Raw genomic sequence first — 72,089 nt, 5'->3', positions numbered from 1 at the left:
TGGCAAGCCCTGTTGAGTTAAAGCAGAATGCTAATCCCACATATTTACAGCGTTGGTTGCAATGCATCTGCCACACACAGCCTCCCGACAGCAGTGCTGAGGGCACCACTCCTGCATGGAGCCACAGAAGCCCAGAGGGAACCATCTAAGAAAGTTGCCTGCACAGGAAGGCCCCTCTAACAGCAGAGTGGTTTGCAACGCTGCAGTGTAATTGTTGCCTGTGGAATTAAGTCACCGGCTGTAATTCTGTGAGGCAGGCCATAAAAGCAGGTTGATGCACCATGACTTTTGTCAAAAGCAATGGACTAGGTCTCAGGAGACCTATATTTCTTTATTCTTTGTGCTGCAGCTGGCTTGCTAAGCCCTTCTCCTGTACTCCAAAGCAGTCTGGGGAGATGTGACTTCATGTGATGTGAGCCCAAACGAAATTATGCACAGACACTTACCAAGGGGTTCCATACAGATATGTGCAAATATAAAAGCACATACCTACAGAGGAGCTTTCCTTTTCATACAGTATTTGCTACTCCATTTAGCCTCCTTTAACATTAATGTAAGTCTTGTCTCTGTTTTAACATGAACAGAATACGGCCTCAGGGTCCAAAGACATCAGTATCTCTGTGGGTAGAACAGTTAGCATCTCTGAGAGCATTTTAAAAGACAAATGGGTTGTTCTGCAAAAATACTTCCTTCTAATGAATCCCCTTTTTAACTTACCTTCTTCTGCACTATCTCAACAAGATTTTTTTTTTCTTTTTAGAATTAGTAAACTTTAGCACAGCATAAAAAATTAAAAAAATGCTATCATTTAACATGTCTAATCTAAACTAAAGACTGAGATTTAAAGATGCCTTGGCATTCTGAACACTCCGAAATGTAAATTCAACACAGCTGGCTCAGCAGTCAACAAATAATTACTTTACAGTGATAGACTGTCCTGTATCCCAGGAGTCATTATTGGATTCCATATACAGCTTTACAAAGCAAACAGCATTTCAAGTATTCTTAGAACTGTATCAGCTTCATTATTTTTGGTTTGAATACCAGCCTTATAAATGAACCAGAATGTTTGCTGGGCTCTGTGTTCAAGACAGTTGAGACCAAGGGATTTCAAAATATCTGACATTTTACAAAGTTCCAAAATTTCCAGAAGGTTTTAGGAAAAGCAAATAAAAACATGGCCAATGCTGTTGTCCATGGAAAATGAGAGAGACAATAAGAAACACTGTTTTCTAGCTGAGCAGCTTGTAGCATAGGGGAAGAGAAAGCAAAAATACACTTACTTAACCTTAGGTTTGCAGCTCTTTTGGATAGATGTTGTTTCTTCGCTCTTGCAGTGGTTCTTTTTCCAGTATCTGCTGGAAATGTCTCCATGTCTCCATTTCAAAGTCCCTAAAACACATAGCGTTTATACTTGCTTTCAAATTCATGTCTTAGGACACAATGTCCAGGGCATCATTTCTCCTTTCGCCTAATAAGACCTTGGTACAAATAGTATTACATACACTATAGTATATGTTATCTATAGTATCTGCCTAGAATAGTTTCAGCAATTGATATTGCATTTGGGAAAAAAAAAAAATCACAGTACTTTTTAAGCCTTTCCTCAGAATGACAGGCAGATAGGAATCGGACCCCACAGACAGACGAAGCAATGCAACATGCCATAGTTTATATAAAAACACTTTGAATATTGAATTGCAGGTTGATGGTTCTTTGAGCCTTGAAGGTCTGTTTCTCCCATAAGTAAAAGCTCACCAAAATTAATGTCTTTCACTGCCCATAGTGAAGGTTGGATTGGGCCCTTAGAGAGCTTTCATGCCTCTCATTTTTTGCTGAAAATTCAACCATCTCCTCTTTCAAAAGCTCTTCTCTTTCTAGGGTTCTTCTCTTCCTTTTCTGTATGCTCTCTTCTTTATTTCTTTCTTCAGCCAAACTCAGACTAGTAGTCCCAGAAGGGCTAGCTTAATTTGGTTGTTTTAATTACAAATCCCATTCACTACAGTACTCTCAGATATATTACCTATTATAATCTTCAACAGATGCTGCACATTATTGACTTTATCAAGCTTGCCCACTCAATAGTGTTAGTTAAAAAACAAACATAAAGTACTTTCAAGATGTTTGAAGGCTTTTGAGCTCATGAATAAATATCAGAACCAGACTACTTACTTCAATGTGTATGTTCACACTCAAAAGACATTTGCGTAACATTTTGTTCTAGTTTTCTCAGGACAGCATTCATATTGCTAAATATTCTGTGTTTCATGCCTGATAATACACATATCCAAGCTCAAAGATTTTGTTTTGGGAAACTTGAGATAACATAAAGGATTGATAGGAAAAATATAAATAGGTGGTATTAACAGACAAACTATTTGGCAGATTGCCAGTCACAAATATATTCAGTTAATTTTCCTTTATGAAAAATTATTTTGTAACTCAGAAAGGTCAATAATCGAAAGAATTAGTCTGAGCTATCCAAAGCAGTGGAGCAATAAAAACATTCCTAAGATTTTTTTTTTTTCCTGAGATCAAAGGTATTTGCCATGGAAAACAAAGATCACCTTCATTATTATAGCAACAAATCCGGAATCTTCCTTCACGTATACAGGACAAAAGGAGCCCACAAGTTTTCTTTCCTTTCTAAGATTTCTAAGAATCAGAAAGATTTATGATATTTACCTATGTATGGATCTGTAACGTGCTGCGTCCTGCACCAATTAATGTCTGGAACAGTATACCAGGAAACGGTTAAAGCCAATAATAACATGCCTGGTGGATTATTTAATGCTGCAGAAGTAGTGGATAATGCTTGCTGCCATTTGGTGACCACCTGGCACTCTGGTGCATGCTAGTTGTCTCCTGTCATCATTGCTGTTGTGGTGCAGCACACGCAGGCCAAGGAGCCCTAAAGGGAGTTAGAGACGATTCATTTTCTGGTGTTCCTGGAGACCAGCTAGAGTTTAACAAAGAAAGAAAGAATTGCCTTGCCAGTTTATTCGTTCCTGTCAAGAAGGCAAGCTGTTATTTTGAAAGGAGCTAACGACACAATGGCGAAAACCATATAAGCTGAACAGAAACTTCCCCTGCATCCTCCAGCCAACTGTAAAGTCAGCCAGCAGAAATCTCGGAAATTTTACAAGTCTTCCTGCATCAAGAGCACTCAGGTTTGGATGCCAAGAATAAATCTCACTCTGAGGGAAACCTCTGAAGTAATTGGTGTTGACTGAGCTTTTACTGGCTGGTGAGGGCAGGGCGGATTGTGGCAGACAGTGTCATGCCATAGCAGATGCTGCATCCCTCCTGCCCCATTTGTACCAGATTTTGCTGTGCTTGTCACTACATGAAGAAAGGAAGATGGCGCAGACTCCTTCCAAGCGCCGTCATCATAGACTGGGAACCTTGGGCCTGTCCTGTGGTTCACTCCAACTACTTTGTGCTATCCCAGAAAGCTGAGACAGCCATAAACACCATTTAACTGGTTGATTAAGTCAGTTCACAGCTGCTTTTCATCACCAGAATTTTGCAAAGCAACCATGGTGAACCCTTTGGATCTAGGCCATAATTTTAAGTCCCTTTACCAGGACAAAGCAGTAAGCTGCACAAAGACAGCTTTGTGCTGGAGGGTTGTTGCGATAACCAGGACAGCTCTGATCTGCAAGTAATGCTTGACTAAGACCTCTTTCAGTTTAAGATGGGAGCATTTCTGCAATGTTTTCTGCATGCTGCACACCTATACTTCATTAAAGAAAGTAGTACTTAAGATATATCACACCTTGCACTTGAAATTTAGCAACTGAAAAAGAGCAGGAAATGCATTATTCATGAAAGATCCAGAATTCCATGTCAAGACAGTTCATGTTGAAATACCCTGAGTCTTGTGCAGATGTCATCAACTCCTGCATCATCTAACAATTCCCGTCCCCAGCTGCAAGAAAAGATTCAGCAAGCATTTCCTTGAAGACAGATCAGATTGCAGCTTGGTCCAATGTATTCACATTTGCAGTTTCTTAAGCCAGGTTCCTCATGAAAACTCCTACTGATTTCAGTTACACAGCTTGGATGAGTGAGATCTGAATAAGGCTTGTGGGAACTGGCTTTCTGAGAGATATGTATGTTCACTCCTTTTTTCTGTGTCTGGGGTCTTCTGCTTTCGAAATCTTTCTCAGCACCTGACCGTGGGCGCTCTATGTCCTCTCTTTAAAAATTCATTCCAAGTCACTGACAAAAACACTTATTTTCCATGTTATTTATTTTAGGTTACTGTGGCCCTACAGTCAGGATTTCACAAACGCAAAATAACTAGAAATTATTCTTAAGACACACACACACACACACACACACACATATATAATACATATATATAAAATATATATATATTTATTTATATTTAATTTAACCAGAGAAAAATTAGCTCAGTAATATCAAGACAAAAATCTGAATCAAAACCAGAATTAACTTACTAACCTCCCTTTGGATTCCATCATTATGCAGTAAAAGAGAAATTAAAATACACCCCACTGTTGACTTTATTTGACAAGCCTCAGTCATAACTGTGGCAATTTTATTGTTCTCAGTCATCTCCATACACCAAAACACTCAGATTCCCAAACAACTGGTTTATTACTTCCACAACAAATACTAAACAGTTTCTTCCCTGGTGGGTTAATCTTATACAAAGAATCACGTCCATACGGGAATGAACACGGCCCTGAGCCAAACGAAGACGTGCATGTCTTTGCAATCCTGGCTGTCCTGCAGCCGCACTAGTTAATCCACCAATTACAACGACACTATTAATTGCCAGTTTGATGAAAAGTGACAGTATCGGCCTGTTTGCTGACTTGCAATTGCCTTCAGCGTTCGCTAGGTGGTGCTAGAATACACTTCTGTGTTACATTAACGGGCACACGGCTCATATTCTCCGTACTGTTGATCGGAGAGTACTTAAACCCTGTTTTTACAGTGTGCCTCCACACTTAGAAACTGTGAAATGAGTCAGTTTTACAGTTCAGTCCAGGACCTCTTCAGCAACTATTTATGGTGCTTGATTAATTGAATATTGAGAAGATTTTAAGGACAGAAATTGAAAAAACATACATTTTAAAGATCTGCTTTAAAAAGCTACAGCTGCTTGGGAATATCCCATTGCCTAGTATCTCTGCAGATTATTTTGTCTTCCTTGATATAGGGGTTTGTATTAGTTCTGCAATTTCATTTTCCTTGCTGCAACAAATCTTGACCTTTGTTCTCTCTAGCGCACTTTGCCATGCGGTTCTGTGTTTTTCTGTGTTTGTTTGTTTGTAACTCACTCTGATGCACTTACTCAAAGAAACATGTGATACGATTAATATGAAAGAGATTAATATGCTGAGACAGTTCAGTGAGGCCTGAATTTATATTTTCATTTAGCTGATCAGAAAATTGGTTGCAATTCAGAACGAAAGTGTCATCCCAGATCTCACACTTTGTTCCGCAGACAACTACACACACAGCCACAGCTGGAACGAAAAGCCAAGTCTCAGGGGATATTTAACCTCCAATATTTTCTACTTTGCTTATCACCACCAATCCCAAATTGTGTACTAGCCTTTTTGCAAAGATAAAAAGAGGTTTTGAACTGCTGGAAAATGAGTTACAGCAAATAAGTGTAGTGTGTAGACCAACGCAGTCATTGTACCATGCTTTTGTAAGCAAACAGTTGCTGGTACTTTGTAACTAGTGTTGGGAAGAATTACCTTCTCGGACACCTTCTAGCTCTCTGCAGTAAAGCCCATGCAAGTAGCATGCCTACCTTCACACAATAACAAGAAAAGAAACCTGATTGCAGCTCAGTCATTGACATAAATGTGGTTGTATGTTTGCAAAATAGCAGGAAGATCCCTCTTCCATCCAGTTTGAAAACTGAAGAAATGAAGATATGTTGTTTTGCAGCCCATCAGCCAGAGACTACACAAGAGAAGCAGAGAACTGATGCAGAGTAAATACTTTTCTGTTCAGGTAAATATTGATGCAGCTGTTTATAACACAGTCTACTGAGAAAAACAATACCTCTGCGAGGGCAAAGGGCTTTCAAATAAACATTAACACACTTTCGGGATGAGTAAGTTTAAAATGATTGCAGAAGGAGCTGTCACATGAATGTAGCAGTCATTGATTTATTCGTGTGGGATCTGCTTCTGTCAGCGCTGCTGCGGAAGAGAGACGTTGAGCAAACCTCAGCCCGCAGCTTTGGGCTGCTTCATGGAAAGGAAGCTAGAGAGAGCCTACGGGCTGGATTTGCAGCGCAGGCTGCACAACAGGGAGACCCGGGTACTGGTTTCGCCGCTGGTGCGTAGGAGTCCTGTGCACTGCAGCGTTGAGGCTTCGGAGATTTCTTTTCCCTTCTGTTCTTGCTTCCCCATGCAAAGCCACGCAACCTCAACAAGGGTCAGCACTTAAACAGCCCTGCCCTGAGATACTGTGCGGGACCAGGCTTAAGCTGGTCCAGAGAAAGGGATTAAAATCTTTTCAGGATGAGGAGGGGTTGGGAGTTAGCATTATGACCTGTGGCTGAAAAGGACGGTGGGATTGTCCCTTCTCTGCCTGCGTTTAACTGGGGTTGTGTACAGTCTGAAAATGCTACTGGCTCCTGCCTGGCAATTGGAATAATATCCATTGTGGAAATCCTCAGAACTCAGAGCTCCACAAGCTGAAGTGATTGGTGTGCTCGGACACAGGCAGATGAAACTCAGCTGATATTGGCCAGGAAGCGTCAGGTAAGTCAGATGGGAGTTTAGACGTGGGCATCTAGCACCAGATGCAGCGTACTCAAGACACAGTTCTCCAAAGCTACATCCCTTGAAAGGCTGAGCAGCTTAAAATATTAATCCAAAACAAACTTTTCTCTGGTGCTGGGCAGCCCTGAACACACCTAAGATCACGAGGGATGGCATTTGTCTGAGCTACTTGTTTCGATTCCTTGGTCAAAGGGTTAGAAAAAAGCTCTTGTCATTTGTGGTGTATCTCATCACCAGATAGGTCTTAAGTTTGTTAGAGGAATCATGACTCACAAGTGCCTCTTTCTGCCTGCTAACTATAAAAGACAGTGTAATGTCCAAAATCTTTCTGTGAAAGATAACATACCCTATGATTTTACTAACCAGCCTCTTCTGTTATTGCATTGCCACAGCACTTACAGGCCCCAGGCAAGGTCAGGGGTCCTTTGCTCTTGACACTGTTCAGATACTTAAGCACCAGCCCCTGTCTGCATCAGCAAGGTAAAATGCAGAAGGGAGTCACACTGCAGGACACTTGCAAGGCTGTAACCAAGACACCTGCCTCTTTGGTGGGTATGCCAAGATTATTTACCTCTCTGGGCTGCTTGAGGAACAGTACCAACCATCTCTTTCTCCCTTTCCATCTACCAGACCTCTAGAAGTTTTTTTTTTTTTTTTTAAAAAACTTAGCAGTGTCTTTCCTGACATAGTAATGCAAACCACACAGCACAGCTATTTAACCACAGGATCCCACCTGATCCAGCTTGATTTTAAATTATGTAACTTAATTATAGGAAACAACCTTTGGCCTTATGCCTCTGCTTTTAAAGGGATTGCTTCAGTTCCAGTCATTACATTTATGCCTGAACCACTCATTTCAATTTGGAAATTGTTGCAACCAAAGGGGATTTCATTAAGTAATTAGGGAGGAGGGCATATAATGTCATTTGCTGTAACAGGATCTGCAGATCCAATCAATAAGTGATTGTGTGTGCATGGGCCAGCAGCACTTCAATATCCTTAGTATCACTGAGCACAAAGCAGTGCAAGGTGGGCCTTCTTTATCTGTGGTCTTAGGCATGTTTTCATTACTTGAAACAATAGCACGAGCTGTGCTCTCATATCAAACCGCATAAAGCAGGCAGATTTATCATCTGCTTGGAAAAGCATGGCAACCATGGAGCATTGTGGTTCCAAGTCAGGGCTTGACAAGCACTGTAAGAATAAAACCTGCTTTATATCAGAGCCTTCATAGTTAGGCCCCTGTTTTGCATTTATGGTCCAAGTCTGCTACTCTTAAAGGTCAGTTTTGTTCTGAGTCTGAAAGAAATTCATGGTATTAAGTGCTAATGCAGCTGTAAATACAGCTTCCTAGCTTCTTTTTATTTTTTTTCCTCCTGTCCTATTGGCTAAAATCCTAAACAGCTGGTGTTCGCTAGATTGCATTCTTAGGGTGAAGAGTTTGTCCTACATGCACACAATGTGTTCATTCCTCAGGAATCAAATGACCACACCAGAGCTAAACAATATGTGAAGCATACAATTTATTTTGGACTGATATTTCTCCAGATGCTGAAAGCTGGTACATTTATTAACCTCTGACTAAAAAACACTGATTTTCAGTAGAAAAAAATACATATAAGAAAGAGTAAAAAAGGGCATTATTTGAAACTTCAGTAAATGCCAGGTTCAAACCTAATAGTACCCAACATTTGATCTCCAAAGAAATAAATGCAACAAAACATAAGAGCTCTTATTTGAACGAAATCTTTCATTAAGGTAAAAAGCCTGAATGCACACTGACGGAGGTAATGGAAAGACTTCCACTGAATTAATGGGAGCTGGGGTGGGCCACATGTATGGAGGCAGATTAGTTAATCATTTGCAATAGCTCACACATGGTTTGCAATCCAAACCTATACTATTTAAATGGCATCCATTATACTCTAGCTTTGGGTTGTACTTGTCAGTTGCTCTTTTAGGTTTGATGGATAGAGGCAGACCTCGTATCAATCATGTTGGGGTCACACTTTAAATGCTCTTTACAACCAGAGCAACTTGAGCTTAGGCCCAAGGTCCAGGGGTAGCTGACTAATTCTTATTAAATACCCACTGAAATTAACAGGAGTCATGCATGTAAACAGTACTTCAGTGCTCAGATCTCTTTAAAGATTTGGGTCTTAAATGCATTGTGGATGAAGGTTTACGTTCTGGAAGACAAGAATGCTGCCTGAGGAAAACGCAGGTCTGAGGCCTGTCTGTGACCACCCAGAGCTGATTTCGCTGAGGCTGTGGACTGGAAAATGAGTAAAGAGGTTTTTTTATCCTCGCATATTACAGTTATTAACATGCGTCAATCCTGCCAAGACATTTCTGACTCTTTTCATATCCTTCTCCTAATCCTGCAAAGCTCAGAAGTCAGTGGTACCTGCAAACACTCGTGCCTTTTGCAGAAGGTGGGCCTGGCCCCACCAAAGTCAGGCTGTCAGCGCGTTGAGGCTGCCCAGCGTCAGGCTTTTAAGCTCTCTGCACTGACACGTTGTCCTGTGGTCTACACTGAGCAAACTGTTGGCACATACTGAGTAGATCACTAATACCCTGCATGGAAAAGCAGTGAGAGTGGGATATGCAGGTTTTCATGCCGAAGCACGGGAATTCTTCAAGCAAAGGTACTTAGAAACAATATCAATCTCATCTACATAGGTGGAGTCATATGGGAAAAAGAGATGAACTTGCAGTATTTCTACTATGTGTTTGTGCTGCCTGTTCCCCTCACTTTCACTGGGCTGAGTTAGAAGGGGAATGTTAGTCAAGAGCGTAGGGCTATGCCCAGCTGAAATGCCATGAGATCTTTTATCTCCTTAAATGCATTCCTGTTGCCTCACTACCAGTTACCCTGCTTTTCCACCACTAGTAACTGGGGATTTCAGGAGCTAGAAGTGCATGGTGCTGGAAAATAGTTGTTATCAAGATAATGGGTGGTTATCAAGGCAGAAGAAATGGGCCAAGGAGGGTGTGATTTGGTATGCAATGTCAGGAGTGTGTTTGCAGTGAAGTAATGGAGAGTACCAGCCTTATCAGGTGGAGTAACTTTACTTTTTGTTGTTGTTGCATGTGCAGCAACTGCCTCTTTCACAATAGGGATTTATACGTGTTTGTGGCCTGTGTGTTTGTTAGTTGTTAATGCCTATCTGGATAACCTGTCCATGGCCACTGTTGAGGGGTGGAGGAAGCAGTCTTTTGAAGACGGACATCGCAAGGAACAGTATTTTATGTATCAGCAGCTGCATGTGATCCATGGTAAGGCAGCAGCTGGACATGAATTCATGTGATGGCAGCTGCATATGAATCATCTCTGGCAAAGCTAGTAATGGAGACGTTACATATTTTAACACACCTCCGCTAACTCCTCAGGCCTGCAAATGCTCTCCCTGCCCGTTAGCCGCTCGTTTTGAATGCTTACTCTTCAGCAGGAAAGCCCTGCTACCGTGTGCCTAGCTTCGGTCATGCCTAACAGCTTTCTGCAAAGTTCGTTTTCAGATCTGATTTGAATAATGGATACAAATTTCTAAATCAGTGTTTAAAATACAACAACACAAAAGCCTTCACCAGCTCTCCACAGAGTCATCTCTGTGCCAAGTTTAGTTTGTATGGATAAAGCTTTTTAAAACTTGCTGTTCTTCAGCAAAAAGTAGGTGCACCAAAAACAATTTCAGCCACTAGTGAAAGGTACAGATTTCTTATTTAAAATATATGAAAAGACCAATTTGATAATTGCGTATAAACACTCAAAAGAGAAATTTTATACAAAATGACTGTAAAATTTAGAATGAAATCCTAATCCAATAATTGTTATCAGAAAGTTCCATAACACATACAGCTGGTAGTTTATCCTTATGGCCAATATCCTTCTCCTACCAGACGTAGGCCTCATTAACAGAAGCCATATCTTCAGGACATCCACGCATGTACATTGCAAATAAAAGCAAAGAGGCGAGCTTGAACAAGCCCAACATTCAGCACCTTGTCTGTTTAGCAACACAGATAACTTTTAAGGTAACATCTTGGCCCTTCTTTTTCTGAGAACTGAACTTAGAATCCAGTTCTGAGTCTCTGTCCTTTTAGTTCAAGCTGTGTGATGACAGCTACATTGAGCTTGAAAAATAAACCAATCATTAATCATTGTAAAGGATCTCCTGAGTGTTATGAGAAGTGCTCTCACCTAGGTATTAGCACGTCATCTCACTGGAATGAGGGATCATAGCCCGTGCCTAGTTAGGCACAAAACTCCAACATTTCTCTTTGTGCTTGAGCTTTAGGTCAATAATGATACGCAAACACATACGTGCGTATATACGTATCACCCCTCCCACACATCACAAATAATCAGTCCTGGAAATAGACCTGGTCAAACTCAACAAAACCTTATTTTTTTCTGCTTTGATTTGATATTAAAGTGATTAAATTTCAAGGGGGACTCAAAAGTTGCCAACTCTTCCCTCAGTTATATCAATATTGAAATGTTATTTGAAATGATTATCAAAACATTTTCCTTGTGAGGGAAACCTATTCTTGATAGATCATTTTAATAGTCTTTTCAAGTAGTGTTATATATTTTTTTAGCTTTAAAAATATGATCATGTAAGGAAAAACATATAACATGGTTTTAAAGAAATTTGATGTTCTAAGTAAAAGAGAGGATGTTGTTCTATATCCAAAACTCTGGGAAATATGCACATGTTATGGTTAGAGACGATAAATTGACCAGTAAACACTCAGATGGATAATAAATACTCTATTTCCATAATAAATGGCCACAGGTGAATGGTGGTATAATCATAACATCAGCCAGACCTGGCTTACCTGTAGCCTAACTTTTAAAACCAGCATGTCTGCAGGGTCTTATGCTCAGACCTGAGCTTGCTCTGCCCAGACTCTGAGCCTACAGGCTTTCAGCCGGCTCTGAGCTGAGCTGAGCTGCTGGGTTCTCAGCAGGGCTTGTGCAGTTGGGATCAGAAATGGCTCAAATCCTGCTAAACTGGAAAACTCTACCAGAAGCCCTGTAGACAGATTTTTGAAAGTAAGCTACAAATAAGTCAAGTTTTCACTTTACATGATTTTTTTTTAGTTCCTGTCATTCAGGACAGCTAACATTGGTGCACAATTAATTGAGTGCTGTTATAATTGGTGCAGATATGTTACCTAGACATTCATCTGTCTGTGTCTGTCCAGCCATTTTTATATATGTGGTATATATGTACTTTCTGGATACAGAAAATAGAAACATAACCTTCTTTCTCTAAAACCGAAACATATCCTGCAATAAAGGCAGAATCTCAGTTAAAGGCCAGATTTGCAATGGAAAATCTGAGAGGGATGCTGTAACCATATTTAAGCAAATATTTTAATTGCAAAATTGCATAAATGCATCTAGAGCCATTTCAAGGCTTCTTAGCAGTGGGAGTAAAATTGACTTTAAATGCTCCAGCAGGTCGTGGTCAGGTGTCCTCACAGCCACGGGAAGCAGAGAGATGCAGGGAAGGTGAATAACCTGGTAGAGAATGGAGTATAAAACAGGGGAAGTCTTGGAAAGCGGGATGAGTTGCTCTAAGTATGGTAAGGGATGGCAGTTGGTGTTGCTGAACATGAGGGTGCCTCATACTCTGCGTCCTTCATGGGTGGTGGCCAGCCTGTCTCTCCAAGTTTCTGATACAGGCAGAGGAGGCAGCGGGGACACCTGGGGCACAAGCCACATAGTGAAATCTCTTATATGTTAGTCTGAGGCCTGAGAGCATGTGATTTCTCTCAGCTCACATATTTTATGATTTCTTCAGAAGCTGAAATGCATTTTTTTTAAACAAACATTCTCTATAATATCTGGTTTTTGTAGAGCCCATATATGAACATATATGAGCAAATTAAGTAATTATTGCAACACTACCAAGCTGTGTGAGGCAGTGATGCAATGCTTATTTTATGCTCCAGGTTTAATGAAAAAAAGGGGCCTCAGTTAAAATCTCAGTATGTCCAAGTGTATCCACCCTAACCCAAGTGTAGAATGAGCCTGCCTGAACATGAATTTTGGAGCGCTTTGGACTGTCAGCTTTAGATATAGCATTGCCATCTAGTGCTCATTGCAGAAACTGCATGGCAAGGCCTGGAATTTAAGATGCACAACATTAAACATCTATAAAAATAGAGGGTCTTCAAAAATGTTCAGTTCTAGGATTATTTATGAGCACAATGTAATGGTAGCAGGAAGTTCGTGATAAAAATCTCCAGAGTCTCATCCCTCCTCTTCTAAAACAGCAAATATCAGTGTTGTGAGGAAACAACAGGAGCAATTTGAAGCTCTCACCCATCCCATTTCCTTTCCTGGGTGAAGAAGGACCCAGGGAAAAGCCCTGTGCAGCTCTTTCTAAAATCGGAAAGAACAAGCTGCGGGTAAATGATGCAGAGAATTTCTTCTCTGAGCTCAGCATTTGCTTGCAAATAGAATGCAACTCTAATTTCTCATTCAAAATTGTTCACTGTTTCCTCTTGGGCTTATTCTTTGGCCTGCACATTGCTCCTATGATCTGAGTAGTAACTTACTGAATTGTAAACCACCAACCTGTGCTGTTTGCTGCAGGTGTGTTATGTTCCTGAGTTCTGTTGCATGGGTGCATGGGTTGGAAAAAATACAGTACACTCAAAACAGTGAATTGTACATTTTTACATCTAAACAGGCCATTCAAGGTTTCAAGCTGCAACAGAGCATTTTGTCTTAAATGGTATTTTGAAACATCCAGTAAGCAGCTGTGAAAAAGGCTTAGAAGAGATTTGCAAGAAGAGTTAACATATATCTGCTCCTGAACTATATAGCTGTGTGTTCTTTTAATTTCATTTCATTCTCCCTTCTGCCTAGAAAGAGCTTTAGAGAATGATCTATTAAAGGATGTGAAGCAAGAACAGCAAAGAACTTAAATTTTAGGCATCTAGTCCCATATTTATGACTGTAACTTGGCTGCTCAGCAAGAGAGAATTGGGTCCCTGAGTTGGGAATGTGCAAACCCAGCTGTCTCAGTGGGGCTCTGTCAAAGTTAGCCAAAAAGTCTTCTTAAGCAGGTTTTAAAATTCACCCTCTTCCAGGACTTTAGTGTCCCCCTTATTATCTTTCTTCCTGTCTTGTTCTCAGCCTAGGACCTGCGTTAAAGAGTCCAGTCCTGAAAAACACAGCTATGGAAGGTGTTCATGATATTGTCTAGCAAGACTTCCCTAGTGCCATGCAGCATGCTCTGGGATATTTGAGACATCCAGGAAGGACTAGTCGTATGATATGGGCTCTCTGGGAGACCCAGGCCTTTCTAAATTAGCTGCTACAAGCCTATTAGGATGTCCTATCACATTACAAATAGCACTAGATGTCCTCTGGCAAATGAGTTCCTGAGGTTACAACAGAGGAGTTGAGAGATAGCAAGGTCCCTTCATTGCCTGATATTTTGGCCATGGGGGAGCAATTGTGAGTATCTGGAGTTAAATTTAACTTAAATAAAAAATTAAGTGTCCTTAGGTGTGTTATATTTATACAGTTAGGAAATTGAGGCTGTTCATTGCCTGCTTTCCCTGCTTTTCCTGCTTTCCCTGTTAGCTTGCATGTGCATACAGCACCCACACATGTGGTGGGACATCAGCAGCAAGCAGCTGGGGGCTGGGGAGCAGCAAAATCCGTGGTGAGATGGTGTTGCTGGTGCCCTAACCTATGTGATGCCATTTGTAGCGTGGTGGCCCTTCTCCTGTAGCTCTGCAGCCTGTCTTTCATTTTGTAACCACCCCCCTGCATGCTTCTACCTGCAACTGGGGCAGTACTCCCTACCCTGGTATTTCAGAGTCCGTCTGTCCCCATTGCTTTGCACTGGGGGACTCAGAAATTGCTGTTATGTCTGTTCTTTTGGGTTTTGTAGGAAGTCATGGGTCATTGCCACCTGAGTTGTCCTTCCTTCCTCTCTCCACTTTTCATTCCCCGCTTCATAGTTTTTATTTTAAAGTCATTTATTAGGGAAGAAATAGAGCATAGTAGATAACAGTCATTTTCCAGTAACACACACACACAAGGCTCAACAGCCAATTAGGGCTGCAAAATCGGCTCTTGATCAGACATGTGCCAGTCAGCACTGCTGGTATAATGAGTGAGAGTAACCAATGGCAAGATTGAGCAGGTCCTTATGAAACTATGCAACTACATTGAAATAGGTATTTGCAGGGAATGTTGCACTGGAGATGATGCCCAGAAAGGATGATGATGAATTGATGAGACAGGCCTGAGAGAGAGGGAAAAAACAAAAGGGAAAACTCTCCCAAGTGGTCAGCTGGGATGAGAGGTCTGGAGAATCATCTGGAACATCTTCTCTATATGATTCTCCAGATCTCTCATCCTGGCTGACCACTTGGGAGAGCTTTCCCTTTTGTTTTTTCCCTCTTTCTCTTTCCCTCTGCCTCCCCTATTTGTTGTTGTTGTTGTTGTTTTGTTGGTTTTGTTTCCTTTTGCCCAAATTTAACATTTACTGTTACAGTTGATGTATACTATCAGTTATGGACTCAGTTATTTACAAATAAATCTTTGTGTGTGTGACCTGTATCATCATCTTTTGTGGAACTGGGAATTTCTGTTTTCTTTCAGCTGAAGACCAGATAGATGAGTTTAACCCCTTGTCAAAGATTTAAATGTTCGCAAAACCATTTAACAGGTCTCAGCTCAGACCTGATGGACCAGAGAGAGTACCTTAAACTATCTGCTGCATGTGCTACATCAGAGAGGCTGAAATACAAGGTCAGATGGATGAATTCAAGGTGTTACCACCATGGGTGTTTAAAAACTCGTCTGTTTGACTTGTTCTGAGTCTCAGTCAAGGGTGAGAATTTAAAAGATTCAATCTTCACCTATTAGTGAATGAACAGCTATTACTGAATAACAGCTGTTACCTGCTATCTGCGAAGCTTTGACCTAGTGTGATCTGCCCTCAGCTACCTCATCCAGAGCCACAGACCACTAATGCATGTTCATGAAGCTAAGAAGCACGAATTACAGGACTGGCATGCTTAGCAGATGACTTTGAGCTAAACACACTCTTGAAAGTTTTCCATGTGGGTGTGAGGCATTACCATGCTAAACTGTCTGCGTAGATTTGCTGTTCTTTATCTTTCTGTGAAACTTGGCCAGACACCAGGGACCTCCAGCATCCTCACTCAGGCATTCCAGACAGAGCATGCCCTTGGGGGGGCTCAGCAGCATTAAACAAAATGTTAAGCAGTGTGATAGTCAGTGCTAAGAGGTGCTCATCCCCAGAAAGGGATTAAGAGGAGGGAAGAGTAAAATTGGGCTCTTATCTGGATTCATAAAAGGTAGTGTGCTAAGCCATAGAACGTGTAAACCTCCAAAAGTGGTACATCTGTCTCATTTTTTAAGGAGAAAGCACACTTAACATTTGTGCTGCAGTTCCCACACCCAGCTGGAAAGTGAGATAAAGAGTTTCTAGTGCTTGATTTTTGGACTACTTCCATTTTTAATCCAGTAAGGGTCCAGCATTAAAGTAGTTTCCTGTCTCTCAGGCCATGCTCAAAATATTGCCAGGATCCCCTTAATCTTCCTGGATTAACAAGCATGTTCTACAAATTCAGCTTCAGTTGAAGGAATAGCCTGAAAGACAGGACACTCTTAATCTGACCAAGTATAATCTAAATGAATTCTACTAAAATAGGAGCTTTTAGAACCCAAATATTCCACTTCCCGACTGATACCTGTACTCATTAATTTATTTTTACTGCTATTCTCTACCACTGAAACAAGAAAGATTGTGCACATTGTGTCCAAAGATATGGCTCCTTCAGGGTCCTACTGAACACCAAATGATCTTACCCAGGAGACACATGCCTGCATCAGTTCAGCAAAGCTACTGGGTGATGCTACTGCATGCTCAGGGAAATTTCTGTCCGCTGCCTCGTTGGTTTGATGGTGGCTGGATTAGATTTCCTGAATTAACCTAAATGCACTGACTTGTCACTGAATTAAAGTATATGCTTTGCCAAAAGCTCTTTCTTAGTGTGTTTCCCAATAATAATAGGAAAAATAGAAAAAAATTAGAGGCTTCTGATTGCCCTTTTATGCTTGCTTTCTATCAGTGTGAGTCCATGAATGTCAACAGTGTTACTTTATCCTGGTAAAGACAACTAGACTGAGGTCATCAAGACTGCAGAACAAAATGCACCTGCTGACACATTATAGTCAGAGAGAGAGTGTGTGTGTGCATTAATTGCAGTGATAACTTCTAATTTTGCAAAGCAGAGCCAATGTTTGAGCAGTGCATAGACAAATAGCTATGTCTCCAGAGTGAACATGCAGAGGAGGATATACTTCCACATTTGTTGTGGGATCACAGAAAATTTCTGGATTTATATGAAAGAATCCAGAGTACAAGCAACTCCTGCAGGTTTATACCTTCAGCTGCTGGTTCAAGATGCAATCGTGTTTTAGCTGGTGCCATGAAATAGCGTCAGTGGAGAAATTTACCTTTGGAAATATTCAAGAGGAAAAATATGTGGACTTCCCATTTTATGTGGACTTCCCATTTGGTAAAATTGCTGAAGAAAAATAAAGGCAAAAAATGTGACTTTCCCACAAATAATCCAGTAAGGCTGAAACTGCAAATGTGTTTTAGGTGCATCCAAAACCTGAGTCACATATAAAAGCATATCCGTTTATGTAAGTCCTGATTTGTCCACACATCCTCAGTGTTACATAAGTGCTTGTTGGGCAAGAAACGGAGTCCTGAAAACTCAGGGTGTGCCTCTGTTGCATCAACTGTGTGCCCGGTAAATACCACTTGACAGTATTCAGAGGAAATCCTGGCCTCAGCGAAACACTCCGAAATATTAATGGGGTCACAGTTTCTGCCTAAGCAGAAATCTGACAATCTGGCATTCAGCAGACACTTAAGACGTGATTTTGCTCATGCTGATTTTAAGGTAACATGATTATGGTGGATTTTGCCAACTGGCAGAAGAAGAAATGACAGATTTTATCCAGCATTATTTTGGACTGGCTGTGCTCAAAGTGAAGCATGAGAACTTGTGAAAAAATGTATGCCCTTTGGGTGGCGACTACTGCAAAGCATTTGGTTTCTTTTCTTATGAAGGAGAACTGAGGAAGGTTGTAGCCTGGTGCTGGCTAGGTGGCTTGCTTTGGGCTGGGCTGGGCTGGGCTGGGGGAGGACATGACCACAGAGTATCAGGGACATCTGGTATGCAAAGAGAAGAGGGCAGAGAGTGGAAAATGCGTGCCATAAATCTGTAAATGCAGTTTACATTTGGTAAATATGAGTCATCTGCTTGTTGTTTCTGGTTACTGAAACAAAGCCCTAATTAAGTTTTATTAGTTATCAGATTTATTCATTATTAAATACTGACAATGTGTACATCTATGAGTAAAACAAGTCCTTGCCTTGTCTCCTCGTTAAGAGGACAGACAAAACATCGTTTTTCTTTTTCAGGGTGTAGTAGCATGTTTACTTTACCTGAACAGACACTGGTAGTCTTGGTGAGAAGAACAGGTTTTCAGAAAGGCTTTGAAAGAGTAATTGCAGTCAGAGATCAAGAGCTTCATCGAGCCTGGGCTGGCACACCTGCTCTGGGGTGTAGGAGTACGTAGGTTGTCAGAACTTGGGTCAGATCAGACTTCATCCAGTGGTTTTTACCCATAAGGGACTGGGGTGGGTGGAGAACGTGAGGCACGAACATAGCCAGGACTCCCCTCCCATCCCAACCTGCCAGGCCAGCACTGCTAGCAGAAGGATGTTGTAACATGTTGCTGGATGCGCTCACACCACAGCACCAACACCTCCCATTCAAGGGAGCTGAAAGAAGGTCTCTTGGAGCCTAGTATCCTGGAATGGCTCCCGGATTCCTTCAGTTTAGACATGCTGGTGCTCAGCTTTGCCCCCAAAGGCACAATCTGCTCCTCGCTGTAATCCAGAATATAAATGCTGCACGTCACCAGTATTTAAGACACATCAGGGGAGAACATGAAAGGTGAAATGCACTTCTAAGCAACGGTGATGGGCAGGGAGTACATCAATGTAAAAAAGTTATCCATAAGCTCATTTATTCATCAATTTATAAAATCAGTCTCTAGGAAAAGAAAACACAAACAGAAAACACCAAGGAAAGAAATACAAGTTCAGTATCCAGCACAGAGGACTTTATTTACACTTGGACCTGAGAGTCTCAGAAAGAAGATTTTGAGCTTTGTTTTCTTTTTATTGAGTTCATTAAAATTTCTAATAAGTGTTTATCCCACATGTGGTTTAACAAATGAAAATAATTAACATTAGCCTTAATAACATGAATAAAGAATAACTGTAACCAATGTTCTGGACAAAAAAAATACTAATTGTAATTCAAGTGCAGTCTAGATGCTGAACACAGTTTAATAGTCCAAACCTACATTCAGATCAATGAGATTATATATATGAACAAACTTATTTGTGTGCAAGCAAAATTGGGCCCTGAGACATTTAAAATCATGGCCTGACTTGCTGGATCACTGCTGCTGGATCACTAAATAGCACTAAGCAACACTAATAGAGCAAACGCTGTTTTGTTGACAGTGGATTTCAAGTCAAAAAACAAAGCTGAAATGCCAGCATATCAAAATCAACGGGACCTTTGCTGTTGTTCCTTTGGAGAAAAGACCCCACCACTAAACACTAGCACAAAAGACTAGTTTTATTATAAAAACCTGGTGTCAGATCTTGAACCACAGCAGAGCTCTGCTTGTTTCAGCTTAAGAGGAGGTGACTTAATGACTTCAAGCAAAACCTTTTTATTTGTCCTCATACTTTCTTGACCAGTCCATAGGCCTATAGGGATGCCTTAAATTGTGTCAAACTGTCCTCAGGCTACTGCAGAAACAGAGTACAACATATGACACCAGCAATTACGTAGAGAAGAGAGCAAGGACTTGTTTTTCACTTACTAGCACCATGAGCAATCAAATACATTAGCTCTCTGAATGAGACTATAGCTTCCCTTCAGTGTAGTGGTTCCTTCACATCTCCTGCCCTCTTGCTTTGCTTTTCCAGCTCATGGCTGGAAAAAGAATGTAACCATGTCTCAGACCTTGCCTTCAAAAAAAGTCTCTTGGGATTTCTATGATCCATCAGCTCCAATGCACCATGGTAGGTAGCTAAACAGCTCTGTCCACAAGGAACACAGGATTAAAATCGCAACATTTTAGTCTCTTGGGTTTCTTTCCCTTTATTTCCAAAGAAGGAAAACACCATGCTTAAGTTAACTGGCTAAAGATATTGTCCTTTGCTAGCAGGACAAACCTTTCTGTTTTGAAGTCCATTGTAGCAATATTTCCAGATGCCAGGCCAAGAGAAGCTGGCCTGCATTTGATTTTCCTTTTCCTTTGCAGCTGTTAGTTTACAGGGCAAAAAGTTTCAAGAATACATCTTACAAAGTGTTCTTTTTCTGAATTCAGTGAGTCCATGGGAAAAGGAAACACCCCACGATTCTCAAAAACTGTCCCATTGACTGATTCCTAAGATATGACAAACAAATTAAATGAAAAAGTAAACCATTTACACAAATGGCAGTGCTTGCTACCTGCCTACAGGCCGATGCACCTCATTAAACAGATGGTTGCACATATTTCCTTGCAGCAGATAGCTAACCAATGAAGAATTGGGGCTACCTGTCTTCCTTTATTTCTTCTACAGCAAGGAGGTAAAATGGTCTAATTTTTGATCAAAATCATTATCTCAGTCTTTCCTGTGTCTAGAACTCTGGAATATTTTCTCTTGACCTTAAGGGTGACATATCAGATCATTCCCTACAGGAGGCCTTGGGCAAATTGGAGTTAGGGCAGAGCAAAGATTGGTGGTGAGGGAAGAGCCAGAAAAAGAAGCACACAGGAAGCAACAGAGCAGGTTGAGAGTTAGAGAGTAGCTCAGATAGATTACTGAGCCATGGAGCCAAATGTTGGTGAGATCCTGTTAACCTGTGAAGGACTGCATGTGTGCATGGGCCAGCTCTGCACAAATGTATAAAACAAATATTTTAGTAAGTCTTTTATTAACATCATGTATTACAGTTAGTGACTTTACATAATAAACTTCACATTCAACACAGTTCACATCCCTGAATAGAGAACAGAGAGCAGTTCTATTGCAGCAGCTTCCATTCCTTGAAGGAACAGAAGAAAAACATTGCAATTAGAGCATCTAGAGAACGGCATGAGCACAATGATGCTGTCAATCCCCAGCCTATGCTCAGAGGCAGAACATCAGCAAACGGCTTTCATTTGTCTTGCAAATCCCAGAAGAAAAAAAAGTAGCAAGTTGCATAAATGACAGAAAGTGGACTGCATCTCAGCTTCAGTCTGCTTGAATGTCACTTAAAATTTGTAACAAGGTTCATACAATAAAAGTTATTTGAAAGTATCATTTCCATGGTGGCCTCTTTAGTGGCCAGTAGTCAGAAATGTGGGCCTTTGGAAACATCAGCTTATCTGGGTTAGTGAGTTGGTCTTCTCAGAATGGAAAAGCATGTTGATTTCCATAACACGTAGACTGAGTGTGCCTTGGATCATATCTTTTGTCTCTGAATTTTAACATGCTGCTTGGCTGAAATTTCAGTTAAAGATTGCCTACCTCTGAAGTCTTTTTTTTTTTTACCTGTAATGGAACAAAATCAGAATTTAGCAAGTTACGAGGTAAGTATTCTTCCTAATGAGATAAGTAGTATTCTTAAAAATGGCTCTTTACTGCACTATAATCTTTTCAATGTAATACTCATGCTTCTGCACTTCTTTTAAATCACTCCCAGAGACTTGTTTGTTTCAACAGGTGTCAGTGCGCTAAGCCACTGCTTGGCTAGTCCACCCACTGTAGAGCTATACTCAGTTTTAGTGGGCTAGGTAAGTCCAGGAGCTGGTAAGTCTAATGTGATAGTGATGCAAGACTGGAAGAAAGAATATCTGAGAGACCTTACCCAGCCCACTTACTAAAAAATTGCTTTTACAGCAGCTTTTCTGAACCCCAGCCAGGGATATGTCCTGGAAGAGCACAGAAGTCTGAAGCTGTGTGGCCTCTTTCCTGCAGAAGCACTACAGGGCACTCCTGAACAGTTTAGCTGTCTCGGATAAAATGTCTGTTTTCATCAAGTCACAAAGATCACATTGTCTTTTTGGAAATTCCCAACAGCCTATCCTGGGTATGTTAAGAGCATCTTGAAAGACTAAGGCTGGGATCCAAATCTGAAAACATTAGCTTAACATTAACTTGGGTATCTAGATCATTTGCAACATAAGAACTGAAATGATAACTGCTGAACTTTACTAGCACTTGAAAAACAAGAATAGCTAAATATATAATGTTTAACTTCTTGAAAACCTGAGGAAAAGTTACTGAAAAAAATCACTGTTACCACTTACTTATTTTAATTTCTTTGATCTGCATATGAAATAGGAAACCATGAATGCGAGGAACAGCACAGAACCTGCGATGATTAACACCATCTGCAGCACACTCAGCATCTGGACCCGATTGGTGACTCTATTTCTGAACATTTCTGCTTTTTCATCCCCAATAACAGCAGACTGAAACAATGCAAGAAAACCATCAGTGAAAGGTGAGCATGCAAGTCCTCACTCCTGGGCACATTCTTGGCATGTACATACTATAACATGAGTTTAATTGCCCTATTTCAGGGCATCAAGACTGAAAAAGGATAGATCAGTAATTTTTTTTCTTTTTTTTTAACACATATCCAGGATTCTCTATATTAACAATGAAGATTAGTAGACAGAAAATATACTAACCTCATTTAGCCAAAGAAGAGGAAAAATATAAGGTTTCTGAACTTTTGATAAAGCTCTGAAATGAGAAAATAAAACAAGTATGACATTACAGTATGGCAAACCATTAGTATGCATAGTCCCAGTCTCCATTTAACCACATTTCATCTCCAGTAACCACATGTCTAACTTCCAGGAAGCACATTTTTAGTATAGTTTTGGGTTGGAAATAAAAAGCCTAAAAAGCCTAATAGTAGCCATTTTACATATCAGGCAACCATCTCCTTCTCTCTAGTCCTCCGTGTGTGAGTAGTCAGAGATACCAAAGGCTGGACACGGCCAGGTGTTGGTGGGAGGGTCGGACAGTCTGTGTGATGTTCACCCATCAGATGTACAGGAGCCCAACATGCACTAAGTCTGTGCATGTAAGTCAGCTGAGAAAAGGGAAACAGCTAGCAGCCCCTTAACCCTTCCAATAAAATCCACCCAAAGACAGAGCACACATAAATTATATCTTTCATTTGATTTATTACAGAAAATAGATTTTTCTTTCTAGTTTGTCCTCATGACCTCATCAGGGTTTTGTAAGAATGTTGTCCTTAAGTATATGCTTCTATTGTGAGCTTTTGTGGGGATATCGAATGTGCATTAAAATAGTTGTGCAGTGCCTAGCACAAGAAGGGTTGGTCTTTCATTGAAATTTACATTCTCTGGAAAGTCACACTTGAAATTTTTGCAAAAAAGAGGAAAAGGCTTTGGAAAAGTATTTGCATTCCTTCTTTTCACAGTCACTTCTACCAACACCCTTTTAGACCAATCAGCCATCTTGAAAAAAGGAGTTAGAAACAAAATACTGAAACAGTACTTACTCAATTTTTGGTGCAGGCTTCACCAGGAGGTTTACTTGCAGCCTTTTGGCAAATTGTAATGTAAAACCAGTGATCTAAGGACAGAAAGAAAACAAAATGCATTACTTTAAATTTGATGAACTGGAAGCATAAGCCTAAAATATGGACTGTGTCAAAAAGCATTGTAGTATTCTCTTATTCTTATGTTTCTGAGGGCTACATTTTCATGAAATTTGTATGTTTCCAAGGGTATTTCATTCTTCCTAGGGGTTCTGATCTTGTGGGTTTGCTGTACTAGCTTTTGAAATTGGCAAATTAATACTGAAGGTATTAACGCTGAAAAAAGGTAAATCAATCCTGAAATGTTTCATATACATATATCAATTTCAGCCCTAATTCTTTTTTTACCAGAAACTATCTTAAAGTTCTATTTCAATAAGTTTAATTTGCATGGTACAGAAAAGAAGAAAATTTCATATCATGACAAACAATAACATTATAAAATGTATTTTCCAAGCATATTAAAACAAAAGTGGAGTCGTCTTCTTCATCCACGTCTCTCCCCCTCTGCCCTCCAGAGAAACAAGACAGAGTGTGTTGCCTGAACATTTCAGCTCAGGTTTAGGAAATCTGGGTTGATATCTCTATTCTAAATGAGGTGAAACAAAGACTTGAATTCAGATCTCCTCACTGAAGGTAGGTAGCATAACTTTCAGATTATACGACTAAAAAAATATTTTGGTGAAAAATTCTGAATTTTACCTTTTCATGCCAATTCAGAGCAAAATAAAATTTTGAAACCTTAGAATTCATAATACAATTCAGACAACTCTGATTAACACACTTCAAATCAAGAATGTGGATCACTGGAACAGAAGTAAAAGTAAAATTGGAGGCCATCAAAATCAGAGCTGTCTAAATTCATTTATTTTGGGAGCTCTATTTGACAGTCAGAGTTACAAAGAATATATTAGGTCTGTTCTAGAATCAGACAACTGGTTGCACTTCAGTTATTTTCTTGGAAATAAACTGATCTACATTTATTTCCTTTAGTTCAGTTGTGATAATAATTATACCAAAATTGTTACTTATGGAAAATGAAAGAAAACATAAATTATAGAGGGAAGAAAGAGGCTTTGGTAGAAGAGAATTTTCTTAAAGTACCTGAAAATCACAGAAAAATGTCGTAGCATACATTAAAGCTTCTCAGAATCCATATAATTCAGTATTACCAATGAGTAAAAATCCAAATTTATTTTCCAAACTTTGAAGGTTGGAATAAGACAGAGTTCTGCTCTAAATTTCCACTGTTAAGAGCTAAAAACCTTTGTGAGTAAGTCTTGAAAAAGAAAGCATGAAAATACTGGATCCTTTTTCATCCCTCTGATAAAAGATTTATTCTACTAAATTTAAGCATCACTAGTTTACTGAATTGCAGGTATTAAATATTTGGACTTACAGGCTCTATGTCTAAAAATGTCTCATGCTCCTTCTCATTTGGGCTCAGGCCTTCAACATCATGCAATATAGAATCACTTGCATGAAGAAAATGTGGAAGAGAAATAAACACTGGTCTTCCTGTTTGAAAAAACAGATAAACTTATTAGAATCATTAAGCCTTGTTTCATTGTTCATCTTCTGAAGCCTTTTTCCACACAAACATATTTAGCTATGAAGACACAGAAAAAAATTCTAATAAAACCGTCAATAGACTAAAACAAAAGAAGATTTGAGAGTTTCTGTGATTCTACTGGCATGAAAAAAATTTGCCTGCTGAAATAGGTTGTAGTTGCAAATACTACTTGTCTGTCTGCACTGTGGGGCTGGAAGTGCCTCCATTTTCACACTCAGGTGGGAACGAGACCTTCATTATTTCCCCCAACCTTCGTGATCCTGTTTTAGTAGGATGAAAGACAGAAGGGAACTCATGCTGCCCACTCTGCACCAAACTCAGACTGTGTATGTGTTCAGTTTATTATACCTTCGCTAAACTAAGCCAATAGCGTCTCTCAGCCACGTGTACATGGTTAATACACTGTGTGTGAGAATTACCACGAATACATGGACCATGACTATCTCTGACTTTTATGCAGTAGCTATGGAATCCCTCTCCTTTCCTTTCTATTTGTGTATTCCTACAATTTCAGCATACCACCTTTAGTATCATGATTTTTTTCACAGCACTATGTAAAATAGAAATTTTAGAGTCCTCATTTTGGGAAATGAGGCTACAGAAAAGTGAAAGATCTAACAGGCGATTTATGGAAGAATTCACAGATAAATACAAGTGTCTGAGGCCTTAGAGTAAGTAACACCTCAGCTACAGGACAGCTGGTTTCTCCCTAGATAGATGGCTTGTTCGGCAGTACCATGTCACTACTATACCTGCTTTGCAGGCACTGATGTCTAGGACTCCGGCTAATGTGCAGTTTTGCGAAATGATGGGGTCTGTACAGAAGCAGTAATTATCTCCAAATTCAACAGGCGATGCAAACGCTTCACGGGGAACCGCAAAACGGTAGAGCGGGATCCCCTTCACATTCTGCTTGCTCTGGAAAACTCCATAAATCGATCTGAATAAAAAAGAGGAGAAATGTGTCTCAGTCATTTGAACTACAAATCTGAATCCACGGTATTACTCCTTAAGGATCCTCTGACTGTCTTTCTCTTTAAGTAAAAAAAAGTACTACAGAGAGTACTAAGAGAGCCAATGACCAGGCTCCCTTCCCACTGTTCACAGCAGTTTGTAGAGGTGCTCCTCTGTAATGGAGAGTTGTTCTGCGTTTACACACAAAGATATACAAGCACAGGTAAGCACATCAATATGCAAAAAGGAAGACAAAAATATTTATACTAATAAATAATATACAATAAACTAATTAACAGCTCTTTTCTCTAAAGTCTTCTTCAACCACTGTTCTTATGAAATGTTTGCAGGTTTTAGGACTACATTACAGGTACTTATCAAAATAAATCACCTCTGTTACAGGTTTTTCTACTGACCTAATGATACCAATCTAAGCTTTATGGTGGAGACAGCGTACTGGGTATAACCCTATAGCTCATTCCATTGCATACAAATCAGAATACCACTTAAGCTGCTTTTTGCCAAATTATTATCATCTAGTATATAGATGTGGTTGTTACACACTAATGTAACCGGTGCAGCAATGCTTCTATCATAGTCAAGAAAAACAAGGGTTCTAGGTCTTGCAATACAGTCAGAATAAGTTTCCATGAACCATTTAAGAGCAAGACTTTGGGAGACTGTTACTGCTCCTCTTCATTCTTCAGTAACTGTGAGAAGTAAATGGCCAGAGGTATCTCACAAACTGTGTCAAATTGATCCAAAGACATAGAATTTCCTTTTCTGTAGTTTGTGAAATGCCTTCTAGTTTGGGGGTCCAAGTACTTCACAAATGAAAAACTCAACTTTATGTAAAAAAACTGATCTTTAAAAATACACAGCTTTCAAAGCAAATGGTCCACCTTAAACCTAGTCAAAAGGAAGCAGCTGTTTCTAGGAAGCAAAACAAATAAAGGGGTTGAACTTCCCAAAGTAAATATACTCTGATGCACTTTAGATCTTCTAACATTGCTTTCAGCTATCCCACTGGAGAACTCAGGGTCACTGGATAGCCACAGTAGAAGAAGCAGCCTGAAAATCCATCAGTATGGAATGAATTAAGAAAGTTTGTTTGTAAATACATAAAAATAAAATACACAAAAATATCCTGTGAGAAAGCAATTTTGAGTATGTAGCAATTGACAGTGAGTTCTGTTTTGTGTAGATTATGTTCTACTGAAATCCCCAAGATGGGCTTAACTACTTCCTGCTATATCTATTCCTAGGGGTAAATTGCGTTCTCAGACCAAATAAGGCAGGTTTTAAGCTGGGTTCTGGTCTTGGAAGAAGTTCAAGACTTTGAACCCAGAGGACCTTGATACCTTTCATAGGTCTGTACCAGCTCACACCATTGTCTCACTCTGTGAAATCAAGTAGAGGTATTCCTGAATCACATAACTGGAACTAGCTGAAATAGCATGCACTGTAAATAGTTTGCCACTTGACATAAATGAAAGTGGAAGAATCAGGCTGTAAATCATGAGCACAGCTCATTAATTTGCTTGCTTTTAAGTGAAACATTTCTACTGAAATGCCTCAGTGACCTGAGTCCAGGCAGAGCCACTGCAGCAATCCTCTGAAACTAAAGAGCATTTTGGTGGCACATGCATGAATGTCTGCACAGCAGTAAGGGACCAGCGTACCTGCAAATATCAGAGGAGAAGAAGCGCAGTACCTGATCCTTCTTAACAAACGGGGGAAATGATGCCCCATCTGTGAAAAAAATAAGAGCTTGAAAGCAATTCTTTTTACAAGATACGATTTAATTTATAGTTCAATGTTCAGCTGTTACTTTGCCATAAAGCTGCAAAAAAGATAAGCAAAACTGAGTCATTTATAGAAAAAATATTTACATAACTTATTGCATAGTGACAGGTACTCCACAGATAAGACTGCCTTTTTTTTGAAGACAAGCCAAACTGTGGCAACTAATTTTTTTCATTGATGTGAAGCTACATGATCATGACAATTAAAAATAGAGGATACAAAAAACAATCCTGCTTAGTAGGAATACTATTTCCTGTTACCATTGCTTCAGGGTTTATGCAGTCTAGAGGTTTAAAACCTTTCTAAAGAAGCATGGTTCACCTGGAGTTATGGCACTCAGCACCTATAAGGAACACAATTTTTGACTTCAAAACTGCATATTTAATAAACAGCACTAAATTTTTTGCACCAAAGACAGCTCAACTGGAGCTCTTCTTTGCTAAGTGTAGATGACCTGGATGAAGGGATGAAGGGACAGAATGCACCCTCAGCAAGTTTGCCGACGATACAAAACTGAGAGGAGTGAGTGATACACCAGAGGGCTGTGCTGCCATTCAGAGAGACCTGGACAGGCTGGAGAGGTGGGCAGAGAGGAACCTCATGAAGTTCAACAAAGGCAAGTGCAGGGTCCTGCACCTGGGGAGGAATAACCCCATGCACCAGTACAGGTTGGGGGTTGACCTGCTGGAAAGCAGTTCTGCAGAGAAGGACCTGGGAGTGCTGGTGGACACCAAGTTAAGCATGAGGCAGCAATGTGCCCTTGTGGCCAAGAAGGCCAACGGTATCCTGGGCTGCATCAGGAAGAGTGTTGCCAGCAGGTCGAGGGAGGTGATCCTCCCCCTCTACTCAGCCCTGGTGAGGCCACATCTGGAGTACTGCGTCCAGTGCTGGGCTCCCCAGTGCAAGAGGGATGTGGCACTACTGGAGCAAGTCCAGCGAAGGGCTACAAAGATGATTAGGGGACTGGAGCATCTCTCCTATGAGGAAAGGCTGAGAGAGCTGGGCCTGTTTAGCCTGCAGAAGAGAAGGCTGAGAGGAGATCTTATCAACGTGTACAAGTATCTGAAGGGAGGGTGTCGAGAGGATGGGACCAGACTCTTTTCAGTGGTGCCCAGCAACAGGACAAGGGGCAACAAGCACAAACTGAAACACAGACAATTCCATCTGAACATGAGGAAAAACTTTTTCACTGTGAGGGTGACAGAGCACTGGAACAGGTTGCCCAGAGAGGTTGTGGAGTCTCCTTCTCTGGAGATATTCAAAACTCGCCTGGACGCAATCCTGTGCAACGTGCTCTAGGTGACCCTGCCTTAGCAGGGGGGGTGGACTAGATGATCTCCAGAGGTCCCTTCCAACCTCAACCATTCTGTGATTCTGTGATTCTGTGATCCTTTCTGTAGTTAATGGAGAGAATGAAACTCTTCTAGAGCAAGTTCATCTCATTCCATGGTAGAAATGCAAAATAGGTCAGAGGAAGAACAATTTGGTGAGGGTGTTTCTCCACTCAGTATAAAAAAAAAACATAGCTAGTTCAGATGCATATTTCTTCATTGCACACATCTAGAGTTAGGTAAGAGGAGTCTCAGCAGTTCTCCCAAACAAGGTATTGCAACAAACCTCTAACCATTACATTTGTTAATTCTTGCTGCAATTTCTGTTTAGTTTCTTAGTCAGCAGTCATAACCAAAGAATCGAAAATATCTGTGATATCTTTGAATCGAGTTGGAGAGAGCAAGAAAGTTAAATTACACACTGCTGCCTGCCCACTGCTGAGGGAAGCATTTTGTTTTAAAGAAGATCCAAGATCGTCCTAGAGACGTACTCTATTTCTAAATCGTGGCAGACTTGGAGGGTTTGAAAAAGTTGACTAATTTCCAGACCTGTACAAGAATGCTGTTTAATCTTATTATCTAGTTATTTGCTTTAGTATGGTACTGAAAAACAATCTCCCCTTTGGTGCAAAAGTTTACAAGATACGAAGGAATTTTCGCACATATTTACAAGACATTGTAAAAGTCTCTAAACACAGGTTGTCTCATCAGCAGTCACACTGAATGCTCACGTAAGCTGTGTAACAACACTCTGCATTTTCACTGTACTGGAGCACTTAGTCTAGTTACCTGAGTGTGTTTATTCTATCAGCTGTGGAAGAAGAAAAAGAAAAAGCTGACAGTGGGAAAAGAGATTCAGTGTCCATAAGAAAGAAGAAAAGTCCCAGAACCTAAGAAAACATTTCCTGGTACAAAAATATTGAGGTAGTATAAAAAGGAGCTAAACTTTCCTGATTCACAGTCTTCTAGAAACTCAAATTCTTGTGAAGTATTTGAAATATTTCGAAATCACTTGTCGTGTGCTCTGGGTTATAAGGAGAATGAGCTATGCTAGCTAAAACAGTACAGCAAGAATAAACCTGCTTGTTTTCAGGTTCTCTCATTGATGGCCTGCTGGGAAGAGGTTTTCATGTAAGCTAACTTGCTCAAAGTTTCTTGTGTGCTCTACTATTTGTTGCCAGGATAAAGTCCCATAAGGTTCACTTCTCAGTCCTCTGCTGTTTCTCTTCTACCTCTTTTATAAAATCCCCTTTCTCCTCTCTGGACACTGTACCTCTACCTCAGTCTTAGCTTTTCCTTACAAAATAGTACATCACAGAGATATTTTAAATGATCATCCAATGTCCAATGTCCTTTGCTGCTTATTTTTGACCAAATGAATTAGTGGCTTCTTCTGAATTTCATTCAGCTAAATGCCTCATTGAGAGATATGCTACACACATCTTTAAATACAGTTCTGCCCTTTTCCCTGTGACTCAGAGCTCACGGTCTCTACTGTCTATGCCTGTGAGACTATCATTAGTGCAAAAATCTTCTCCGTGACATCTGCCAGCCAGATTCAATGGGTTCTGATGTCCTCAAAGTGACACTTTCACTCATCAAGAAGAAACAAATATATCACCTTGAATAAATATACCCTTAAGCCTGTCGAATGTTTTCATATTCATTCTAAAAGCAAATTTAAAAATGTTCTTCTCTAGCTGATTGATTCTAGATTAATCTACATCTCCTTTACCTCCTTTTTAATCTGCTACTGGCCTCCAAACCAGATTGTCTGGGAGTTTTTTCCCTTGCCACCTCAATTTCTGCAGCTCATTAACTCTCCCTGTCTTTTCACACCTCAGGAAAAACTTTGTCTTGGGTCCATTATGGTGCTTTTAATTTTATTTTTCAACAGTGAAAGTGAATTTACAGCATTGCAAGGCAGAGATAATTTTCAACTGCTATACCAAAGAAAAGGAATCTTAATTATATTATAACATGCAGACAACTAAAAGAAAGAGAGAGCTGAATTCTTTTCTGGTGTGTCTCCTGTCTACTGTATCTGAAGAGCATAAGTGTGTGTGTGTGTATAAAATAATGTATAATAATGTATATCTATAAGGTAATATACACCTATGCATGTAAGCAGTATGTATACATACATATTTATATACACATTTAATGGGCAGAATGCAGAACTCTATGTATATAGAAAAGCCCAAGGGAATTAACTTGATAATTGTCCCCTGCAATATCAAGAAACGTGTTGAAATTTTAAAAAGCTTTAACTGGCTCACCTGTGCCATTAACCAAGTCACAGTGACCTTCCCAGTACGAAAGATTCCTTTAAGATTAAAAAGAAAAAAAAGTCATGTGGCATGTATTATATTATACCATGTAATCCTTCTGTACTGCTAAGCCTCACTGTTCCAATATAAGCTTGATTCATCAGCAAATTCACAGGATAGTGATGTTAATTCATATGTTCAGATAAACTATATGATGTCTTAGAATAGGGTAAAAAAGATTTAGCTACTTAAGTATGCAAAAGTGAAGCAACTATTTATATCAAAGAATCAATAATTGTCTTAGATCCAAGCTCACAAAAGAATCATGAATAGCTAAAAAGGAGAGGCGGTTTTGCTGCTCCTGGGGCTTGATGCAGCATTTTCTGGAATTGCTGAAGATTTTCCACTTAACTATAGCTGTTAGTGAAACAAGCCTTAAAAGCCATATTTTGAAAATATGTGCATTTTTTTTATATATACAATGCTATTATACCTTTTGTTCTTATAAGTATCAATTATTGCTGTTTTGCTTATGTCTTTTGTCCCAGTAAAAACTCTATAAAGTCCATCATATGTCCCGTTATACTGTAATAGACACAAGAAGAAAGAATAACAGTTAGACATAGTCATACAAGGGATTTTTGTCAGATTTTTCTTCCTAAGAGCAGTTGTCTTAATCTTTATTCACAGGATAATAACTGAAGGCTTTCCCTCCTCATCGGTTTCACTTACCGGATAGAAGACTCCCAGGACTGGGTCCAAGGGGAAGGGGACTTTGTTCAAGAAAGGATCTTTGTATCCCCACAGTATTTCTTTTACTGTTCTATTCTGCAGCATGGATGACTTAGAAGCTTTAATCCAAGTGTTTAATAATAGTTGTATGAAAGTGTTTGTGTACAGGGCTGGTGCAGCCTACAACAGCAACAAAATTAATGATTAGTATAAAATTCTGCTTATGCTTTGGATCAAAAATACAGAGACTGACTCCAAGTAATCCCTGGCAAAGCTGGTAATTAAAGCTGAATTCTAGAGTTGTGGTTCACTGTAAGTTCAATTTCTGCTTAAAACTGACACTCATTAATGAAACAATTAGTATATTTATATAAAAACAGACTATTTGTCATTATTATTTACATGAGGTCACTAGATTATTCCTAATCTCTTTGTATCTCAAGTTCCCATCGTATAATAAAGATTGTAACACTTCTGGTTTTCTGCCTTTTCTCTATCATCTCATATGTCATGTACTTCAGACTCACTCACACTATATATGCGTATTACAAATACATGGGCCTTGTCATTTATTGGCTGTGGTTCATATTTTCTATGGTGATAAAATCATACCAGTAACAATACGATTGCATTCTGCATAGAACTGCTTAAGTGCAGACTCTCCATTATTTCTTTTTTCAGAAAGAATACATTTTTTGTGGCAAACATCCTTTTTTCTGGACAGTTTTAATTATAAATAAAAGATATACTTTTCATATTTCAACAAAGAATAATGTGGTATTTTAGCAGCATTAATTATAATGAACATTTGCAGAAATGTTAGCACAAAACCAAGTCCTTAAAGTCACTGAATAGCTTGTGGAAAGCAAACAGAAATTATCTACTTTGGCCTGTCTGGTAGAAGCAGGAAATGGTAACGATTTTGATGAGTAAATCTGTGTAAAAACAAGTGATACTCTTAAAGCAAGTGTCCAGACCAGGCGCTTTAGTAGACTCTCAGTTTGATCTTTAGCACAATGGGGAGAGGAATTGGAGAGCCAGGGCCAGCCAGAAGGTGAAATTAAGCAAGACAGAGTTGATCTCTCTGTTGATCTCTCTCTTTTTTTTTCTTTTTTTCCTCTGTTTACCCATGACTTTTTCATTCTTGCCTGAACTTGAACTCAGAGTAAGCAGAAATCATAGATAAGGCAAGATTATGAGATAGAGGAGAAGTAGGTTCAGTCCCCTCAGGGCTAAGAAAGTGTGAAAGATTTCTCCCAGTTCTTCTGTGAGTGTTTTGACCACAAGGTTATGATACAAAAAGTGAGATCTGCTTCTGCTTTGAAGTCAGTGCTGACCAGTGAGCAAGGCAGGGCCTCTCTGGGAATTCAGGCTTATCCAAAGGACACAGAAATATCTGGAGTGGAAAAGGGTATAGCCCCGTTTAGATGGGGTCTCCCGAGCTTTTCTTTAAAGGACTAAGATCTCAATAGGACAAGACGGCTCAGGGACAGCCACTGCAATGGTGCTAATTGGCACCATTGCTAGAAGCTGTGAGGCCATGCAGAGGCAGAGTGGGGGATTTAACACGGCCTCCACTGCAATGCAGGACTGAAGATATTAAGCGTATGGCAAACCTGCCTCATACTATTCATGCTGCATCTCAGATAGGCAGGGAATCCATCCACAAACTCTTGATTCGTTCCCATGCTAAAATCGACTAGAAGAATGCCTTGGGATGCATCCCATCCAAGCTGATGACTTTAGTTCTGTTGAAACTAAACAGTCAATTTTCATTTGCAGTTAAGATGGTTGGCATTACCCTGGGAGCATAAGAAAACTTGAAGTAACTGCAATGTATCCTCAGAATGATTTTTTTTTTTTTTCTGAACACAGTGATACGATTGTCTTCAGCACAGATGACACTCATGTCTTCTAATACTAGCTAACTGGTGCTAACTTCTTCCCTTTATCCTACAGTATATCAACATTCAGATTTGGATATTACGGTTTAATTTCTTTACTTACAACAACAGCAAGGTTGAGGCATGTAACAGTATCATTTTCTGTCCCAACAGACATATCAGGTTCAAAACGAGCAACGTTAGGCAACATGTAGGATATTGTGCCATCAGGATTTTCAGTGATATTTTCTTTGGGTAAATATCTCACCCTTTAAATGAAAAATAAAGCATAGAATATATTTAACATTTGATTTTAAAATCAACACATAACCATACATGTTGGAAGTTTTTTGAAATGTTGATGAACATTTTTGAAGAAGAATGCTGAGCATTTTATGACCATTTATGACACTGAAAAGATTTTAAGCTTCTCACTGTGAACATTTGTGAAAATTCTTTTTTATGTAAAAATATTTTTGTTTTGTAAATATTTCCTAACTGTCTAATAGAAATTTCTTCATGATACTAAAATGTCAACAAATATTTCTTTTTACATTTCATTTCAGCCTAGAACTTTGTACTTTTTAATGTTTTGTTCTGAATCAACTGTGCTCCAATCACATTGTTTTCTAAGCTTTCTTGTGGTTGCATGTTAATAGAATGGGATGACTGGAAATGGTCGAAAAACACTTTTCAGATCTGTTTTCTAGGCCTGAATTGCAATGAAAGAGATTACAGGTTAAATCCATACTGGGAGTCACTTTGTTAACATTTCATACATGTGTGTGGGTTTATAAGCAGTCTTTCAGCACCACTGAAATTCTCAAAAGTCCTTCTCAAATGTGCTTTTAAGTGCCTATATTTCTGTTAGGAGATCACTGCAATACAAATCTCTGACCCCTGATAATTCTAGCTTTGGCCCTGCTCTTTATCTACGTGTCCCCTTGCTGCCCCCCTGCAGGGGCAGAGGCCAGCAGGCGCTGTGTGACGTTGTGTGACACTGTGTGACGTTGTGTGATGTGTGATTTAGCCTCTACTGTGGCCCAGGAAGGCCATCCCAGCTCCTGGCTGTGGAGGCGAGCTGCTATCACACTATGACTCTGTGTGCGGACAAGATCTGAGCACTTTTCATCCCTCTCACTCTGTGGCTCCCAAGCACGAGAAAACAGGGATGTGGGCCCGAAGGGGTCTTCAATGTACTCCACCAGATCTTCCAGTATGGACAGTGGAGGGATCAAAAGGTTCATCAAGCATTTTCCCACAGTACAGACATAACCAATGCAACTGAGCCTGAAGAAGCTTCCCAAAGAAGCTGGGATCATGGCTTCTCAAGAGTGGTTTCTGTGCATATCGTTTTAATTAATTGCCTAATGTATAGAGCAACTAACTGAAAGATTGGAGGTTTGCTTTCTAATTAATGTTCCCTCTGAACAGAAACAAAAGACTTCAAACAAGGTCTCCCATATCCCAACAGAATCCCAGGGAGAACATATTTTCAAGAAAAGTTGTTCTACTTTGTAATAAATAGCTAAATATTCAAGGGGAGACTGAAAGATAGACACAGTGTCCCAGTCTTTCAAGTAGACTTGATATACCTGATCAGGGATGTGAAATATCTTTCACTTCCCGGGTGAGTGTGACTGCAGTAGTGAGAAGAGTAGTAGCATCATTTCTTCTATAGTCTCATCTGAGCATGAGGCAGAAACTAACCCCTGAGAAAGTAGGCACCACCCTCTCCCGAAAGTAAAGCATTTCTGTTTGGTGGGAGTTCGCTTTCCTCAGCATTTCTTAACTGGTACTTTGTCATCCCATCCTGCTTAGTTTCCTGACTGCTGTGGAACCAATTCTTATGTTTTCCCATGCACTGTACAACCAAGGTATTTCAATGAGAAATGAATAATCTTTTAGTTCTCAGAGCACCTCAGCTTCAGAGGCCGCAGTCCAAAATTGTCTTGTAAATACATCTCCAAAGCTATTAATAAAGAAATATCCTATCACTTCAGGAAACTGATTACTGTGCCAATGACAGACAGGTATTGGACTTAGTGACATACGAAGTGTGAACTAGTCCTATGGTGAAATCACAAACATGGTTAAACAAATTATTAAAAGCTTTCCTGAATGGTGATGGGCTATTGCATCTGGGCCTCAGGTAGTACATTCAGAAAATGGAATACTTTTCACAGAAACACTTGGAAAAGGAACCCCTATAGGTTAAAAAAGTCATAAAAGATCAATGAAACAAAATACATTATTCAAATTAACGAGTGATAAGATCTCATGCTTTTAGGGCATCCGACAGATTTTTTTTTTTTAATGTAAAAGGTTGGCAAAAACTGATCAGCAACAAATACACATGCTTGTGTGTTTTTATGCTAAATACCTTGTTAATAAACATTCATTTTTCACAGGAGCAAATAGCTTCTCATCTGATGGTCTATTTTTATATACATTTTTCTATTGGGAGACCCAGTACAGAAATTGTTTGCGATTGCTGTGAGTAACTGCAAATATCTTAGGCATTTCTGTTAAGTCTGGCTACAATAATACTCTGAACTTTCAAGAACAAATTCTAATTCATCAGAATTTTCTCTGACCTTAACAAGACTTCTGATATGACATCTCATATATTCAGGGTGCTTTGCTTACCTGTACGTGTAAGGTCCTCTTTGTTCAAGTTTTGGACGTGTTCCATTGTCTAATACTTCTGATGGATTTTGCACATGAAAGATCCAAAACTGCCTGTAAACTGAACTTCCTGGCACAACCCAATTTTCAAAAGCAATGGTACCATTTGTGATGACAGCTTCCTACAAGGACAAAAATTACAAGGACAAAAAAAACTAGTTAGCCACAGAAAAATGAGAGACAGGCAGCATTTACTTTCCAGACGATTGTAGAAGGTTTCCAAAAAACAGAAAAAAAAGCTATTTTATCATCAGATGAGGCATAAAGTGCACACTTCTGGCCAACATTTGAATGCAGCCTGAAATTCCCGAAGACTAACAGCAAAAATGAGTTGCTAGAATAAGCAAACACAAATAGGATAAAGTTGCAATTGCAGCCCGTAGCAAAGCTTTCCTGTTGACATGACTGGACATTGCCTTAGTTCCCAAATACTTGCCAAATACACTGAATATTTGTAAAAGGAAAACCTTTAAATGATTGAACTATACCCAACAGTATTTCAAATCTAATCTCCTTTTCATACATTTGCTAATGTCCCAGGAGACAAAAGGAGTGTTAACTCTGAGTATTACTCTTGCAGTAAGCCATTTTGCACACGGAGAAGGCAAATAGTGTTCTTGCAGGACTTTTTTTTTTTCAGAAAATTCTTGTCATCAAAAGTGAGACTTTCTATGAAATCTCACTTTCCATCAAGAATGTTTCCCAGGTCCAGGAAATGACACCAAAATATGGACATAGGACAAAACAGGACCTCAAGAGGCACTCCAGAGTAACCATCTCCTTTATGTTTATGGATTGTGGAATCCTTTGGACAGCAAAAGGAGTCTGAAGATATGCTTTCTATATTGCAGGGGGGATACTTGCTCTGCCTGGTCTGCACCAGGCCTCTTTCTCTGTGACTTTCACAGAGTCTTGGGATAATGTAGATTTTCCCCTTGGTGGTAAAAATTTAGAAAAGTTTTTGCAATAAAAGTCCAAGCTGCCTAAATTCAAAGTATAAATTTTTTTTCAATAGTATGGCACAATATTAATTAGTTAACATCCACAGCTCACAGAGCAGCAGAAAACAAAATGTTGGAATCCCTCCAGAGACTTCTGAAGAAGGAAAAGACATTTTAAATTACCATTTGCCAGATATTTTTTCTACCATAATTTTATGCCACTAGATTTGCTTAGCAAGGACCATCAAAAAAAAGAATTCCACTAACTAAGGACCGCTGCAGTTAGGAGTGAATGTTGTGTCTTGGAGAACACTTCACATAGACAGGGGTACAGAGTAAAGCTCGTTTGTATGGTGGATTTGTAAATGCCCTGGTGGTGTAAAACACGAGGCTTGCTGTCTGCATTTCTGCTGTGATTTATGTGCATTTGCGTGAGAGGGGAAGGAAACTTGGCAGCAGCAAATGTGTATCAGATTGAGGTCTTGCACTGAGACCCTACTATAGCTAAAATTCTTTTTGGCCTTGTTTTGCAGACCTCGGGAGGCTAAGGACTCTGACACAGCTGCAATGAAGACAGCAGGGCATTTTTGGAGGTGGGGCAGGCCATCTCCTTGGTCATCTATTTCCATAATTTCTTTATAGGTGAAAAGATAAATGCTCTCATGATTTGGATTTCTTTTCAACTTTCAGAGAGAATTGCTCAAAGGATCTGAGAAATGCATGTTGATAGAAAAGAAATGCGCAACTTAGTCTGATCAGAATCTGACTGTAGTCTGTGCTCGTCAGGATTCAGGGATGGAGCCACACGTGAGCATTTAACCTACTGCTTCTGCTTAACTGGGATGGGGAGGATTCCTGGCAGCCGTATGGCCAGGGGGAAACAGCACTAACCTCTCTAGAAATCAACAGCGTATAGGCACAGGAGCGAACAGAGAAATAAGTTTCTCTTAAAAAAACTGAAGTTTTCCCCTCCGTCCACAACCCCCCCCACACTTATAACACCTATGCTAAGCATTATAATAGCACATAATTTTATGCTAACTCCTCTACCGATGCACAGAGTTTGCTCAGAGTGACCCAGTCACGGGCCCCCCCACCCCATCCTTGAGAGACAAGGAAATAACATCTTATCTGCCTCTGGGTACTTTGAAAAATGCTTCTTTTGCAGTTATCATATCTCACAACCTTGAGCTGACTTGGAAGAATATAAGGGATATGCTTCCTCACAGCTTTCTCCATGCAAGCGATTTTATTTTGTCAGAAGGGTAAGTCTTTGTCTCTCATCTCATCTTTGCTATTGCAGGGAAAGCTGAGAAAGACTGTGCAGGTCTTCATACCAGCTTTTTACTACAGTGAGGACAGCTTTCCATATAAACTGAGACCGTAGGCTAAGTGAAGATCCTTTTCATGTACCTTCTTCACTGCACTTCACTGTGCAGTGCTATGTACTTTCTTTATCAATCTAGAACAAATCTACTGTCCTCAGTGCCTAAACAGGTGGGGCTGTTGTCCTGTAATTTTCATGCAAGAATAGCTACCATTTCTGAATTATGCCCTGGGAAATTCCAGTAGAGAAGAACGACTGAGCATTGTAAGAAGCGGTCCCAGGGATCTGCCCACATGGGGCAGCCAGGTCAACGTGAGTTAATATGTGAATCTGCAGCCCACCATTCACTCTGCCCTAATGGCCCACAGTCACTCTCAGGGGAGCTTTGACAGGACAGCCGATCCGATCTAGCCGCTTGGCAGCCGAAAGGGGGAAGCCAGCTTCCACAGCCCCCCGTTGCCTGGCCCACACGCCTCCCCCTGCCTTTGTGCCAGCTGTGATTCCTCAGGGAGCTGGTTCTGCTTGCTAAACGAGAGGAACATTATTTCCTTTTTTTTGCTGGGTTAGCTTTCTGCCAGTGAGTTGCTTGGCTCACTGGTGTAGATAGACAGGGGAAGGGTCAGATGAACACCAGAGTTGGCACAAGTGAAGCAGCAGGACAAAAAAGGGAGGGGAGGAAGGGAGCAGTTTTCAGTGGTTTTCAGCCATCATTCTTATTAACTTACTCCTCCCACAAAGGAGATGTGTATGAGTCTCTGTCATACACTTAGAGAGTGCAAATGGTGATTTAAAGTAGAAGAAGATATAGAGTTCTGTCCTCATTCATGTTCTCATTTAATAGTACTAATTTCCTCACACCAGCAAGCCCTTGGCTTTCATCTGGATGATCACTGCTGAGGCCAGCCCTAAACAGTACCCCTCTCTACAGGTGGTCACGCCAGTATTCCCCTAGTAAACTGCCATGCTTTGTTTCCACTGATTTTATGAAAGGTAGGGTAATTGCTACTTATTTGCAGTTGATAATCTGAAAAAACTCCCTAGTCAACCTACTTCAGCTTCTGTGGTTTCTAATATCTTACGCAATGCTTATCTACTAGTAGCAAAAGTAACTATACAATATGTCATTGCTACACAGCCAAGTTCATCCCATGACCTAATTGTGCAAGAGTCTGAGTGAAACCAATGGGAACTTTATCCACTTTTGTTTCTGAAACATTTTTTTCCGCTTTTGATGGGTCAACTAGCAATACATATACTAGCAATACATTCAAAAATGCTGAGGCAGTCAGCTTACTGTACTTCAGTGCTTTACAGTAAATTCAGTCATCATGATTTCTGAGGAAGAAATACAAACTACAATAGAAAGTCTGTTTTGACAAAGGATCTGGCCAGATTGATAAAAGATGACATTTTCTGGGAATTCAGAAATGCTGTGTCTCGAATACTTCAGGTAGCAAGAAGACTGCTACAAGTTTATATGTTATATGTGCTCTGCTGCAGGCATAAATCTGAGAAAACAAACATTACAATTCAGTAAAACTGAATTAGCTGAGTTCCAGGGAAGCAAGTAATCTTGTTCTTCCATTTTGCAGCTGAAAGTAGGAATAGCCATTTATTACTTTTGAAGTGTGATGATGATTCTCCTGTGTATTAACCTTCCTATTCAGGCACCATTGGAACAAAACTTTAAGTCCTTTTTCACTCCTTGAATATAAAAAAATACAGAAGTCAATGAAGTTTATTATCAGCAATGCTGGAATATGTGTGATTAGATCCTTTATGTTCTGCTAGGAGCCAGCAGTTGCTTCATCTTCACTAGTTTAGATAAAGAAGCAGCATCTGAGTTTCACAGACATAGCTATAAATTAGAAGTATTTCTACTGCAGTAAGCAGCTGAGGAGAAAGAATCTGGATAACAAATACGTAGAGAGACAGATGACTAAATATAATAATAGATAAAATTGATAGCTTTATGGCTAAAAATAGCGAAGACTAACCCTGAGGACTCCATAGAAAGAGTGCAGCGCTGAGGTATTGTGGTAAAATATATACCAGGCTGTATTACCAATTTATCAGGAATTTAATATACTGAGTAGCATTTTGTGGCTTCTATTGATCTTCTGAGTCCATGTTCTAAGGCAGAGAGCAAAAGCTCTCGTAGAAGTGGTGATAAAAATTCTTCTGGCAAATGAATCAGCTAACAACAAGTTTGAGTGATTAAACCTTGCTGGAAAAAGAAACAGATGAGCAGAAAAAATAAGTTCTATCATAACTGAAACAATGGGAATTTTGCTGAGGTAATAATATTGTGCTTGAGGAAGGAAAGGCAGTAAGTAGTAATAGAGCCATGCCAAAACATCTCCTTTCAACAGTTTCAGACAGAAACTTTCTGATTTTTTGTTTTGAACTGACTTTTCCTCTTGATTTTTTTATTGCTGCATGATAATAGCCATGATAGTATATAAAAGAAATGTATAGAGTTAGTTAAAAATGTTTATGAAAGCGTGAAATTTTCAAGCTTCATTCTAATTGCAACACTGACAATTTTCTAAACCACTAAGTCCTTCATAGAACGACAACTCTGCCCTCTGGACAGCTGCACTGTTTGGGGAAACTAGGATTTCTGTTCTGTAGTACTGAAGAGGAAGGTACCTTTTAAGGGGGAAATCTCCCTGCCCTGAATAGTACCAGCACTGAAATAGCTCAGCACTAATCTTGTTCAGTGGATCCCAGCCAAGACACTGCTGCTGGTAGTGTCATTTTGAGTGTGCTCTGTAAGTGACAGATTCTTTAAACAGTCTCTAAAAAGATTCAAAAATATATAATGCTTAAATTCTTTAAAACCCCTGCTGGAGACAGGAGTGGAAACAGCTTAACTAAATAAGGTCTGAAACATAGGTATAGCAATCTCGGATTAGAAAACACAGCAATGAGTCCTATGTTGAAGTATAGATGTATGTTAATAAACTGGAACATATGAACAGGTGACATTTTGGTATTACATGTTATATGGACTTTGTTTTAAAGAAGGGTGGAAAACAACACCTGTCTGCTAGGAGATAACAGACTCTTGGGTCAAATTTCTAGGAACACCTTGTTGCGTGAAAGGGAGGGACGGAAGGCCCTTCCTTATCTTTATAATTTACGTTTGCCTGCCAGAGCCCCCCTGTTTGAGGACTTTCCCTGGGCCCCCCTCAAACAGGGGGGCTCTGGCAGGCAAACGTAAATTATAAAGATAAGGAAGGGCCTTCCGTCCCTCCCTTTCACGCAACACACCTGAGTTTGCATATGCTTTGCAGATACTTCTTCTTTGCTGCAAGAACAAAATGCAGCCTTGCAGGAAGATATGTTGTACATTGTTTATCCAGGCTAATCTCTCAGTGATTGCAATAAAGATTAAATGGGGTCTCTAGGGTTTGGCCTACCAAAGGGATGTGTGCTTGAGCACCAGCAGTGGTCACTCTTCTGCTGCCAGTAGAAGAACTGCAAAAAATATTGATGGTATTGATTTTTGAAACTAAAGCTGTCCCTATTTATTGGGAAATACCAGCAAATTCAATGGAACTTCCTTGAGAATAAACTAATGATTATGTAATTTGAATAAATCTTTGTAACAGATTAACCTGTGATAACTTGACTCATAATAGTATGAAATGTCCTAAATCTACACAGCGAGGGGGAAAGTTTCAATATTTGTTTCTCTAATTCAGCAATAACATTTTATAATAAAATTCATTGCCTCTAGAAGTGTAAACCTGCACTGTTGTTAACTTCTGCAAACAGGAATTTACTTTGGGATAGGTTAGGTAGAGGAACAGCTGGGGCTCTCTTTTCAGGTTTTAGACTATGCAAAATTCTAAGAGATGATTTTGCTTGCAAAGGTGATGACTTGAACAGTTTTTCTCTTTCATTAAAAAAATTTTTTTTCATCCCAATGATGAGTGAAACAGAGACTTCCTGATTTCTGTCATGAGGAAATGTGTATGAGGTGTGTGAAGAACGATGAATAGTTCATGAGGACCCAAGTTCAGACTTTGCCCCATATCAGTCAAAATGGAAATGTGAATGTATGTGGGCCATATCTGAGGGAACATCTCAATCATTAGGTTTTCTCCCTTTCTGAGAATCTCTATTCTTGGCAAACTCTGAATAAGATTTTCATTGAAAATGGTTTGTTTCTACCAAACTTTTCTTTTAAAAAAATGACATTTACAAAAGGGTAAAAGTTTCAGAAAAAAAGTATTTTCTCTACTCATCAGACATTTCCTCCGCAATCAGCTACATATTTATCTTAAATATAACCTCCGTGAATGACAAATACTTGTTTTTCTTACTAGCCCTTTGATCAACACAGGTAAATCAGAATTAGTTGGATTTAAGTCCTTCTTGTGCATCAACTGAACTGATCAAATATTTCAGGTGGTTGTTCCTTTGCATATCTTTTCTGAAAAAGAATTGTCTGAGTCTCATGGTCTCACTGAATAATCAGTATGATAAATAGAAAATAAATAATCCAGTGTGACTTGTAGTTAGGAAAAAAATATATCCTTTTACTTAAATAAATAAAGCCTCTACAAATTTACTCTTGCATGATTCATATGAATTCTCTTTTTTATACACATCAGAAAAGCTGCCTTGAAATTCGTATAAGCATCTGAAACATGATCACAATGAAGAAAATTGCAGAGAGGTAGAGGAAAAAATTAGTCTGCCTAAAACTTTACTACTTAGAACTCATGCAGGTATAATTCAATATGTAGACATTTGCAAAATATGCTGGGTAACAGGTTCATTATTGTAAGTAAACAGATGAACACATAACATTGCCAATATATATAATTTGCTTTGAAAATTAGGAAAGCATAAAAGAACACTCTGGATTAATTCAAAATAAATATTTAATATAAGGAGATCCACATCTTTTACATTATGTGCTTTTTAAAAATACTCCAATTTCCTTATCAATTACAATTATTTGCAAAAATAGACACTATGTCTTTTTGTAAAATGTGTGAAGGTGGGTAAGACTTATTATATAGTGAGACATTCCTGTGCTTCATTTAATTATTTTTGGTTTTATCTGAATATGAAAATTTCATGAAAAATACAAAGGATGCTAAGAACTGGAACTTTCCTATGGATTGACTTTTTCACTGGATTTGCTGCTTTGTTGAAATTAAAATATTATATAGAAATTGTTTGTTTCAATTCTTTTCAAAGTGATACTAAAATCTAGGTAGGGCTTCAACAGACAGTTTAATGTTTCCTGACAGTTGCTGTATCCGGCTACTCAGTTGGCTTTAACAGCTGACGAGTTAAGGTTGGTCTGCCAGAAAGGCTCCAAGTTTTCCAAGGTCTTCAGCTCCACAATAGCTCATTAGGAGGACTAACCATCAGCCAAAAGCCTTAAGATTCCTAGATTTTTAATTGTAGGGAGCCCACCATGCAGGCTGTGACTGTGACCACAAGGAGACCCTACGTCTCCATGGTGGATGCCCCAGGGCTTCCACGGTCTTTCACTCCAGTTTACCCCATGGTTTAGGCCCTCAGTTATACACTCCTTTTCACTGACGATTTGAAAAAACTATTTATTTTTAATTAAAGACAAAATGACATTTTAAAGAGATGAAATCCTCTAAAAACAAAAGAAACTGTTTCTGCAAGTTCTACAATGCTCTGCTTCAATTATTTTTCACAGCCCTTGAATCAAGGAGATGCATACGATCAAACCCTGTGGAGCACATTCGCTTTGAATTATGTAGTCACCGAACATGAGCTGGATGCATGTAACTAGTATTGTATCCAGCATCAGAAGTTAGTGAGGATATTTGCAGGAAGTATATTTAAGTGCATGAAGTGAGTCCCAAAATAAGAAGATGCACAGAAATAAGCAGATCATCATGGTAAAAAAAGAAACTAATAACAATCACAATAATAATTAAAATAAAAAATGATCATTTTCAAATTACATTAATGAAAACTCAGCTTTAAAACAATATTTTGGCTTCTCCTCACATGAAGCATGAAAGAGAGCAGGCAAATACACATAATAATTAACATAATTTTTTAAAAATGTCTTGCTGCAGCCTGATTCACAGGGAGTAAAAGCTGTCAGGACTAATTTGTGATTGTGCACATTCCAAAGATCAGGGATTTAAAGAAAAAAAAAAAAGGAGAGAAATAGAAACTTAGCAAAATATTCAGAAATAATGACTATTCAGTAACCATAAATCATTAGAATGAAAATAGAAATAACTTGTACCTTTTTTATTGCCTTGCCTATAATGTTATCTCCAACTGGTATCAGAATTCCTCCAAAGATAGCCAGCACAGCACCGATGACAGCCCCAGTGAGTAGCCCACAGTTTCTGTTACAGCCCATTCCTCTCCTTTGTCAGGATGCAGACAGACAGTGTAAAAGTATCCTTGCTGTAAGCCTCGAAGTTTTTTCCTCACTTCTGGATCCCAGTACACCCACCAGTCTTCGTGAGAGAAGCTGCTAATATAAGGAGAGAGCGAACAAAAAAATCACATTCCAAAGCTCAAAGTACCAAGTGCATAAGGTGAAGCAGATAAGAAGATAACATGTCAAAAACAGGCCCATTTATTAGACAGGAAGTGCTAAAAGGAAAAAAAAAGGCTGTATAGACATTTGACAAGGTAGTCAATTGCTATGTATATATGGGTTCTTTGGTTTTGGCTCCATTGCATTAGGGCAAACTGACCCAATTCAATCAACGCTCTTCCTGAGGCAAACACCTTCTTAAAAATCTTTCTGTGCCAAAGCAGGAGGTTATACAGTTACAGTCTACAATGCCAGTGTGTCCCTCTTCAGGCAAAATCAGCAGTTTACAGTGTTAGTCTGGACTGCCCTGGCTGTTTCTGTGTGATACCAGCAAGGGACTTCTGGAAACTCCTCCATCAGCACCTTGGTGGGAACAGCAGTCTCTGTTGAGAGGCAACTATGAGAAGCCTGTACTTCTGCTTTGCTGGATCTAGAAGACATTTGTCAGCCTACAGTCTACTACTGAGGGAACAAAATGTTTCAGCAACTTCATGGCAAAGGCATGACTGGATTTACTTGTAAGAACTGAATTGTTGCTCTCTGCCACCCATCCCACCACCTAGTTCCATCAATCCCAATTGCTTCAGAGAAAGGCAGACTTCTTAAAGCGGGTCTGGATTCTGACCTTCTGAAGGTATAACACCTTATATTTTGGGACAGAAAAAAATAAATTGGCAATCATTCACTGGAATACAGCAATCGCTGGTAATACGGGCTAACATATCTTAAGATCTGACTCCTATTAAAAGATGTTATCAAGAGAATCAGAATGTTACCAGTGCTGACAGATATGGTGAGACATATGGTCCAAGCAATATTTTGTCCTATTTGTTACTGGTTTCAGACAACTAAGCAAAGAGCTGGCTAACTTTTAATTTATACTTGCTCAGAAATTCATCATGCCTACAGAAATTTCCAGTTTTTTATTTGCCTTAGACTTCCAGCTAACAGAAATCAGCTGCTTTCTATTTTAAGTGGCATTGTCCATAGTCCTTTCTATTCTTAACAATTTCTGTTCATTAAAACATTGTGATCATCTCTGAACCACTTTCAAAGCAGGCATTAGTTGTAGAGTTAATTAAGTTTTCAAGGCCAGACACAGAGACCTGAGGAAAACAGGAAGCTGTAGTAGAACAGCTCAACCTGAATTCCCAGTTTGTTGGTGAGATTTAAAGACCAAAAAAAGTTCTTGGATTAAAACTGGACAGCGATACAGGTGTAGAAATAGCCATGTGTTTTATTTTTGTAAATGCCATTTGTAGTTATAAGGTCCTTTTTTAAAAAAAAAAAAACACGCACATAGACACATATAAGGTGCCATGGTCAGAGGGCTAAGTGCTCTTGTGCCACCCAAATTCACAAAAATTATATCACGTCCATATTTGAGCTCAGACTGCTTCTTCTACCTGCACTGGAAAACCACCTTTTGCCTAGTCTTGGACTAGCAGCAGTCTACGGGTTCCTTGATATTAACAATGACTATTTCTGTACATTTGAGTCTGGTTGATATTTTAATCGTTTATCCTTGGAAACTTGCAAGAACAAGTAGAATGACTAAAATACTACTTCTCCTTGCATTCATAGAAAAATACATTCTCCATAAAAGTCATCCAGGCAATCTACCTGCCACAAGGTGATTTTGTGTGGTTCCTAAATCAAAACTGCACTTTGATCCTTTTACCCGCCCAAACAGGAGACCAAAAAAGAAACCAGATTTAGCTAAAGTTTTACCCATAACCTCTTTCCTGACTTTATTATAACCAAAACTCATGCCCAGCTGTTTTAGTGCTCACCTCTGTTAGGAGGACTAGCCTGCAGTGTTTCCCAAGCTTTTATATGAGCATACCCTGAGTAACCTTTTCTCACCTGACCAAGAACTATTTTTGATGAGGAAAATCTCCAAAGAGGTTACTGCCTCCTTGTTTCCAACCTTGGCAAAACAGTGTGATTGGCCAGGACTGGAAAGAGAGGAGGCTCTTTAGACAGAGAAGAGCCTCTTTATAGCTGTAAACTTGGCTTCTCCGCTTGAGGATTTGCACCTCATTTGAACCTCTGGCTTATTAGTTGCTCTCCCCTTGACCAGATCTGTTACTGTGTACCTTCACACTGAACAGCAATAGAAACGGATCAAAGAGGTAACATTAAGAAAAAAAAAAGGTGCATTTTCCCAACTTTTCATGCAACTTATTGCCCTTTTCAAAAGGAAAATTGAAAAGTGACTTGACTGAATGATAAAAATTCTAAGTTACTAAAGGCTCTTTAATGTATTGGATGAATACGTAACATGGCCAATGGCAAAATTTCAAAGCAAACTCAAGTTGGAAATTCAGATTATATCTGATGAGTTTTTAAGTGACAGTCACTGGGACAAACTCTCATATCTTTGTAGATGCGTTCAGATCAGCATGTTTAGTTTGACAAAAGCATAAGGAGTGTAACAGTGCTGTGCAACTCACTCTCTAAGTGATCAGAGGATTTTTAAATCTGACTGCTGTTACACATTGGCACAAATCTAAGGAGGGGTAGGACTTCTCAATGAAAGGAAATTCTAGGAAGTACAAATTTGGGGTTGATTTTTTCCTAGTGTGACCTTTTTCAAATTTAGACATAAACAGAAAAATCTGTCTATCCTAGAAGATTTTTTTAAAGCATGGCAATACACATTTCAAAATTGAAAATTTTGAATTGAAAATTTTTTCCATGATTGTTTAAAGAGGGCTTTTAAGCATTGTCAGACTATATTTCTTGGCTTATGTGCTGAAGCTTTCAAATTCAACATAAATACACATTCCAATGAAATATATTTCCATTTAAGTTTCTACAAGCTGTTCCAATGGATTTTTGTGTTAGGCAGATTAGATGCCCCTCATGATCGCTAGCAATAAACAGCTAGAAACAAACTTGTTGCTAATAACTCATGCCTATTCCAATCTTTTGTAAACTGTAAAATATTCACCCTTCTCCCACCAAACACAATGCAATAACAGTCTAGACATATCCCAGTTTATGAAATTCAAATTATCCATTACACAACAGCAATGAAAAGCACTGTCTCACAAGATAACACTCATTGAAGTCAATAAGCTATACTTATCTATTACAACTGAATATAAAATGTGAAGATTAAAGTACTAATTACCAGTAAGAATGTACTTGCATGAGGGAATTCATATTCAAGCAATAATTATTTATACTAGGAAGAATAGAATGTACTATAACAAAATAAGATATAATATATGAGATTATGACATCATTTAAATTTAGACTTGTCCACAGGATTAATAACAATATTCAGCCCATTTATATACTTTATTTTTTTATTTTTTAGTGCTTGTTAGAATTTTAACAGTCCATTCAAATCTCTGAAAAGACATAAATGCAATTTATAAGCAACAGAATAGGAGGAAAGATGCAAAATATTATTAAACCTTTTCTTCCCTAATTAACTTATATTTTTGTACATGTCAATTTAAATCAGCCCTTACAAAAAAAAATAGTATCTGAATTTTCTTGATGATTTCTCCAGCTCTAATAATCATTTTTAAACACTTTTTGTCAGTTTAATTCTGCCAGAGATTCTGGTTTGCTGTCCCAAATAAGAGAAAACTAAATCGGGAAGAAGCAGTGTGTATAGTTAAAATTAAAATGGATTTTGAAAATTCCCATTAGAATTTCAACTACAAAATATAGTGTTTGTTAAAACATAATGTCAGTTTCTCCAAGGTTAGAAGGTGGGATTAAAAATCATGAAGTTATTAGGAGATATATTTTCAGTGAAGAGGGTCTTCTTTTTTCTAATCTTTGAGGTATTTCAGAATTATAGTTTCAAGCTTTTTATCTGCAACAGTAAAGGCTATCACTTAAAAAAGATGCCTTTCTTACAAATTCACATGCTTCCAGGAACTGTAGTTTCAAGAACATTAAATATCAAAAGACAGAGTGCAACTGGGAAAGCCAGCAATACTGCACATAGAATGCCATTACTAATGTAATAAAGAAGCATTTCACTAATACATATACAATTTAACTGCGTTTTGCAAACAGAGCTTTGCAAAATCCTGTCATTTTATTTTATATTACAAATAAATACTTTCAAGATTTTTCCACCAATGGAATTTAACAGTATTTTGGAGGAAAATCATCTCATTTTAAATGTTGTATCATATGACTCACCTTGAATAAGGGCAACTGACTTTTCAGCTCAGTGTACAAGTACTTAACACATGACTTGCATCAAGTTACGAGCAGACAAGCAGCTAAATCTCCCCACCAAGCACACATCCTCTCCACCCTGAGAGAGGCACTTATATATTCCAAGAGACGTCAGTTCCCTGTTTATCTTTTTGCCAGAAGAAAAAGTTAAGCTGTATTGGTGCTTGGGGTGGGGCCGGGGGGGGGGGGTCTATTTTTACAGTCTGACTAAAAGCCGCTACCTACGTCTCGTGGTAATATACTTAGCAGCTGCAATCTTTGTCAAATTTTGATCCAAGTGAGTCAAAGGTCAAGGAGACAAAAGGGTAACTAACTCACTAATTTGGTTCCTTTGGTTCCATTTCTTCTCATAATCCATTTGCTTTAAAACTGCTCAGATTGGCAAGTTCTGACTAGCCAGTTCCTAACAGCTCGTTTAAAATAGAGAACATTTTAAAATATTCTTTGACACATAGCATGCCTTGCTATATAAATAATGCCTTACTGTTGCAGACATTGTCTGTCAAAACACAGGATAAACACCTTTGCACTTTAATCATCATGATAGTGTGTTTTCAAGTAATAAAAATCAGGAAATGTCAGAAAAATGTTTAAAAGAGATTTTTTTCCACAATTTGGGTTACAACACTTCCTCATGAAGTGCTTTTCCTCATTTACTGTAAGTTCAATGAACTTAATTCCATACACTTCTTTCTCTTAATGTAACTAAAGATCAGTTAGTTTTACACTGACGCTTATGTAGACCAGACTGTCACCTCAGCACAGTGTCTACTAATAACTAACAGTGATTAGTTCAGTGAATTTTTGCTGAAATATTTTTAAGATACATCCTCACCTCTGTGTGAATCACATTAATGGATTGTTTGAACAGCTACTTCTGGCAGCACCGAAAGGAAATGATTTATAAGTGGTTTGTGTATAACAGGCAAAAATATTCCTAGAAGTTTCTTCAGTCCAGACTTTCATGGTATAATATTGGAGGCAGATTGTGATCCCCATGTTCATTATTTGCAATGTGTTTTGACTGATTGTTTAATGTTCCGTTTTTGACATTGTCCTATTTGAAAGTTAAGATGTTATGGAAGGAGCTACGTTCTTTTAATCTACTTCTGCTAAGTAAATCCGTGATGGACAAAGATTAACGAAGTTGATGTTTTGTCTTCTAATAGCGAAAGCAAGAGTGAAAGTGACCCAGTTCTTTGAAAGCAACTTGTAGGACAGTCCTTGTACAAGCCTTGCTGCCAGGGATAGTTGTGGACCCTGGCTAGCTTCAGTTTCATATACTTGAAAAATGCAATAAATACATACAGAGGTCTCTGATTAAAGAGTGAAGTTTAACTGCTGAAGGAAGAAGTCCTCCATACTATGGTTTTCATGCACTATTTTTATGCATATTGTCATTAGTTATTTCTATCAGACATCTCCTTGTATGATGCTCTCATGAGGAACATCTTGTTAGGACTCCTCCAGCTTTCCTCTCAAGCCACACTTCTTTCTTCACTACTGACTTGCCTCTTCTAAAAGGAAGTAATTCCAGTTATTCACACCTGCCTGTGAAAATCTTCTCTAGCATGCTCATTTTCACCATCTGCAGTGTGTGGAATTAAATATGCAATATTCATGAGGGAGGGGAAGATCTACTTGATGAAACCCTAAACCCTAAAATGTAAATGGCAAGACATTACAGCAGACACAGTGAAGCTTTGATTGCTACATATACATGAAGAACTGGGCTGGCTAATTTTGTAATATAACATTCTATTATCACTTATAGGCAAAAATCTCTGTTGGCAGAGATTGTTGCTTGGTGGTGAAATGAGGACTGACGGGTGCAACCACAGAAACCAGCTAAAAGGATTTGAATCTAAGGGAGAAGCTGTGCACTTCTGGGTATCAGTCATTTCTCTATTTCATTAAAAAAGCATAAGTGCTTAATTGTTTTTGAGCTTCATGCTTTTGTGTTTGCTGGGTAATATCAGAGTTCAGAGGTTGTAGGAGAGACACAGAGAGACACACAGTGATAGAGTGATGGCAAAAAAACCCAAACAGTTATGTTCTTCCGCAGAGTCCACAGTGGTGTGACAACACAATCTACAGCCACAAAGAGAAATGGCCAAGAAAGAGAAATAGTGTAAATGACACTCAGGTGGTTGTTGAAGACGCAGAAAATCACAGGAAGTAGAGCAAGATACATGTTAACCTCACATGAACTCCACATGCATTTCCTGAAATAAACAAACTACTGGAGGAGAATTCTGACAAGATGAATGTGATTCCTGATTTTTCTAGGCATCTTATACTGGGGCCTTTTGGAAATCACTCTCCTAGAGGTGCTTTCACAACACAGAGGGAGTTAATGATGAGTTGTATTGTCTTTATGTATGCCATGAGATTCCCAAAAACTCAATGCCCCTCCACCCCAATTTTTTTAAGTCAAGATCCCTTCCCTCAGGGGAGATGAGATATGGTAATGGTTTGCATAATTTAAATTTTAAGAGATGCCCACATAAGCTTTCTCTCCTGTAAATTCTTTAACATACAGTAAGACATGAATTAGTATTACCATGTCATAGAACAGTCATGGCAGTTACAGGGTCTTTCTTTGCCTGCCTATTATGAAACTATAAAAACTAATCTTAACATTAATCCTTTTGTCAGATGTGGCTGAGCTGAGCCAGCAGGTTAGAACACTCCAAAAACTTCTATTTATGCATTTTCACCCTCTATGAATTTTTCGAGGGACACTAAAAACAACAGCAACAACAAAAGCCTTTCAGTCATTAGAGAAACTGTCAAGAGCTGGGTCAGATGATGTAATGGTTAATATTCTGAGCATTCAGAAAGTGACTTTCTATAATTTTTCAAGTACTCTTCCTATTTTAAAATAAAAGTGTGAGGGATTATGTTTACCTCCTTTCTATGGTGAATAAAGGCACAGATTTATTGTCTATCCTGCCTCTCCTATCAGCACCATATAATGTGGCTTCTGCACTCCATCCCCCAAATTGTCATGCTACCACAGTCCTCTTTGGCTTCTCCACAGTGATTAAGTCCCACAAGAAGGGTTATATTTTGCTCAGTAGTGAAAGATTTAAAGCATTCACAAGAAAGAAAAATAAGAACAAATCACTCCTTGTCCCCAAATAAGCTCAACACTTTCATGTTCTGTCATGTGCGCTTAGTTCTACGGAGGAAGAGAATAAGGAGGGTGAATCACCTACAGGAGAAAATGTGCAATATAGCACCAGCTGGATGGCAGTTCTTCCCCTCTGCATTTATCTGAGATACCATGAGGTGTTCCTTTATAGGGAGTGAATTTTTGTATTTATGAAAGATAGCTTGATTTCCTATGGAGATGGAAACCTTCTGTGTATCACCCCATCACAAAATAAATGAGAAGTAACATGTGAGCTTTCCACTCACACCAGCCTCAACCATTTATTTCATCTCTATTATGTAGGAGTCTTCTCTAGAGTAAACGTTGCCTACCTTTAGGTACTGTCTACAAAGCACTTGATTATATAATACCAAAATAATAAAAATAATAATACAGAATTAATAACAATTATTTCTAAGTGATATGTTCACCCTTTTTGACTCAATTACTCTCACTGTGATTGGTATTTTATACCGTCTCATTTACCAAAAGCCACAGGAGAGAACAGAGGTATATGACAGGCATAGTCACTTCTCTTTAAAAGAAAGAAATACAAAAATATTTTAGTTGTTTCATTTTTGGTTGCAATTTCTCACCTCTAAGAAGCTAATTGAAAAGAAGGAGGTAGTTTCATAGCAATGACTCTTTTCTTGGTTAAAGTTATCTACAAATATTTGTTGCAAATAACTTTATCCAGGTAAAAAGTAGGCATCTGGCCTAAGGAAGCTAAATTGGTTTCCTCTCCTCTCAGCGGAGAGATATAAGAATTTCCAGGGATTCATCCCATTTACCTTAAATGCTTACCTTAGGAAAGGATTTATCATATCCTTTGGAGGTATTGACATCTCTCCCTTAACTAAAAAGGACCTAAATGATTTGCTTAAGTTAGACATCTATCTTTTAACTGGTTAATGCTAGAACAATTCCACGCAAAGTCCCCAGGAGGAGAAGTCAGCTCCTCCCCTCATCAGTGTATCAATATCACGACTGTTCTACAAGGTTCTGCTAAATGCAAACAAATTATGAAGCAACTGGCAAATGTAAAGAGAAAAATTCAAAGTATGTACCACCTGACCTTAATGGAGAGCATGGACAAAGATTGCAGAGATGTTGTATCATTTTTTGCCCCATCACATCCCAGACTATTGCTGCAGATGTGTTGGACTTCATGGCTTTCCAGTGGCATACTTCAAACACTAACATCAACCAGTCTTCAGCTACCTAAAGAAAAATCCTCACAAACATGCATGTAATACGTGATCCCCCATCACAATAGCTTGGAAGACTCATTCCAAACGGGTGTGAGATACTTTGCTTTCATCAGATTACCCACCATGTAAGGGCTGTAGCTCCTTTACTACCTACTAAGGACTCCTAACTGTAGCTGTCCCGGTTTTGTGAAGTGTGAGGAGCTAAGGTGCTGTACCTTGTGATTCTCAGTGTGTGTTCCTGCTGATATGGAAAACATCCTAAAATACCATTGGCTCAAGCTAACTTGGCAGCAGTACAGTGGAAACAGTGTGATATACTTGGCTCCTGCCGGTGATGAGTTTGTCCGTAAACTGTAGCTAGGTCCTTTATAGGCAAAATGGGTGACGGAAGATCCAGCAGCTGCTTCTGTTCATTTCTTTCCCTAGAAAAATTGATTTTGAGCTCTTCTTCACTGCAAATGGCATGCAAACACTGCTGCTTTTCGCAGTTCCCAAAATTGCTTTTAAAATTTGTTTTCAAGTAATTTTAGCAGGTGAATTAGGTGAAGAAAGCATAAAAGTGAAGGGAACCAAGCAAACTGACTCTTCGGCTACAATGGTTATAGGTCAAGTGAGAGTCTTTCAGAACATAGAGACAAAGGAACCTCGTAGTATTGAGCCCAGTACAGAAACTGTGATATAATAACTCAGTCTTCTGAGGGAGTCTGAGGGAGAACAGAGCTGTAAAAATCTGTTACCTAAAGGACTGGGTCACGATGCTAATGCTAGACTTTTCTCGCGGAAACCGAAAGAGGGCATAGAGAGGAGGCTGCAGTGGTAGAAGAGAAAAATTTTGAAAGCAGATTTCTTATGAAAGTCAAGAGAAATTTAATAAATCTTGTCCCCAGTTGGATATATTCCACTTCTTGCAAAACTCTGCTGCTTGGCTCAGAAGTCACAGAATAATGGAGTAACTAGAAACTCCTTCACTGGTGCAATAGCTGGTAGAGAAATAGTCACCTTAATGAATCATCCCAAACGGACAGTGGCAGTGGCTTTGATGAATGACTGCGTAGTCCTTATGTTAGCTTCTGCCTGCCACCTATACCATGATTTTGTTTGTGTAATAAGTAACAACATATTTACAGTGATTTTTCAAATGAACAAAGAAGTAGGCTTTGGAACTGGTCAACTTTTTGGTGACTTCTCAAGAGATGGAGACCTGTAAAATAATGGACACCCTTTTCTTCTCTCACATGGAGCTAATGCAATGTCCAGCCGCATGCTGAGAAACTGCATTTAGTAGACATGTTCCATGTCTGGAGAGACATTCTTGGTCTGAGCAACATGCAGACCTTGCCCAGAACTTCAGCTCAGACTCAAACACCAGGCATTAAAGCCTAATCAGAGCCTACTGCCAGAAAAACCTGTTTTTCATCAGGTCAGCACAAGAGGAAAGTTTTACCCAACCAATCCCAAGTCCTGGGACAAGTCCCCTGCCCCACTTTGAGGATGACAATCAGTCATTTGGATAGTATCAGGATATCCAGCACTCTGCCAGGGAGACATACATTTTCTACAAAATGAGAGGACAACATAGAAAATCATCTGGAGAATTAGTACAGGCCAAAGCAATTCCTGATTAAGCATTCTCCCTTGAGGAGGAATCTTGAAAATACAACACCACAACACAGAGCCAATGGAGAGAGAGTCAGAAAACCAGATTTTCCTTCCAGCTGGCAGCGGAGGTACAGTGTGGGATTTGCCTACCGATCTGAGAGAGGAAACAATACTCAGACTGTGTCAAGCAAATGTGCTCAGACCACCATGGAGTTTTTCACCTTTCGTAACCTTTCCCTATGGATCTGCTGAGCAAGGCTTAATTTAAACTACAGTATTAGACAAAAACTTAAACCATTTTATTATAGGAAGGATGCTTTTCCTCTGCTTTATTGTAAGTACTAATGGGCAGTACTTGTAAGCATGATGAAAAAGGAAATTTTATATTTTATATTTTTCTTTCTTGAAAAGTTACTTAATTTTTACAGCCAAAATATAAAACCCAGATCACAAAAAGAAAAGTCTGAATACATAAAATCACCTTTGCTACAAAAGATATCTTGGCAGCAGCTAAAGTCCTGGAGATTAAGAAAATATGTGGAGAATTATTGGATATTAAGAAACTTTAACAACTACAAAGAACAGACCAGCAGAAAAAGTCCTACTGCTGATTTCTGTGCACTAGCAGTAAATGAAACAGGCAGCTAACATAGATCCTGAACTTCTCAGATTATGTAATTTTCTCATTCTAAGATGTGGCTTTCTTCTTTCAGATGAAACCATATTACAGAAATATGCATATAACTATCAGTTACACACCAAGTTGTTCTGAAATATAATAATTTAACTGAAAAAAAACCTTCCTTGCTGACCATTTTCCTGGCTGTGCCCATAAAAAAGTACTTCTGAAATATCACTTGAGGGCAGAAAAACATCTCCCAAACTAAGCAACTGCATCCTACACCTTTGATACAAATAGGATATTTTTACCAAGTTAAAAAAAATCACTGTGTTAATATCATAGTATTTATATCAGTTGTTAAAGAGAATCAGATAAGTAAAATAACACAAGTTAATAGAATTGGCATGACTATACTGTATTTACTTTGTTGAACTCAGGACTACTATATCAAAAGGAATTTTACATATTTTACATCAGCATCTTTATTGGACATGAATTATAATTTTAAATCTACACAAAAATGCACATATATGCATGCTTTTACTATAATAACTACTTCAACATTTTCAAAATTTCATTTATAAGTATAACACATCTATACATGCATCTATAACATATACATTGTATAATCATCTATACACTTCATATTTCTCTTATACATATTTATTTTCATATTTCTATAACCCTCTATATTATAGACTTTTATATATGGTAATTATTCAGACTTTTATATATATGATATAACAAATGATTATATATACTTATGTTAGAGGCAGTTTAAAAATGTAAATATATTAATCTTTTATTGTAATGTACAGTGACATGTTAGCTGTATATTAACATGCAAGTGAAATAATTTGATTAGCAATATATTTACTCTTCCTAAATTTTAGTAAATGGGCTCTTCTTAGAGTTACAAACAGACATGAAATAGAGGCTGAATGGCATCTGCCTTTGCTTTCAATAATTCTAACAGTAAGGACATATTCCTAGCAATATAATGCAATAGTATCTTCACATGGAGCTAATAAAATGTCCAGCTGTGCGCTGAGAAACTGCATTTAGTGCAGGAGAAGGGTCACATACCTCTATGGAGGAAGAACTGCTCTCACTACTCTTGCCACCAACAACTGGAGAGTTGCAGAAGAGCCTGCTAAGTTAGCTCCTTATTCACAGAGAAATCAAGTTGCTGTAGCAACCCTATAGCAACCCCAGCTGCCCAGTCCTCTCCGAGTCCATTGATCTTTCATCAGCCACAAAGAGAAAAAACAAGTTGCAGAGACCTTTTAAACTCCTTGGTAGCTAAGCTGTCTTAAGTGATATGGAATTTTAAGAACCCTGAGCCAAAGATAATAGTCTTTCACACTTATGCTGTGCAAGAAGGACAGCTCTGAGAAATCCTTTCAACACCAGCCTCTGCCTCTGGTCTCTTTACCCACTGCTGCAGCCCAGCCCTCGGAGGCAATGTAGCAGGTCCCTGTTGCCAATCCAGGGGAACAACATGGAATGACTTTGCTCTTTGCAAGAGCTCTTTGCAAGCATCATCTAATCCTAGCTAATTCTCACAACACCCTGGAAGGTAGGTAAGAAGTTTCATACTAAGCCTTTGGATTTGGGCTTATTATACTTATTTATAGAAAGCACAGAGACAGATTAGAATAAAGGATCACAGATGTATTTACAGCTGCTCAAATTCATAGGACACTTTCTACTGATTTCCGCAGTTTGGTTCAGAACTTTGTTGGCTAAGAGACGATTTAAGTCAAATGTTAGAGCTATTTATTCTCTCTGCCTGTTTTGGGGTCCTTGCTAGATCCATTTATAATAGCAGTGATGAACTGTTAAGCAACTATTAATTTTGCATTTAAACAGCAGGTTAGGGCAAGTCCTCCCAGACAGTTACAGCAAATATCAGTGGTGAGCAGCCTGTCTACCAAGGCCTTTCATCATTAAGATAAAAGCTGTCCCAGAGGGGGTTAACAGGACCCCAAGGTGAGTCAGTGTGGTAGGAGCTATAAAGCTACTTCCCACATGTACCAGTTCAGGAGACATCCAATGTCATAAGCTTCTTTGCCTTGCTTTGTTTGAAGTCTCCCCATCTCTAAAGCTAGTCAGAAAATGAAAGGACAGGGAAAGGACAAGGGAAAGGAGAGGAGAGGAGAGGAACAAAAATATTCCAGAAATTTCCATTCATCTGGATATTTTCTGACCTATCCATTTGTATAAATGCTGTTGTTCTACCTTTGGTCTGCTTGAAGTTCTGTTGATTGCTTCCTGCGTGGCTTTTGCAGCTGCAGCCTTCAGCCTGTTGCCAGACTTCCCTTCTGCCTTCCTTTCTACATGTGCTTCCTTTTACTCCTGTTTCCTTACTAAAGATGTTTTCAGACTCTCCTCCCTCCTCCAGCACTCCATATATCTGTTCCACTTTCCACCCTGTCATCTCTGCAGTCACTCCTCCGTTAAGCCTCCTCTGATCTGTCTCCTCCCCCATCAACTTAGCCTCTAGTTCTTTTTCCCCTCTCCCAGAATTTATGGCTGTACATCAATTCTCTCCTCGTTTCCTGCCATTATCGCTTAGATGTCCTATGTCACTTTTTTTCTTTTCTCCCCTACTTCCCTTTCTCTCCTTCTATCTGAAGTCCTGGTACATAACCTTAATCAAAAAGCTGATTGAAACTGAAAGCCAGATTTATCAGTGCTCTTTGGTACACTTAGCTGAACAGGATAATTATAAATAATGATTTAAGGTGGGAACTTTAATCCAGTAATGTGTCCTTGTTTGTTTTCCTTTCTAAAGCCTCAGAACAGGAAAGCTCATGGTGTCCCTGCCCATTATCTTTTCCCTGCCCAGCTGTCATTCAACACTTTTTGAAGTCCTCCTACTCCTAATAAAATGATTGTTGAAGAGCTTAACCCATATACAAAAGAAGCAAGTAAGCATGAAAAGTAAGTCACATCCTCCATTCACCTGCAACAGACCTGAGAGAGAATCCACGGCGAGTCGGTGAACAGCTCAGACTTCTCTGAACAGAGACAGACCACGTCAGTGGAGGAGTGCAAAAGCTGGGCTACTAAAAACAGTGCCATTCTTTCCATCCCACAACAGCTAGAAAGGAAATGGGATGGATCCTTCACCTCTTTCTTATGCTTTGGGAAGTCAGAGTACTCTTTAGTGTTTAGCATTTAAAAACAGTCTTTAAAATTACACAGGATAAAGATTACAGAATTGTAAACGTGCCATTACAACACGAAGCGCCCCAGGCATGTTTGTGGTGGCATGCACACCTCCTGCCTAATTATACTCAGGCTTCTCTGTTTAGGCAAAAAGTAACAATCGTCACTTATCAGATTCCCAAAATGGTATTGGAGATGATTCAGCAAGACACTCCCAAGCCTTTCTGGGTAATAACAACCACAGCGTTACAGGGTTACATAAATGCTTGTTCCCTTCAGCTTCTGCAACCAGTTCTTCCATGTCGCTCTACGCTCTGTTAGTGTGTTAGTGGCTTTCTAGCTAGTTTTTCTTCAGTCTTTCTTTCGTAATTCCTTTTCTCAGCTGCCAAATTCTAACATAGACTTCATCTCCTTTCCCTAAAACCTTGCTATCATACTGTGTGTCCACCTTCTCCCGGCAGTTAAATTTTGACCATATCAGAACAGTTCCTTTAAAAGTCTTGGAAGTGTAGACTGAAATTCTCGACTCAGCTTTTCACCTTAATGCAACAGGGAGATTCCTTTCCACTGTACTTTAAGTTCTGTGAGAACAGTTTTAACAATATAAATTCTAGATTTTACAAAAGATTGCATTTTTAAAGTCCACGTGCTCATGGAAGCCTGCCAGTATCGTGATCAAACTGCATGGATATCTATCAGTTTATAGTTATCAAATTTGCTTACTGCCCTCTGTCTCTGGTTTTAATGTGTCTGTAGTTCTAATGTACACATACCTGATGAGTGTCTCTACACATATCCATGTAATCTGTAAGAATTCTTTATAACAGACAGAAACAGCTGCTGTGGAGATGATTTCTTATGTACTCTCATAATAATAATAACTTTCCTGGCAGACAGCTCTCATCCATTACGCTTATAAAAATCCTAGTAAAATACAACTTCTTTGTTATTTGGAGGCAGCAGATCTTAGTATTTTGATTCTTCATGAGCATGTAATGAAAATCTTTATCTTGGCATGACAGGCTTATGTTGCCTCATGAATTGGTGAGGCTTGAGAGGGTCTTGTCTTTTCTTTGACAGTAGACATGAGAACATATTTTCCTGCAGATAATTTACATTCCCATGCCCAAGCAAAATACAAAGACTCTCCTTCTTAGGGGAAATAATATTCCATTTTTGACCCAACAAATATTTAAGTGTTTATACATGCTTGCATGTATGTATGAACACGCATGCAGGTGCCCTGCTTCAAAGTCAAAGCATGTCTCCTGAGTCTTTGTGTGTAGTTGAGGTCTCTTGCCTCTTGCAACCTTGCCTATTGCCATTTTCCAGCATGCAAACACCCTGAGGAAATACCACCGTTTCCTCGGAAACTGTGGTGTATGTATCACACCGAAACACATGTGACTAGGAGCGTTTGTGCCTATACAGACCTTTGAAATTGTGCTATGATTCCCCACATAACCTTAGCCAAGCTACACTTTTCATACCAGTCAGATTCCTCACCTGAAGAATGGGGCAGTAATATAGACTTGGTTCTTTGGCATGTTGCCAAACTTCATGTATTGCTTAAAATGTCCTTTCTGAGGTGCTACAGCCTTCTTTAATGTGGCTACTGTATTTCTTTGTAACCTTGCTTTCCTTATGATGAAATTCTTCCATGAATAGATTCCCATTTTGAGAGCAATGCTTTGGCTAAGTACTATTTTGATACTTCATGTGTAATTCATAATATGCACGAGGCATGTGCTATGCAGACCGGACAATTCCAACTTCCAGTGTATAGTCCCAATGCAAATGTAATATATACATCACCTAATTCCTCTTCCAGATCTTTCTGGATCACCTGAAAAGGTATCTTGATTGGATCCTACAACTCTAAGGATCAAAATCCAGTGTAAACCTGTCCCTAGCTACTATACCAAGAAAGAGGATTAGATAAGGTAGTATAGACATACTGAAATGGCAAACGCTAATCAGGATGCAGAGTATGAATACATTTTGCCAACATCACAGCAAGGTCCTAATATGTGATGTCTTCTACTTTATTGTAGGAAATCTTTGCACTCTTGTTGTTCCCTGTCAGGAAGGTGATGTGCAGCCCTCAAGCATCCTAGCAGAACTGAGCTAGTGTATTTTTTCCTGTGTGTGAACTTCAGTAAAATTTTCCAGGACTAAAAATTAACATATCTTAGTTTAAAAAATGATGCAGCAGACCTCAGCAAATTTTTCTGAAAAATCTTTAGTGCCGTGGAAATAAATGACCTGCCATTCTGGGTAGGATTCATTTTTTCACCTTTTGTTGTCAATATTGTAGACATCTGAATGGCTATCTAGAATTTCTTCATAGTCTACAGAGAAGGATAGGCCTTTCTAGGGCATAAGTCCTCTCATCCTTAGTAGATGATAAATTAAGAGTAGTTTCCATGAGCAACCTGACATGTCTGCCTATTCCTCTGAACAGGTTTATCTCAAAATATTTCCCCATATGAGATGAATTTTCTCCTTTTTTCCTACGCAAAGAAGAAAGGATATTCTACATAACACCTCCCAAAAATGGATATGAAGATGCAGTCCAAAGATCTTGAAAGATTTTCAGGATTTCAGGAATAACTTGTATTCAACTTCATGAGGCATTTGAAGGCAGCAGCAACAAATAAAACAAGTATGCTTTATCTGACCTGATCCTATCCTCATTTTTTAATTGGGACTTATTTGGTTCTTAGTCTTACTTGCTATGGGGAGAATTTCAGCCTGAAAAAGGGGTTGCAGTTAGCGAAACTTGATAGAACAATGTAACTTGAATTTAAATAGCCTATGGGCATTGTTCTCCAGTTTTATTCAGGATGAATTTCATCACATTTGAAAAAGCTCATATAACTTTTTTATTAAATAATGGCAACATGAAATTTCCCTATTCTGATTTATTAAGAATTTTAATCTCATTTTTTCTTATACTCTTTATCTCACCATATTTTCATTAATAAATAATTAAAACTCATTAAACACTGCTATGCTTACTGTGTTCTGATTAAGCTTAGTTGACTGCTGATGGAATCCCAGCCAGGGCTTTTTTTTTTTTTTAATGATTTTAGGGGCACTTAGGTGAGACACCATGGCAATTAAATAATTATTGCTTTTAATTAATTATATATTAAGATACTGATTAGCTTGATATTAAGTTTTTTTATTAAAATAGGTGTTTCATCCTGTTCTCTGTTTTTAATAGTCCTTTGGTTTGAGCTGATATTACAGACTTCTTGGTCATGTAAACATCTGGTTATATGATATAAAATAAACAATACAGTATTCAGAATAGGTACGTTTCTATAGAGCAAATGCCAGTTAACTAAAGGTTTAGCAAGAACATGTTGATCTAGAGAAATTATGCAATGCTAAGTGATATTTATGAAGAAGTATTATATTGATAAATATTTAATGTCTATGTGTTGCTGTATGGCATCTCTAATAACACCAAAAGATGTAACATATGCCAGTACGTTGCATTTGTGTTCAGCAACCATTTATATAGCAGCACTAAGCTTGTCTTTGTTGCACATTGCGTGTGTAGTTGACACTTCAGACAAACCAAAAAGATATTAAGACTTTTTTTTTATTTTAGCTTTCATGAAAAATCAGGAGCAAAATAGCTCCTGAACAGTTCAGTGGCTCATACCCTGACATGAGAGATGGACGTTCATAGGATCTGTTAAAATTCAGAGGCCTCAGAAGTGGTCTGCCAGCTTTTTATTAAGACAGGGCCTGACAGTCTCAAATTTCATGAATATAAATATAACCAGAAATTCATAATTCATTCATAGTGTTACTATTCACATTCATACATCATAGTGTCACTGTTTTCTCTACGTGTTCAAGAATTCAGAGTACTCTGAATTTAGAAATTGCAAAGTGATGTAGTTCTTTTTTCAACTACAACTCATCCCTGACGTATTTACTCAGATAATTGAGAGTTCTCAGTGAATCACCACAGAACCTACAGGGAAATTGGAAGAGCTGGCAGTGGCTACCGAGGCTAGGCAGCGAGACTGGAAACTCCCATGCCTCAAAAAGGAAATGTCAGAGTAGGAATTTTTGCTAGGCCAGTTGCCTAGACTTGCTGCCTACAAGCCCAGAATTGGTGACAGTGATTGTCCTCTTCTCCATTTGAATCTGGAAATATCTGGAGTGATCCAGAAAGAGGAGCCAGACTAAGTGGCCACTCACAAGAATTCAAAAGAATTTACATCTGAGAAGTGATGAAGTTACACATGTATAAGGAAGTGGAAAATCGGGCCCAAGAAGTTCTGTGGGTTTATTCAATTTTTCAGTGATGAAGCCCATTTATTTTCATGCATTTCCATAAAATCTCAGCATGAATGAAACCAGCATGTCTGCTTTATTTCTGTAAGCCAGACACTGCAATATTCTACCGTATGAGAATCCAAAAAAGGTTATTTTCAGAAGTCACAAATGATTCTGGATCCCTTCCATCAAGATATCTGATTTAGGAAGATTGCTAGCTGTCCTTTGAAAAACAGATCCCTTTTAGTTGGAATTACTATGTTTCCCAAAACTAAGATATTAACATTGCTCAAAGCTTTTCAAATACAGAATTGCTAGCTACTTACAGAACTGGAAGTGTCTAGTTTGTTTACGTAGTGGAGGTCTGTATAGTGAAAAATAAAGTTAATGGTTTAGATTATTTCAATTTTGGCAAATACAAGTTGTTTGAACCATCATAAATATAAATATCAGATCTAGTTTATCAGGCAGATAGTTCTCTAAAATGTCTTAAAAGAGAAGTAGAAAGACTATCTGTCAGTTTTTTATCCATATAGCCTATAACCTTGCCCATCAGAGTCACCTGGAGTTTCTCCAGCAGGACTCTCACAGCGCTAAGCTCATCTCCTACTGGAAGGATTCTTAACATTTGTTTTTCATCTGAGTAGATATCAAATATCTTTCATCTCTTTGGCCTCTCAATTGTATTTCCCAAACACAAGTGCCATATCTGTCACGCCCCTCTGATGGAAAAGTAAAGTTGAGAATGCTTTATGTCCTTTGAACGAGTGTTGACTTTCCAGCATGCCCCAGCATGCCCTTTTTTAAAACATCTCTTTCTGGGAGTTCTTGATTTACAATATATAACTTCATATGCAAATGCATATGAAGGTGCAGCAAGCAAAACCACAGGCTTTACAAAGGTTCTGACAAGCAGCTGCTCTTTACTTTAGCAAGCACAAGTAATATACAGTGCTAGACAAAAGAAGCCATGATTTCATAATTCAGGTAACAGGTTGCTACCCCAAAGAACTGGAACTTTTCTTTTTTTCTGCCCAAAATGACAGTATAATGTTGGAAATTCAAGAAAACTAAATTTTTCATAGCACATTGTATTGTAATTTTCTGAATTCATGGGCTCACACCCACCTCCCCCACTTTTGGGTCTGAAGCTAAACTCAGTAGAAGACATTCTCTAAACAAAGGAAGCCATGTGGAATACATTCCTTTAAAAACCAGGCCACAGGTATATCATAAGATGATACCATTATTGTCTCAATATGTGAGTTTACTATTTGTAGCTTTTACCTTTTAAGCTTGTATATACAAGCTATGAGCTTCGTGGATCTGGTTGTTATATTTCTAAAATATAGGCTCCTTTAAGAAGATAATATAAAAGGTGCCTGCACTATTCTTGTTTCCTTGAGGCAGTATTCCTCTGTGGATTGACCAGCATTAAGAATTTGACTCTATTTAAATCTTGAATAAACATTCTTTTGTTTCATAGTTTGCAAGCTTAAACAACTTAAGGAACTTTTCCTTTACAGAATATGCAGACATTATAATTAATGAGAGGTCCACATGACAATTTTTGTTCGAAATCCTCGAATACTTGCATTGTTATCAGGGTCAACAGGCAGAGGCTCCAGTATGAAGAATGGAAATGTCTATTTCTTGTGCTCAAAGACTTTCTGCCCTACGAGGCAGCTGTAATGGACACTGATCCTTGTTAAATGGGGAAGATACTGAACAAAATGTCACAAGAAAGCTTCTTGCACTTTGTGAAGACTTGGAACTACACTTGCACTTTGGGTCTCTAATGGATCTGGCAGTAATTGTGGGAAGACTAGCAGCCAATGCGATGCCAGAAAGCAAGAGGTCAAGAGCAAGAAACATACTGGGATTGAGACAGATCTTGACATTGCACAAGTCATACTTAAACACGTGCCAAGAGTGACTGTTCAGAGGCCAGTAGCCCAAAGATACTTGGCTTCTGTTTTCATTTTTAATCATTTTGTTCCAAGCACGTATAAACAATACCTAATTGTAGGAAAGCTGGGAGGCAAATTTCAACTCCAAAGAGTATGTAAAAGGGTAAAGGAAACTCTGATGTTAACAAGGGAGAACAAGGCTTAAGAAGTACTATCTGAACAGCCTCAAGGGACTAGACAGCAAATAGACCAACAATTTTCAAAAACGACTATGATGTGGAAAGAAATTAGGAGAAAAGTAAAGACCCAAAAGAGATACTAAAAATACTGCAGAAAATAATGAACTGAGCAAGAAAAAAAAAATATTAATGTCAACAGATGAAACAGTAAACCAACAAAAATACTTCAGATAACTTTGACTTTAATGAAATCAGTATCATCCAATAGAATCCTCATTTTATTGTGGATCTTATAATGTTTAATTATAAGGTATAATGGTTGGCATGGTTAAACGCCATTCATACAGTCAATTGTTAGCATGAGTATCTCGGCTTTCATTTCTGAAAAAGAAAGTAAGTTTCTAGCTATTAAATCTATGGGGAAAAAAACAACACAAACATTTACTTTAATTCTTGCAGTGAAACCAGCCTCCTGTTTCTAGAAAGCTCAACTCATTATTCTTGAGGATTTTTTTGTGTTGGATAGTCCCAATTTTTGCAAAATGTGGTCAAAGTGTCATAATTCAGGGGAACCCAAGTAACTATTTTTTAAAGATTGGAATCTATTATTATTACATAATTCTTAAGAGAAAATCATCATGTTAAAATAGAGTTCCTCTTATTTTTCTATAACTTTACAGAGTGATGATAATTTCAGAACTGAATGCAGCAATGAATCCAAATTTACATTTTGGATGTAAATGAAAAAGAAAGGACAAGAAATAGTCTTTCATAAATAAGGCATATATGTTTACTTTAAAATACACTATTTTGGACTTCAGAAGAGTGCCTAGAAAGATAGCTTCTCTCCTGTGATTTCATTAGAGATCTGTTACATTTCAGTGTCTCAGCTTTTTTTGTACTTGCAAGGCTTCTTGACTCCACTTAAAAATGTCCTTGAAAAATAACTCCTTTTCGTACAGATTTCAAATCACACAAATGCAGGAAATTATTATTATAAATGTTCTATAAATAACCTTGTTTTGATGGATTAGTGTTTCTGATTCTTCTAACCTTGCACTGATTTTGTGGTGACAATTCTAGCTGAAAAGGCAAGAAAATGATCTTGAGCTTGCAGCTATTTCAACATCATCTAAGGAACCGATGATTCCCTGAAAATATTCTGAATCAAAGTGAGTGAAATCCAGTTGAAAATATCACTTAAGAGGAAAATGTTCTGTTGGCAGTTTCTCAGCGTCACATGGATTCTCTTAATGGAGAAGTGAGTAAATGAACAAAACAAGGAAGACAGCTCTTAATCATGAAACAGGCAGGCCTGACCCTGTCTCAGCATTTAAGATGAAATCAAGGGTGAGGAAGGATTTCTCTTTTTTTTTTTTTTTTTGTGCATCTCTTATTTATAGTATCCTGTCATTCATCGGTCAATTAGAAATTCTGCCACTTGTAATTGCCACCTAAACCAGCAATTACCTCAAAAAGTGCAAGTGATTTAACTTAGTCTTATTTAAAAAGAATAATTCAACAACAGCTGAAGGCTTGATGGAAGAGAATCTTAAATCACAGTACCTGAAATCAAATGTCTTTAGTGTACGCTGTGCTGAATATGAAAAAGCCCTTCTCATAGCAATAAAACTGCTTTCAACAAGTATTTACTTAATATTGAATTAAGCAAGTGCATTCATATATGTATTACCACAAAACAGTTCATACTAATTTTGTTGATAATGTAATCATCTGTAGCTGTGTTGAAAAAATTAGTTTGCATCTATGCCTGATAAACAGATAAGTGCATGTTTGCATTGTAAATCCTAGTGTTGTGGCAACGGACAAGGGAATGAACAGAATTTTGAAGTTACATTTGCGTTGTCATGTTGTGAGAGCTTTCAGGAGTGTCTGATTTTTCATGAAAAGCAGCAGATACCTATGTCACTGTCATCATTACTTTTCTCAGACTCTTCAATTGTGCTTTTTAAATTGAAATAAAGCTTACCTGAACTGTTCAACAGCATTAAATATGTTACTACACCCCAAGCTTTCTACACTGTGAGTATGTTATGCTTTTGCCTAAACAGCAAGTAACTAAAACTACAGCTCTCACTGGTGACTGCTCTGACTGCAAATCCTGCCTTTCCTTGCCTGCCACCATAACACATCTGCTTTAGATGATTGCTTTCCTGATAACAGCCATGAAGAAAACACTGAAGTAAAAGTGGGGCTGAGTAGAGAGGAGCAAATACTACCTTAATAGATCCTTTCTCTCTCATAGCCAGCACAAATACTTAATGCTAGTAGAGAGGGTGCTGTAGCACAGTCTGAGATTTGTTTATTTGTGGCTGGGATCACCTCTGAATAGATATGAATAAAGGAGATTGGACGCAGAGGTGAGAATTGGCATTTTGCTGTTCTCTGTATTACTTTTAAACAAAGTTGACAATTCAGTTATGTGACATATCGTTGAAGTTTCTGCTCTGTATTCAGATAACTGATGGTGTAATTGGTAGAGAAACTGGGCACTTTTTGACTTCAGTGAGAACTGTGAGTAATTACTGAAATTCAAACTTTTGTGTTTAAATGGTGATTTCTAGGCTAAACAAGATAAAAGAAAATCCTAGTAATGCCATAAGCCTTGTTTGAATATAGATCAAAAGTGAGGTAATAATTCAGTCTCATTTTGAGTATGTCCTTGTGTGTCCTGTGCATTGGTAGTATCTTCCTTTTTGACTAGGGCAGAGCCTGCAGTTATAATAGTGAGTCCAGCACCTAGTGCAGTGAGGATCTGCCTGGGGTTTCTTCAATTCAGTAGGAATGTCAAATTATTGTGTTCAAATAAATCTTCACCTTAGTCATGTAAAAGATCTATTGTAAAGTAAAGTTCTGAAATCCTTTCTAGCAACTGGAGTTTATCTGAGAAAGGATATAATAAAAAATGTTCAACGTCTCTCAGAATTGAAATATAGTCTGTAAAAACATGTTCACAAATGATTAACAGAGAAAATCCCTATTTGAGCCAGGATAAGCAGAAAGGAGATTTTATAACATCTCCCAGTGTGTAGTTGTTACCCTACAATATTGCATGCCTTTGTAAAGAATTTTTAGTTCATTCTTCTTTTTATGGAGTAGATGTTAAAAATGTAGTGCAGAAAAACCCTGGAACATTTATCTTATATTGTTTGGGCCTTATAATTCAAAAGGGTAGAGAATTAATCCATTGTTTAGAAGTTAGACCAAATTATAAAGGTAGAGGATGAAGACAATATTGTTCTATTTTTTTTTCAATGAGATAGACAATTATAGTAATTTTACCAATAACTAAAAGGATGCAAAAGAAACAAACCATAGCTTTAGAACTGAAATTAGAATCACTAAAGTGAACTTTTGTGGTCAGTGACACACCTGTTAGGACCCAGTGGAGACAGGTAACTTGTTGGTAGAGTACAGCAACACCAGTGGCAATACAGGGCACACTTCAAACCATAATAAACATTGCCCTTAATAAGCAGTCCAGAGACTCTTTACTGCTATTAATTTACATGGGTTCAAAAAGTAATATGAAAAAATCTTGGAAAAAAATCTGTTTAAAGCTATTCAATACAAAAAGGTCTTGTTCAGTAAATCTATAAGCTGCAGCCTGCTAGAGACTGGGGGACTACTCAACTGAAACTTGCTCAGCTCTTATACTATTCTTTAGGCAAATCTTATTTGTCAGTGCTCAGGATACTAGGCTAGATGGACTTTTTGCTTGATCTTATATTGTTCTTACATTCTTGTGCAAATTAGATATTTCATGTAATGCCCAAGACCCTGACTTGACATCTGATTGATTAAATCATGGTCACTGAAATTAAATGCAGTATAATGAGCCTAGATCTCTGCTTCTTAGTTACGACTCTCTCCCAGTTATGATGAGTGAAATGTCACAGTTCAGAAGAAAGAGCAGCAGTTCTAGGGGTAAACAGGAGAAAGCTGATTTAAGATGAATTGTATGAAATGCTTTTGGCTCTTTCACTCACTTGTTCCACTGCAGTTGCTAGAGCCCTTGTTTCTTCTGCAAGTAGTCTTCTGTCATTTCAACTCATTTCATTTTGGGGTAGTTTGAAGAATAATTTGGCTAAAGAAAATTACAAGATACAAATATTTGGCATGCTTGGTCTTGTGGGCAGATGTTATGATTGCTGCTGGTAATTTGCCACGCCAACATTTATTCGTTGTGAAGGCGTGCCTTTTTTCATGTATGCAGTGGGTGAGGAATCTCTACCCCTAGAGATTATGATAGGTGCATTCAAACTGGGTGGATTAATTAAAGGACTCATAATGAGTTTCTCCATGAAGACTGCTGAATGAAAGTTGAGTGTGCTATTTCTTTGGAATATCTCATTCAATTCTGGAATTAGAAAACAGAGTCACATGGGATGCTTAACAGGGTGATGGCTTTCGCTGTTTTAATTTTTTTCAGAAGAACTTGTAAATAAAATTAGTCAAGAGTCTCAAGGCTCTAAGAGTGTGACTTTTGTAATGAATTTTTAATTTGCTTTCCTATTAAGATTTTTCTTAATGAGTGAAGTGTTCAGGAAATATTCTGGTAGTCTTCAAATGAATCATTAATATTTATGAATAATTCCTGCCTACTATTTGTGATTCTCTTTTTGCACCATTCTTAACATTTAAAAGTCAGAAGAGCCTTCATTTTATTTAAAATAGAACCTTCTTCCATATGTCTAACAACTTTTCTTTCCTAACCCTGGTATTCATGCTTATTCATAACCACTGGTATTCTCTTTATCTATCGTCCCCCCAGATTTCTGGTTTCTTTCTACACAGAAATCTGTCTTTCTCCAAAGTAGTTCATATTCTTTTTCTGCATAATAACACATTTTCCTAATCTCTTTTCTTATTCTCTTTTGTATATAATAATAATCTTTTCCTCTTTGCCTCCTTAACTGGAATGATGTTTTGTTGCTTATTTTCACTGACCTCAGTGAATCATTCTGAGTTTACACAGTCATGTTTCCCTCAGTTTTAATTCCGGAAAAGGAATTTCAGGATTTCTGGTCAAGATAACTGACTGCTATATCTGTCCCTGATGGGAGGGATGCTATAAATGTAACACAAACATTAATAATGAAATGCGGTGACAGGATCACTAAGAGCTCTTTCAGACCCTGGATTTGTAAAATATCCTCTGGTCCTTTCCCACTAGAATATCTTCTCCCACTTCCCATCCTCTTGGCTCTGACCTCCCTGGTGCCAATTATTTGATTTATATCCTGAGCCCAAAAACATTAAATAAGCATCTAAAGGGGTCAAAGACTGGAAGAAGCACTAAAAGGAGATGAGAGTGCCAGTGTGAGGTACATAGGGAGGTATAGAATTGGCTCAGTTTGAGGATAGAAACAGGATGAAAAGGGTGAAACAGGGAATTATGCTTCCCTACACTATGGGAAACCTGATTAAATCCCAGCTTTTCCACAGATCTCCTAAGTGACTTTCTGCAAGTTGTTCAACTCCAGATCCTCAAAGGCACTTAAGCGTGGCAAAGCTTCAAAATCATGGTTAACATCTCATGAAGTTCTTAGCCTGATCTATGTGTCCCTCATATAAAGCACAGACAAGGGGATAGCTGCACAAGCTATCCAAGCAAGAAAAACAGAAGAAAGGGAGAGCCAGTTATGTATCTAACATGGTATATCTTACAAACATTATCAAACATGCCTAATTCAGCATAGGATCTCAAACCATGAACTCTCAGGTATAGAGGTGGGCTCCTTCACAGGCAGCTGTTCTTCCCTAGTGGCATTGTAGTCAAGGTCACCAAATCTCAAGTAAATGTCTTAATCAGTTCACACATCTATATAGACAATTGTGTCTTTTGTCATAGTCATGCTTAGAGGAGGCCAAGAGGATCAGGTATTTATGGTGTTCACTTGCCTTATTCATCAATCTCAAGAATCCACCGTGTATCTGAGCAGCCCTGAGTATGTATGTGCACTGTTAGAAGAAACTCTGGCACCAAAACCAGAGACAAGTGTGTCTATATAGATATGTAAAGGAAGTCTGGATAGTGAGCTTGAGCATTAACTGTCTACCTTTACTATTTCTTAGTTTACTCCTTGGCAGTTTTGAATCTGTCCAACTAGCTCTAAGACAAATCT

General features: G+C 38.6%; 1 protein-coding gene and 1 long non-coding RNA gene across 7 annotated transcripts; one reads left to right on the top strand and one right to left on the bottom strand.

Annotated features, from left to right (window-relative positions):
* Positions 1-18,971: 18,971 nt before the first annotated feature.
* Positions 18,972-59,163, bottom strand: CD36 (CD36 molecule (CD36 blood group)). 6 transcript variants are annotated; one of them, XM_067316836.1, is made up of 14 exons: positions 58,617-59,163; positions 45,272-45,508; positions 36,703-36,863; positions 34,178-34,322; positions 32,171-32,350; positions 31,932-32,023; positions 31,448-31,494; positions 27,714-27,783; positions 25,830-26,017; positions 24,904-25,022; positions 23,466-23,539; positions 22,621-22,675; positions 22,232-22,398; positions 18,972-21,472 (listed from the first exon to the last, which is right to left on the bottom strand). In XM_067316836.1, the coding sequence occupies exons 2-13, from the start codon at positions 45,389-45,391 to the stop codon at positions 22,234-22,236; spliced, it is 1,416 nt and encodes a 471-aa protein (XP_067172937.1). In that variant the 5' UTR covers positions 45,392-45,508; positions 58,617-59,163; the 3' UTR covers positions 18,972-21,472; positions 22,232-22,233. The 6 variants fall into 6 exon arrangements, with proteins under 6 accessions (XP_067172937.1, XP_067172932.1, XP_067172936.1 ...); XM_067316831.1 differs by having other exon boundaries at positions 18,972-21,475; positions 22,234-22,398; XM_067316835.1 differs by having other exon boundaries at positions 18,972-21,475; positions 22,234-22,398; positions 45,272-45,505.
* On the top strand, positions 57,876-62,442 carry LOC106485668 (uncharacterized). The gene is made up of 3 exons (XR_001292755.2): positions 57,876-57,954; positions 59,173-59,321; positions 62,014-62,442. It is a non-coding gene; the product is annotated as an uncharacterized lncRNA (long non-coding RNA).
* The last annotated feature ends 9,647 nt before the right edge of the window (positions 62,443-72,089 follow it).

Source organism: Apteryx mantelli, chromosome 1 (assembly GCF_036417845.1).
Source record: "Apteryx mantelli isolate bAptMan1 chromosome 1, bAptMan1.hap1, whole genome shotgun sequence".
NCBI classification, from domain to species: Eukaryota; Metazoa; Chordata; class Aves; order Apterygiformes; family Apterygidae; genus Apteryx; species Apteryx mantelli.
This window is presented reverse-complemented; position numbering and strand designations above follow the sequence as displayed.

Bases quoted from the DNA above. Each gene is read 5' to 3' on its own strand.
- CD36 (XM_067316836.1), bottom strand. From the start codon at position 45,391: ATGGGCTGTAACAGAAACTGTGGGCTACTCACTGGGGCTGTCATCGGT. The intron at 36,864-45,271 runs GTACAAGTTATT...TTGTCCTTGTAG, and splicing joins TAGGCAAGGCAATAAAAAAG to GAAGCTGTCATCACAAATGG. The intron at 25,023-25,829 runs GTATAGTAGTGA...TTTTTCAAACAG, and splicing joins CATCAGTGCCTGCAAAGCAG to GAAGACCAGTGTTTATTTCT.